The sequence below is a fragment of the Podarcis erhardii genome (assembly GCF_964252035.2).
Source record: "Podarcis erhardii genome assembly, chromosome: 13".
NCBI classification, from domain to species: domain Eukaryota; kingdom Metazoa; phylum Chordata; class Lepidosauria; order Squamata; family Lacertidae; genus Podarcis; species Podarcis erhardii.
Window position 1 is genome coordinate 23,891,929 of NC_138502.1, and position 71,879 is coordinate 23,963,807.

The window sequence follows — 71,879 nt, forward strand, 5'->3', positions numbered from 1 at the left end:
TCATATATTCTCCCCTTAAGAAATAATTGCCATTTTGTTCTGCATCAGATTCATCACTATTATTTATATGCTTTTTCAGGTGGGAAAAATTAAACAATCAGCAATATGAGTATTTACAGTATCTTCAAAATATTAGTATTGATAAGGTATGTTACTATGATTCAAAGCACACTCACATTTATATTTACTCTTTCTATTGATGTTGTAACCCTGCAGTATAGACATTCATAATGATAGCATGATAGCCACCTCAATGTCATATAAATATTCTTTCAAAAAATACATTCTTTAATATGCATATGGGAAACACTGAGATAGTTATGGTAACTCTCATGATTGGAAAGAGTCATGAAATGTAAGTAAAATGAAACATACAAACAATGTGGAGGCTCTGAACTCTCTTGGGGGCAGACAATTTTTTGCTTTGCCATGTGGAATTTGCTTCTTTCTGAGCTTTCCGTTAAATGCATTAGCTTTTTCTACAGTCCAAGAAAACATTTTTTTATACGACTGCAGCTTCTAAGACTAAGACCAAATAACAAAACAAAACAAAACAAGTGAGAAAGAATTAGCTCCTTACAAAAGATCTTCAAATGAAGGTGCTGGGGGTTCTGCTGTGAAGGCTACTGAATTAACAATGATGAAACTATGAGAAACAATCCCACCAATTATGATGTTGCCTGACTGATGATATTTTTGAAGTGGAGGGTGTGGAGTATGGATCCGGCATTTAACATAGTGATCCTCAGATGCAATATGAGAAAGCAGTATTAGCAGGAAGACAACTAATACTATCATATTGATCACCACCTTTCACTCTGCGTCCAGATTCTCCTATATTTCCACCTGCATCATTATCATGATATTCTCTGTGGTTACGGTGACTTGACTTGGATGCTCAGTCAGGCTGATGGTATCCTTGAATTAGTCCAAGATATAAAGTATAAGTAAAGTGATAAGAGTGGTGTATGCATGTTTGTACCTAGTCCCTCATCATACCTGTGATTGCTAGAGGGCATTTTTGTGCCATCCTCAGTTTGTGTTATTAGCTCTCTAAGGGGAAACTGTAATTGTGCAGTGGATTTTAGAAATTAATTATAGCTTTTATACATAAAGGGGAGTGTGATATGAACTCAAATGTGGGAATTCCTTGTGGAACTGCAAAAGAAAACATGTTTATCACATCTGAATAGAAGTTTTATTTTCCACTTATCGGACTAGGCATATGCATTTGAGCTTTTAAATGCCTGATTGGAGAAGATCTTTACATCACATTTTAAGGCAAATTTGCAAAATTTGCACTTTCCAAAACAATGCACAAATTAAAACATAGCCACCATTTTTAATTCACATTTCTCCAGATATATATATGTATATGTATATGTGTGTATACACACACACACACACACACACACACACAGACATATAAGCTCTCCAGCTAAGCTCTCCAGCTAAGCAATGTGTACAAATAAGTGTTCATATAAATGCATACATTACTTAAAGTAACATACACAAACTGTATATTGCAAATTCCAAATCTTTATTACGGTCCTAGACCAGCATAAGGTAAAATCACTTCCATACATAAATAAAACATGCTAGTTAGGCAATAATCTGTAAACAAACCATAAACGTACATAAAAATGACAAAAGTAGTTTCTTTCCCAAATCGGTTTTATCTTAAACAATAGCAAACACAGTAAATAAAGAGTTCACTTGTACTCGTAATATATCAGTGGTTCAGAGTTCATTTCTTCTCTTTCCAAAATAGATTTTATCTTGAACAATTACAAGTGAACTCTTTATTTACTGCACTATTGTTGGTGCTATTCTCTTGTTTCAGTTGCAGTAGTCATTGTATCATCACCCTGTCTATTGTTTTATAGACAGGCAAAATGGTAGCTGCAGAATTAGAGGGTACAGATGCTCATTCTCTCAATTACAGTATACCAGCAGTGTAACCATGCACATACAGGCACAGGCATTCCTAGATGAAAATATTTAGATTTATTTCAAACTGCCTATAATTCAGTTTTAGAACTGTAGATGCTTTGGCTATATCTGCTGGTGAAATTTAGCCAGGGAATAGGAAGGGGAAATACATCACTATTGACTGATGGTTTCAGATTAAGAAGAGGTTACCAAAAAGCATGCCAGCTCTGTCAGATATTGCAATTTAGTTTATTGGCTCAATAAGCAACTATTACAATATAAATTACAGCCAAATGGGTTGTCCAAGAAACTTCCTTGCTAGTGAAGATTTGGGGATCCTATGAATTGTATTATTCATCTTTGTAGTTGTGACAATGAGCACAAAAGGCAAGCAAAGTTCACCTGGCTGTTACAAATTAAGGGTGACTGCTTAGAACAGGGGTGGTGCACCTCAGACCTGAGGGCTAAGGGTGATCCCTTCACACCTCTCTATTAAGGCTTTCCCTTGGCCGCATCATATACCAGTGCTGCTTTACACATTCCTTGGGTGGTTTTACCTGTCTGAAATGTTTCCTTGAAGTTTGACAGTGCTTCTTCATTCCTTGGACGGACAGAGAGGCACTGATACATGCCTCTCAGAAGGTTATCCAGAATGAAATATGACTCTCAGGAGGAAAGAGGGTCATCACTCGTGCCTTCTATATAACTACTGGAACAAGCCATAACCCACAATAAAGGAAACAACAACACACACTAAAAAGAATGAAGGTCTTATGCATATCAGATATGGGTTCATGGGCATGGATGTACATATGACAAGATCTAGTAACAAACTGCTAGAGTGTGTTTGGATTGCTGCAAAGAAAATTTACATACAACAAATGCTGCAAGGAAAAAATCTAGAGCTATTCTAGAACATGCACATATTGCGCTGGGCACTGCAGATTACAGAAGAATTCATGGACACATTCAACAAATATTTTGTCTTATTAGCTGTTCCCTATTGTTCAGCTCTGGCCTCAACAAAATTAGATAACATTTTGGGGAAAAGATACAGCCCAGCAACCCAGCACTGGATGCTAAGATACAGAAAACCTCCACAGCCACCATGTATTTTCCTTTGGTGCTCATATAAGAAGGAATGAAGGATAACCAAACACTGCAGAAGACCAACATGCTAAAAGTGATGAACTTGGCTTCATTGAAACTGTTAGGTAACTTCCTGGCAAAGAAAGCTACTGTGAAACTGACCATGGCCAGGAAGCCCATGTAGCCAATGACTGAGTAGAACATTGCCACAGACCCCTCATTGCATTCTAGTATAATTTCTTCTATCATTGAGTGCATGTCAACATCTGGGAATGGGGGATAAGTTGCCAGCCACACAGTACAGATGCCTGCTTGAATAAAGGAGCAGAAAAAGACAACAGAGTAGGCCAGTCCTTTTCCCACCCATTTTCTCATTATTGATCCTGGTCTGGTGGCCATAAAAGCCAGAACCACAGTGATAGTCTTTGCCAACACTGAAGAAACAGCCACTGAGAAGATGATGCCAAAAGCAGTTTGCCGAAGGAGACATGTCACCTTCTGAGGTTCACCAATGAATAGCAAGGCAGAAAGAAAGCAGAGCAGGAGGGAGAGGAGGAGAGTGTAGGTCAAGTCCCGGTTGTTGGCTTTGACAATGGGAGTGTCATGGTGCTTTATAAAGATTCCTAGTACCAGAGCTGTGATAATTGAAGAGAAGAGAGAAAAAGAGGCTAAAGTGACCCCCAATAGTTCTTCATAAGACAAGAAATTTATTTCCTTGGGGATACATGCATCCTGGTTTTTGTTTGGATAATGTTCACCTGGGCATTTAAAGCAGTCACCCATGTCTGAAAAAGAAATGAGTCTCTGTCAATCTTATATTCTTTTTTTAAAAAAAATAAGTTACAAGAATAATAAAAAAATAAAAAAATACAAAATACAAAATACAGAAAAGTAAAAACAATTAAAAACAAATCAACCTTTCCATATCTTGTCTTTCATTTACTTGTTTCCCTGACCTCCTCACACCTCCCTTTTTTGTATTCTAGTTCAATTAGTTATTTCAGCAAATCCTTTCCATTTTTACTTTTATCTTAATAATTTATCTTAATATATTATAACTTTACATTCTTACCTATTAACAATCCATTTTTTACATACTCCTTTGTAACATTACTGCTAAAACCACATAACTTCATTCCAGAATCCTTCTAACATTCCTTAATTTTACAATGTTTCTGTAGATAGTCTTTAAATTTCTTCTAATCTTCTTCTACCGACTCTTCTCCCAGGTCTCGGATTCTGCCAGTCATTTCTGCCAGTTCCATGTAGTCCATCACCTTCATCTGCCATTCTTCCCAGGTGGGTAGATCTTGTGTCTTCCAATACTTTGCGATGAGTATTCTTGCTGCTGTTGTGGCATACATAAAAAAAGTTCTATCCTTCTTTGACACCAATTGGCCGACCAAGCCCAGGAGAAAGGCCTCTGGTTTCTTCAGAAAGGTATATTTAAATACCTTTTTCATTTCATTATAAATCATCTCCCAGAAAGCCTTAATCCTTGGGCACGTCCACCAAAGGTGAAAGAATGTACCTTCGGTCTCTTTACATTTCCAGCATTTATTGTCAGGCAAATGATATATTTTTGCAAGCTTGACTGGTGTCATGTACCACTTGTATATCATTTTCATGATATTCTCTCTTAAGGCATTACATGCCGTGAACTTCATACCTGTGGTCCATAACTGTTCCCAGTCAGCCAGCATAATGTTGTGTCCCACATCTTGTGCCCATTTAATCATAGCAGATTTTACCATTTCATCCTGAGTGTTCCATTTCAACAGCAAGTAATACATTCTTGACAGAATCTTAGTTTTGGGATCTAAGAGTTCTGTCAATCTTATATTCATTCCATAAACATATCTATATCTGTTCCTCTCAGAGGTATTAAATGTACATCACTCTTCAAGTAATGATTTGTCTGTGATAGTTGCACACATCTGGAACAAAGCACCAGATATTGTTCATGACTAAGGACAGTGATCCACTTAGCCAGCTCCATAGTCATGGTGCCTGCATTTTAGATTTTACTCATAGTTTAATGCTGATATTACGGGGGGTGTTATATATTTGTCTATATACCCAAAGGAAGACTCGGGACACAGAATTATCTGAGATTATATATCTAAAAGCCAAATTAAAGCTAGTAAAACCAAAATATAGTTTGAAAGGAAAAGTTTCCTAAGACAGAAGGAAACATGTCACTTCCTACTCCTGGGTATGTTTACAGGAGATACCTGTCAGCTTGGAGGAAAAGATTGGAAAGAAAACTCTAATAACCTTTGGTAGGTGACCCGAGAAGCACACACTGTCCCCATCAGGTTAGCATTCACCCCAGTGTGCATGCCAGCCTAAAGGGCACATCCAATGACCCCAATCAAGGCAGCATAAAGTGACTCAAGAGTGTTCTTAACCCAATACTTCCTCAGTTATTTATCCCACCTCTCTTGACTTGTATTTTCTGTCTGGACTAACAGACAATTAAACTAAACTAAACAGTATGAAGTAGGCAAAATAGAGAAATATCAAGGTGAATTATGGGCTCACTCCCAAATTCCTATTCAGCTCTGAAATGACCACCTAACCCAAGCCTACATTGCATTGGGAAGGAGCAGGGGGTGGGGCTCTCCAAAGAGAAGTCTACAGCATTCAGGAAGGATCAAAGCTTAAAAGCCTGCTCCCCCTCTCTATGATTGCTCCACACATTAAGGTGGGCCACCCACAATTCCTCTCCAGGAAGAGACCACTTAAATCTCCTTTCCTGGGGGAAATGGAGTGTGGCAAATTTGCCCCCACTCAAGTATAGAAGTGGCATTCTGTTGTAAGTTGTTTCAAGTTACTTTGTGTAAACAAACAAACTAGATCATGTTCAAGAAAAACAGCAGAAGTATGTTTTTTTCCAGACCCAAGGGTGATATCTTTTGGTTCACTTTTAGTAGGAGACCAACATGACACATCCACCAACGGTCCCAATTTGTATGGGATGACACTGATTGACAGAAGCTGCCCTGGCTTCTTATGGAAATCTGTGATTTCCTGCTTCACCACCACATCTACAGGGCCTCTGCCAAGGCCTAGAAGCATCCTGTGGCCACTGATATGCTTCAGGAACCAGGCCACACTTCCAGTGCACTTCCAGTGTGGCATAGGCTTCCAGAAGTATGCCAGTTTGCCGGGCCTCGCGGCAGCACCAACCCTAACAGAATCTTGTGGTGACAGCAGGTCTCACCAGACCTCATGGTGGTGGGCCTTGCCAGACACAAGGTCGAATTATTGGACATATATTTAAATAACATATATTGATTCATACCTTTTCAGTGCTGTCCTGTGCAGCACCCACCCCTACCAAAATAAGCCAACATTTTTTTAAAAAGTAGAATGAGTTTATGACTATTCTTCTAGGTGTTTTTGGGGGGAGGTGGGGGTGGAGGAGATTTAGTTCAATTTGTTATACCTTTAATTATCTTAGGTTATCCACTGTTATTTTAGTTTATGGTGAGTTTATTTTTCATTAATATTTTAACTGATTTCTAGAAGTGTGTATTGACATATTTCATTATATTCTATATGGCCCTGTAGCCATATGGTGAAGTGCAACATAGAAAATCTATCTATCTCTACATAAAGTAGTCTTTACAAACCTATCCCTCTAGACTGCATTCATTTTATTAATAAACCTATACAATATAAGCCTTACCCTCCTCATGTGAAATCTTTCCTTCTGGACATGAGATGCAATCGTAGCAGCAAAATGGCTTCCCTTCCTTCACTTTCTTGCTAGAACCTGGACGGCATCTTTCCACGCATTCAGAAATAGGTTGTGTCTAATTCATAAAGCAAATAGGACAAAGACAAATAATCTTTCCTTTGATGACCTTTAAAGCTTCGAGGTGGGCTTTTCATTTTCAGATTTATCTTTAAGAAGCAGAATGGCTGCTAGTAATGCATGGTTCCATCATATGCTAACATGCTCTTGAAGTCTTGGGACCATGTTATGTGACTCCAGTCCCACAAATGCATGCCCAATTATCACTATCAAACTGGAAAATTAGGATTAGCATTTGGAATTCATCTTGTTCTACCCATCTCTGTTCAGTCTTTCAACCATTACCACTAGTGGTGTCCTTCTTCTACACCAATGGACTGGAATATGCTGGAAATATGCTGGAAAGTAGTAAAAAGTTGTAAAAGGTACTAGGAATGTGGGTGTACAGGAGATTTCATGTATATTAGAAGAAAATATATATATTGGTTATAATGCCATCTAGTGCTTAATGTATCAGTTCAGAGTTAAATGAGTTTTGCTTCATGTTTGGACTGTTGAATATTACCTGATAGAATTGTTAAGATAAATAATGAAAATATGAGTTGAAATTGGTTTAATTCTAGCATATTTGTTTACCGTTTTTGACTCACGATGTAACTTTTAATCGCCCTTGTGGATAGCTCAGTCAGTACAACATGAGATGCTGAATCTCAGGGTCATGGGTTCAAACCCCACATTGGGCAAAAGATTCCTGCATTGCAGGGGGTTAAACTAGATGACCCTGGTGGTCCCTTCCAACTGTACAATTCCATGATTCTATTATTCTATCTACAAACTCACTGTGTTTTTTACCTCAGAACTCTGAGTTTGCTCTCTTTATATTTTAAGTGGTTAAACAAAAGAGGGGGAGATGTTTTGAAATGTGTTTGAGAAGAAGGAACAAGAAACATCTGTGAAGCAAATTTTTCAAGTAAAAGCATAGGAACATAAGAAGAGCCTGCTGGATCAGGCTAATGGCCCATCTAGTCTAGCATCTGTTCTCACAATGACCTGTAGGAAACCTGCAAGGGAACACTTTTCCACCCCATACTATTCAGATGCCTCAGACTGTGGAGGCAGAACACAGTCATCATAACTAATAGCCATTCTTAGCCTGAACCTCCAAGAATTTGTCCAATCCACTTTGAAACCATCCAAGTTGGTGGCCATCCTGTGTGAATAAGTTCCATAGTCTAAGTATGCACTGTGTGAATTACTTTCTTTTATCTGTCTTCAGTTTCATCCACAGGTTCTAGTGTTATATGAGAGGCAGAAAAACTGCTCTCTATCCATTTTCTCCATGCCAAGCATAATGTTATGAAGTATATAAACTTTTACAAATTTATATAAAGTATCTTAATTTGAGCAATACCTCAGGAAATTAATTTTGTGTATCATTACTGACATCCAGTACTTCAAGGAATAAGTAGTAGCTGGTAACTGCTATTAACTGGATCCTACCTGGTTAAACCAGTTGTCCCATGTGATGGCATTCTCATTGATGGTTAAAACTTGTTCTGAAGGGGCCCTAGGATCAACCTTTCCAATCTTTACTTTAGATATATTTGAACCACATAAATAGTTGATGATATCAAATCCAGCTACTAACTTCCCATCTTGGTCAAAGGAAATCTTCTGTCCAACACTATTGTTAAATGAGATATGTCTCAGAAAGTGATGGAGCTAGATTGAAAATATAAAGGTTTAGAAAATGATGTAGGTGGGTCATGAAATTGCATTTGTCTCATAATTCTGGTATTTGTTAATTTGTTTTGCAAAGCTATTGAGCTTTTTTAGAAACCCATTCATGCCCCCTGAAGAGTGAGTGACACAGGTTCCAGACCCTACTCACCACATGTTTAAGTCTCTACCTTTCCCACCCATCATCAACATAACCTATCAACATAAATATCCACTATGCACCACTAACTGTGGCAGCTTGGCATGACAGTATGGAATAGGAGGGGGGGGAATGCCTCTTTAAGCCAATCACAGAAAAGGACAAAAAATCCTTCTTGCCCCCAAATAAGGCAACCAGTTAAACTCACACTGGGAGGGCAGGTTGGCTCCTGTGCTCAGAAAGAAACAGGACAAAGAGGCAGAAAGCATCACCTGAAATACCTCTGCCCCCCCCTCCCCTTGCTGACATTTTCTAGTATCAGAAACTGGAGTGGCTGCATGCCAGCCTTTCTGTCCCCGCAAAAAAGCAATCCTGCCTGGACCACTTTTGCAGCCAGATGCAGGAGCAAACTTTCCTAAGATTATAAAAGAAGTACCGGTAGCTTCAAAATGTGGATATCTGTATTGGTTACAAAGCTTTTAGGGTTCAGTACATACACAATGAATAAGAAAGTAGAGATAGCTGGATGGTTGAATTAAATATGATGGTTCTAGCTTTCAGAAAGACTAAAGAATATATAACCATAAGTACTGAAAGAGTATAGGGAGACAGCTTACTTCTCAAATTAGTTTAACTACACCCCATGAGGATGTTTAGCTAACTACCTTCCAATATGGTTGATTCTGAAGCTTCAGATCCCCTTCATCCAGCATTGCTATGTTTTTCAGTCTTGAAGAAGACATGGCATGTAATGCATGAGCTACAGCATAAACAGCATTGTAGACACTGTAGCTATGGCCAGTCATGCTCATTTCAAAATAGATGGACGGAAGGTCCGCCAGCTTCTCCTCTCCTGTGCAAATATTCTGAGGCACCTCACCCACTGTTGTATTTGGAAATGTACAATCAAAAGCATGTTGCCAGAAGTCCCTGATGAAACCATCTCTAGAAATGCTGAAAGGGTTTCTGCCCTCAGCGAACTGGTGAAATCCTGGCACATCATTGTACTGATATGAGAAGGCTATTGCACCATTGAAAGTTTCTATATCCCAATTCCTTTGATAGGAGAATGAATTGAGCTCTATCTGGGCTGTTGTTATCCACACTTTGCCTTTGGGTTTCTTTGCCATGTGGTCTACACCTGACAGAAATGACAACCATCTAAAAAATGGCAAGGAATAAGATTCCCCACAAGCCACAATTACATTGGCTTTGCTGTTTCTTATTTTATCATTTATTTCTTTCCCACGATCCACCATGCTGTTAACCTCTGGGATAAAAGTTGGAATGGGGATTCTTTCTATGAAGGCAAGACAGACACCTTTCTGGGGAAACGTTGGAAGCACAGTTTGCACAAATCTTTCTCCATTGTCAGTATCCATAACAACGGTCCCAATCCACGTCCACCTGAAGTGCAGAAGCAGATGGAGAATCCCATCATACTGAAGGTCTTCCTTAGGGACCATCTGGTAGAAGAAAAGGCCTGGGGTTTTATAGTTTGTCTCCAGAGCAGGGCTGTATGTTAGCTAAGGATACATGTAAAGATGAGGTTGTAGATAAAAAAATCACTTTTGGTGATTTAAACTCCCATTCATTACCCATTAATGCTAGAGAAATTGGCACTACTGGCACATGTCATTTCTACTCTGACAGCCATTTTACTTGCAAAGTTATTGAACTGTATGAAGGTGTCTCAAATTTAAAGTTGTTTTATGATCTGTCTGCAAGTGATGCATTTTTAGAATAATTATCAGAGTTTTATTCAGTGAAATTAAGAAGGATGAGATATAAATATTTTTAATAAAGAGGCAATGCTATATAAGCTCCATGCAGGTTTTCTGCAAATATACAATAATCACTGCTCAATAAACAGCTGGTTTGGAAGCTTCCTAAATTACCTTTTTCCTAGGGCTATTTACAGAGTGGAGTGCATTATGATAATATGTAGTCCTGAAGAATCTCCTTGAGATTCATGAATCAATTCACAGTAAATATTCTGAGGGGAAAACAAAGTAATTAAGTACTTTGAACTAAAAGTCAATGAGAATGTGGCATTTATAGGTTATGAATGGGCCATACAGACTGTGTTTTCCTGCACACCAGAAGGGAGAATCAGGAAGCCAATTTTGGTTATATTTATTAAATATAACCAAACATTATTAAGTGCAGTCAGGTTGAATCTTTGCAGACTGGTGAAAAGACCAAACTCTGCAAAACTACCTCAGCTGAACTCCATCAGTTTAATCACATGGGATGAAGCAGTTTCCCATCTCTCATTAAATGGGATCCCTGGGAGTTTGTGACTTGACTGGTGTACCCCACTGCTGTTGGTACATGTTACACAGGGGGCATTCAGAAGGCCAGACAGGGCACCATACCAAACAGCCTTCTAAGCTGGTTGGCAGTGAAAGGAGTGCTCATACCTAAGCATAGAAACATTGGGTGCTTGATGATGATCAAATCCACTTACCAGTTTAGGAAATGAAACAGAGAAATTCATAAAGCTAATCTGTATCAGTAGAGGGTAACATGGAGTAGGCAAAAAGAAGCAAACAAAAACCTAACATTGATTTAAAAATATCCCAGAAATTCCAGTTTACACCCTGTATAGTCAAATGCCTAGTCCCATATTGCCAAATATTGGAAAGGTAGATGGCATGAAGATTTAAAAAATAAGAGGTTGCGGGTGGCACTGCCATTAAAATGAGGATGCACTTCCCAATCTGACTGACCCCTTGTACCATGTGAAATCCTGCTTGGTCACTTCTTCCAGAAGAAAGACTCCCATGATTTCCTTAATAAAAGAGAAAGAGAGTAGCAAACTTGCTCTCATCCAAAGAATAGGGCTAGCACCTAAAAATGATGAGGATGATGTTGATTTAAATTTGTGTACCACCCTTCATCTGAAGATCTCAGGGTGGTTCACTGCATAAAACTGTACAAAACATAAAATGCACAATAAAAATGAGAAGAAAAACAAAATAAAACAATAACACCCCTCTCCCACAGATGACACTAACATGTAAGATAAGATTCATTTGTTGCCTTCAAAAGCATCCATTGCACCCAACTATGACTAAGGAGTTGTGAAGGAATTGTAAACTTGTCATACTCTTATTTGCATATCTTACCTGTGGAATCTTGTGCATATCCAAGAAAATGGCCATATTAGAAGAAATTTGGGAATCCAGACCACCAATTACTGCAGTTAGCTTATTACGTAGATCACAGTTGTAGTTTGGGGAAAATCTCTCCAAACTGTACAGGAGCAGCATTGTAGAATGGTAGGTCCACATAGAATTGTAATAGTTGTCATAGATGTGGAAGCCCAAGGTAACATTGGGTAAGATCTGAGAGTTTTCATTAATCTCCTTCACTGCGAAGACCAAGGCCACAATATGCTGGTAATTCTTAGGCAATACTCTAGAATGAGAGTTACATTTTGTATCAGAAGGATATTCTACAATTTATCATCATCAATATACACATATAATCACCATATTAAAAAAAAAACCACAGAACACATAATAAAATCAAAACCAAAGACAACCTAATAATCCCCCCTCCCACAAGACATTTTAAAAAGGCATCAGATGACAATCAGCCCAAGACTTGCTTACCACCAATCATTCTACTTCTAAGATAAATGAAGCCAATATTAAGTAAAAAAAATTAACCCTTACAAAAAATCTTCCATCAGTGGCTGTGGAGGTTCTATCGTGAAATCTGGTGAGAAGGAGATGAAGCCACCATGGGAAACAACAGCACCAATGAGGAGGTCTCCGGATTGATGATACTTGTGGAATGGAGGGTGTGGATACCAGACCCTGCATTTAACAGTGCGAGCCTTGCATGCTATGTGAGGGAGCAGAATGAGCATCCATAACACCAAGAGAACCATTATCCCCAGCACAAGTTCAATTTTTCCATCTACATGCAGATTCTCCTGTTGAAGTCTATAAAACAGTCCCAAGAGCCTGCAAGATTACAATGGCCTAATCTGAATGTTCAAACAGTCCTTAAGTCTGCAATTGCAAATAGAAAGACCTGAGGATGATTCTGATGAATAAATGCCTCATTTTAGTTGCTAGCCCTCCCTCTAAGTGCTAGAGGATATAATGGCATCCTTCATGGTATATATTGTCAATTTAATTAACAGAAACCACAACTAAGTTCCTTTTTTTGTTTTTGTTTTGACAAGTAGCAGTTAATTATAATACTCATCATGATAACAAATGTAACTACAACTACACAGATGACATTTTGGCTTGTTCGTTGCTTTTTATTTTTGACATGCAGCAACTAATTGCACTGCTCATGATAATGAATGGCATCAAGAATTCAAAATTGGAAATTCCCTGAGAAATTGCACAAGAAAACATGTTTGCTACATCTGAAAAGGGTGTTTCCTCATGCACCTAGTTTGATAGGAAATTATAGAATGTAAATGTTTCTGGGGACTTAGAGGAAGGATCAGACACCAGAAAAACAAGGCCTCAGTCTATAGCTGTCAACTTTCAGATTTGAAAATAAGGGATCAGCAGCCTCACCTGTCCTGGGGACAGTCTACAATATATCTAACAATCCAGGGTAGCAGTGGGAAGCATTGGGAAATGGCACTGGAATAAGGGAATTTCCTGCAAAAAAAGGGAAGGTTGACAGCTATGCCTCAGTCTGGAAACAGAGGAATTTATTTATTTGTGTATTAAATGTATATACTACCCATCCTCCTCAAGGAGCCCAAAAATTCAATCTTGTCTCCTTTAAAATGTGCTTTAGTAATTTTGCACTTAGTTTATAAATCAATAAAGCAAACACGACAGCATAGAAATAGCAGATCACATCAGGTGTGCCGACTTGAATGAAATATTGTGGGGGCCCAGGTAAGCCCCGCCCTGCAAAATTGATCACATAACACAGTACAGACACACCATTTGAATGGGAATGCCCATCAACTTTGTGGGGCCCTGGCCCCTTAAATATTTATTGTGGGGCTGAAGCTCCCATGGCCTCTAGGAGTTGGTCATCATCATCATCATCATCATCATCATCATCATTTATTTATTTATTTATTTCTAACCCACCCATCTGGCTGGGTTTTCCCAGCCACTCTGGGCAGCTTCCAACAAAAGATTAAAAATACATGTTGTATGGATCACATGTTGATGGATATTAGACGTAAATAATATAAGTGACTACTGTATCTTATACTTCACAGAAGAACTACAAACATAGGATATAAGCTGAAAAGAAGCTAAAATGGAGGTGCATTTAAAATATTAATATAACTCTACAAAAATCATACCATTCTCACATATTTTATATGTCTGCCAAGGCTGTTGTGAAGTAGTGCAACAGCTGTGCCCTGTTACTATAATAAATAAGTTTAAATTATTTAATATTAAACTACTAATATAAATAAATCTTCTAGTGAATTCTAGGTTGTTGATGTGTGTGTCTGCTTTTATCAAATGCAGATATAAGAATAACAACATTCCAATATGTCTTCTTCATGCTTATATACAAATACCATTCGTTAAAAATGCATAGCTACAGATTTAAAGGCAATTATGCTCTCTGATTGTCACAATGTTGACTGCGCCATTTCAAAAAAAGAAAGGGGGAATCCGTTTTGTTCTCCCTTATTTTTTAGCTACCAGAACTTTGACCTGACTCATAAATATTCCCAAGTGGAAATAGGCTAGTGATACAAATTAATCCCTATTGTTCATGCAGTCAAATTACTGTATTATGGCACTGCTAAATATAAATATTTTGCTACTAATTAGTTCAACAATTTGCTTATTTATTGGTTGGCCAAGGACGCATCATTTTAGCTACTCTCTCAGAATAAAGCACCACGAAAACTAGTTTTCCCTAACGGGATATATATATATATATATATATATATATATATATATATATGAATCTGAAATAACCTATGATAGATACATAGCCAAGACCTGCAAGATGCATTTAGAAGACAATATGTTGAAAGGTAAAACAAAATTCATTTATTTAGCTGCCTTTCCTTTAAATATTTTAAAAAGACAAACTTTGAGTTGGATCCAGACTCAATTCTACAGCAAGATCCACCAGCATGAGTGGAGTTAGGATCCAGCAGATCTCTGATTGAGCTGGGTGGTTCCCGGAACACCCAGACTACACCAGCTTATCTCCCCATCCTTGTCTTATCTGAGCTGGGATCCAGTCATCTGAGTTGAGCCTGGAGAATCTTAAATTGGCATAAGCTCTAAAACAGATGGGGGGGGGGAATAGAGGGAAGGGAGACTTAGGTTGGATTTCAAACCCTTTCAGCTCAGTCATGTGTCCTGGAGACCTGGTGTACATTAAGCCAACAAAATGGGGGGGTATAACTCAAAACACATTTTAAAGACGTCTTTCCCTCCTGTCATATTTAGGCTGCCTCAGCCAGAAGTAGCCTGCCCCTGAACAGAGTTTGGATCTGATGTACTTTTTGCCAGTTCAGTTTACACTGGGCTTGCTTCACACAAGCTTCCTGTGCATAGGATTGTTCCATTAGTCATGCTAAGTAGAGCCACTGAAATCTTGCCTGCTTTGTTCACCTTCAAAGGTTAGCTCTTGCTCCCTGGGAAGGGGTCACTGTGAGTGGATCCACAACATCAGGAGAGCAGCAGGTTCCCTGCACATTTAGGTCTAGTTTCCCTTTGTATGACAGAGCACCAGAGACTTGGTTTTAGAAATATAACAATTAGAACATGTGCAGAGGAGGGCAACTAAGAAGATCAAGGGTCTGGAAACCAAGCCTTATGAGGAATGGTTGAGGGAGTTGGATATGTTTAACCTGGAAAAGAGGAGACAGAGAGGAGATATGATAGCCATCCTCATATATCTCAAAGGTTGCCGCATGGAAGGTGGAGAAGCTCATTTTCTCCTGCTCCACAGAGTAGGACCAGAACCAATGGCTTCAAGTCACAAAAAATGAGATTCCGACTAAATATAAGGAATAACTTTCTAATGGCAAGAGCTGTTTGATACAGGAACAGACTCTCTCGGAAAGTGGTAGACTTTCTTTCATTTGAGATTTTTAAGCAGAGGTTGGGTGACCATCTGTCATGGATGCTTTAGTTGAGATTCCTGCATTGTGAGGGGCTGGACTACATGGCCCTTGGGATACTATCCAGCTCTACAGTTCTATGAGTCTATGAATTTTGTCCAAAGGTTCTGGGAAAGTTTGAGGAATCAAAGATTACAAGCCTCTATATTAGGGGTAGCTATTTTCCCATCACCCTCTGCCAGGATGGTCAGTGGTCAGGATGATGGGAGTTGTGATCGAACAACAGCAGAAAGCATGTTGGCTACCCCTGCTCTACGTATTCAAATATTTAAATTTTGCAGAACGTACAAATGTGCAAAATTTATACTAGGAAATACTTCTTGGAAGCAGCCCAGCTGCCACTCACCCGAAGAACAATGGAGGTGAGTTTCCTACATAACTAAATGTGCAATTGGCTTATGAAGAGAGTTACCGGTAACTGGAAAGAAGTTTTCGTATTGCTCAATATGACTGTACATTGCATTTGATTATAGGGAGTCAAATTATTCAGATTCTGTTAAACAGATACCCTGCTCTGCTTGTCTTCCTCTTCCTCATCAACCGAGTGTCTGTTTTTCAGGTGGAAATGCAAGCCCTAATCAAACAGTGATCACAGAATTTATTCTCCTGGGATTTGGGAACCTTCATGAGCTAAGAATGCCTACATTTGTAATATTTCTTGTGGTCTACATAGTAACATTAATGGGGAATATAATGATCACAGCGGTTGTGTTAACTGACCACAGCCTTCATACCCCCATGTACTTCTTCCTGGGAAACCTCTCTTTCTTGGAAATATGGTACACCACTAGTGTGGTTCCGAAGATGCTGAAAACATTACTGACTGCCCATGAGGCCATTTCCTTCTCAGCTTGTCTCCTCCAGTTTTACATCTTTGGCTCACTGGCAGTTACCGAGTGTTTTCTTCTAGCAGCAATGTCCTATGATCGCTATGTAGCCATATGCCAACCACTGCATTATGGAAACTTAATGAACTTCAGAGTGTGCGTTCAGCTAGCGATAGGGTCATGGGTTGGTGGGTTTATTTCCTTATTTGTCACCATGCCAATGGTTTCTGTGCTGCCTTTCTGTGCCTCTAATAAGATTGATCATTTCTTCTGTGATTTGGCACCTGTGGTTAAACTTGCCTGTGGAGACACACGACTGGTGAGAATCCTTTCTTTCCTTATTGCTTCTCTTGTATCCTTCTCTCCATTCCTTCTTACCATTCTGTCATACTGTAAAATCATCTCCACCATCCTCAAGATCCCATCTGCCAAAAGCAAACAAAAAGCCTTTTCCACCTGCTCCTCACATCTCATTGTGGTTACAGTGTTCTATGGGACACTGATGGTGGTGTATGGTGTACCTACAACAACTTGGTATCCCAACTTAAGCAAAGTCTTTTCTGTGCTCTATATAGTTGGAACACCAATGGTCAATCCTATTATATACAGCCTGAGGAACAAGGATGTCCAGAATGCATTGAGGAAACTGTTGACTAGAAATCCTGCACTGGCATGTGAATGAAAACTTTGACACACCCTTTGAATGTGGGGAACAACAAAGTATCTGCTAATTTGTATTTTAAAATGATGTCTACCATATTTGGCAGATATAAGTATGTAGGATATTTTCAACATACTTATATAAGCACCATTTATTTCTTTACAAAATCTACTTTTTGAAAGGTTCAGTTATCTCATTTTGCTTGTTTTACAGCCAATGGTAATCTATAATGCTCATAAGTGATCCTTATAGGCAGCCCTTCATGCAACTTGAGTGTGATGAGTTGTATGTGATGGAGTGGACCACCTAACCCAGCATTAGTTACTATAGCAAGGATTTGAAACTGAGGTTTCCTGACTTCATTTTGAAGACAGGTACTGGAAGTCAAAAGAAGGATCTTCACCCTACGAAGCACGTGCATTTTACTCTCAGTCTAGAAGTGTCCACTTTTTATTAATCTGTGGGTTGAACAAGAATGCAAGAAGTATTATCAGAATGTTGGCTTTGTGAGGGAGAGAAGAGCATTGTGTGGAGAGGGATCTTTAAATATTTTTTTTAATAAAAAAATTGTCATATACTATTTCTTGTGGTTTCTTTGTTTGTTGGTTTCCCTTGTCTTGGGTAATTTCAAACTCTACTCTCCCTTGCAGTGCTGTACAACAGCAGATTTGTCATCATCTTCCAGGGCACAAGATGCTCCTTGCTTTTGGAAGTTGAAGAAGCAGTAACTAAGCTTCCAAGTTTTACTGTTGTTTGTCATTAGTATATTATAGTGGAATTTAAAGATGTGGGATGATAATAAAGTAGAGACGGCATTTTGTTTTCCTTCAATGGTATTTTCTCCTTTTTATGTTTTACGAGTCTTGTACAACTTTGCGATCATAGATAAGGTCTTGGAATTCAACAGAGCTTACTCCCAAGTAAGTATTGTGCATAGATTGTAGTCATGACACATGGCTGATCAGGGATATAGATCCAGGTCTCCTCCAACAATTTCCAAGATGCTAACTACACCACACTACATTTTGGAGTCCCAGTTGGCTACAGGGTTTGTTATGATGAGCTCCTAACTTCAAAATGCACCACTACACCATTGGTCCATTATTATCTAATCCAAGGGAATTAAAAAGTGACGGTTCTGAATATGTGACAAACACATTTTCTCCAGCATTTCCACTGGGAATACCTAGCACTTAATGAATAACTACTTTCCTGTTTGATTATTAAGAGGACTATAATTAAAGCTGCTACTTCTCAAAAATCCTTGTGGATGTTCAGTGATAACTGTCAAAGAAACTATAAATCTAATCAGAATAGATAGGGTCTGGTATCCAAATGTCTGAGTTTGAGATGCCCAAATTGCAACCTGTCAGGAAACTAAATTACCATTCAAATTAGACAATTTTCATCTTGGAGATGCTGCTCATAGTATTGCCAGGAAAATAGTGGTTTCTGTGAGGAATGAAGATTGTATTGTAGTAAGGATGGTTGTTTTAGTAATCTTTCTGCTGGAACTATTTCCTTACATATGTGAGGCTCACATAGCAAAATGCAGGCTCCAAGGTCCTCATCGTCCACTTCACATCTATCATCAGCCAGGAGATTTCATCATCGGTGGCATTGTTTCCCATGGTGGCTTCTTATCCACTTCAGCAACATTCATGGAGGAACCTTCACCAGTACTGCCTGAAGAACTTGTGTAAGAACACAGTCTCTCATGATCAATCCCAGAGCAGCAGCTTCAGAACAATGGCTGATGCTGCAAATGTCAACTCAGTTTAAATATAACATACTGATCTGGAAACTCACATGAATCAGCTGTGAAAAAAAGAAATAGTTTACTTCTTGGTAGGGATGTATAGCAGTCTAGTTGTTGTTGTTGTTGTTGTTGTTGTTGTTTAGTCGTTTAGTCGTGTCGGATTCTTCATGACCCCATGGACCAGAGCACGCCAGGCACTTCTGTCTTCCACTGCCTCCTGCAGTTCAGTCAAACTCATGCTGGTAGCTTCGAGAACACTATCCAACCATCTCATCCTCTGTCGTCCCCTTCTCCTTGTGCCCTCCATCTTTCCCAACATCAGGGTCTTTTCCAGGGAGTCTTCTCTTCTCATGAGGTGGCCAAAGTATTGGAGTCTCAGCTTCAGGATCTGACCTTCCAGTGAGCACTCAGGGCTGATTTCCTTCAGAATGGATAGGTTTGATCTTCTTGCAGTCCATGGGACTCTCAAGAGTCTCCTCCAGCACCATAATTCAAAAGCATAAATTCTTCGGCGATCAGCCTTCTTTATGGTCCAGCTTTCACTTCCATACATCACTACTGGGAAAACCATAGCTTTTACTATACAGACCTTTGTTGGCAAGGTGATGTCTCTGCTTTTTAAGATGCTGTCTAGGTTTGCCATCGCCTTTCTCCCAAGGAGCAGGCGTCTTTAAATTTCGTGACTGCTGTCACCATCTGCAGTGATCATGGAGCCCAAGAAAGTAAAATCTCTCACTGCCTCCATTTCTTCCCCTTCTATTTCCCAGGAGGTGATGGGACCAGTGGCCATGATCTTCGTTTTTTTGATGTTGAGCTTCAGACCATATTTTGCGCTCTCCTCTTTCACCCTCAATAAAAGGTTTTTTAATTCCTCCTCACTTTCTGCCATCAAGGTTGTGTCATCTGCATATCTGAGGTTGTTGATATTTCTTCTGGCAATCTTAATTCCAGCTAGGGATTCATCCAGCCCAGCGTTTCGCATGATGAATTCTGCATATAAGTTGAATAAGCAGGGAGACAATATACAGTCTTGCCGTACTCCTTTCCCAATGTTGAACCAATCAGTTGTTCCATATCCAGTTCTAACTGTAGCTTCTTGTCCCACATAGAGATTTCTCATGAGACAGTTGAGGTGTTCAGGCACTCCCATTTCTTTAAGAACTTGCCATAGTTTGCTGTGGTCAACACAGTCAAAGGCTTTTGCGTAGTCAATGAAGCAGAAGTACATGTCTTTCTGGAACTCTAGCTTTCTCCATAATCCAGCGCATGTTTGCAATTTGGTCTCTGGGTCCTCTGCCTCTTCGAAATCCAGCTTGCACTTCTGGGAGATCTCGGTCCACATACTACTTGAGCCTTCCTTGTAGAATTTTTAGCATACTAGCAGTCTAGTAGCGCAGTAGTAGACTTAACTGAATTCAATATGATTAACTTCTGAGTACATATTTAAATGTTCCAAGTGTTGAAGATGCTTCTGAAACAATCTGCAACTCTCATTCTAGGGTGGTGCCGAAGGCTTACCAGCACATCCTGGCATTGACATTTGCAGTCAAGGAGATCAATGGATGCTCCCACATTTTACCCAATATCACCTTGGGCTTCCACATCTATGACAGCTATACTAATGCAAGAAAGACGTATCTTGCCACACTGATACTTTTATCCAAGCTGGAGAAATGTGTCCCCAACTATGTATGTGATATTGAAAATAATCTGACAGGGGTTATTGGGGGACTCGACTCTGAAATCTCCTTTTATGTGGCAACCATTTTGGATATCTATAAGATTCCACAGGTATGGCACTTATGGGCAATACCTCTTTGCAATCTAAGTATCCACCCCTTCATTTCTACTATGCACTTTAATGACAACATTGCTTTGCAGTAAATTTGCATGGGAGGGGAGAATGATTCATTCTCTATTTCAACCCCCTCCCCTTTCCAGGAGACTGATATCCCAAGGTCCACTGGTGGGATAATGGACCAGCTATGTTTGGGTATGCAGCATTTTCTACTTAGTGAAGAAGGAATGTGCATTCAGTGGGAGGGGGGAAGCTTTCAAGATTCAAACACAGGTAACTGACACTAAAATCCTTCTCCACCCCCCCCCCAAAAAAAAGTAATGGGTTTGGGGAAGATTAAACACATAATGAAGTTATGTTAAGTAGCAGAAACAATCAAGCTTTGCTGGAAAGGAGTAATAGTAGTGAACAGCTGGTACACAATTGAAATGTGGTTTCATAAAAGAAGTGCGAGGAATCATGTAAAAAGGAGGCAGAAATCTCAGTTTTGCTCTGGTCTGGGGTCTGTGCATCATGAATAAGGGGAAAAAGGCTCTAGAAAAATAAATTCGGAACTTACAGTTCTGACATAGCTAAATAATATCTAATGCACAGGTAGCTAATCCTCTTATTGGGGCCTGATGTGCCCCTCCCATCAATTTTATTCAACCTACAAGACCTACCAAAGTCAGCAATGACACACACACACAAATCTTTAAAAATAAATAAATAAATAATAGACACAGTGCCTGTCCCCACTCATCAGATCAAATGTTTAACAAGCAGGAATGGGAAATTATCCCAGTTTTCAGCTCATTTGAATGTGTCTATTTTGTATAAATGAAAGACAGCATGCAGCCAACAGAATTCATCATATAATGTACATAAATAGTTTGAAATAACTCTATATTTGTCTCGTCCCTTCCTCCATTCCCTCTTTAGCTCATTTATGGCTCTGCTCCAGTGATGAATGATAAAACCCCAGGTCTTTCCTTCTACCAGTTGACAGCCCAGGAAGACCTTCAATATGAGGGAATTATCTCTTTGCTTCTGCATTTCAAGTGGACATGGATTGGGGTCATTGCAGTGGACAATGACAATGGGGAAAGATTTGTGCATACAGTACTTCAATTGTTTTCTCAAAATGGCATCTGTTTTGCCTTCATAGAAAGAATTCCCAATTTTAGTTTCATCTCTGAAATTAAAGATATGCTACAACAGGGGGCAAAAATACATGATAAAATAATGAGCAGCAAGGCTAATGTAGTGGTGAATTATGGAGAATCTTACTCCATGGCATTTTTAAAATGGCTTCCATACCTATCAGAACACGATATGACAAATAATGTAAAAAGTAAAGTTTGGATAACAACAGCTGAGATTGAATTCAATTCATTTGTCTATCAAAGAAACTGGGATTCGGGACTATTCAATGGTGCTATAGCCTTTGAAATTCACTTCAGTGACCCACCAGGATTTCATCAGTATGTTGAGCACAGAAACCCTTCCAACACAGATGGGGATGGTTTTATCAGGGACTTCTGGCAACAGGCTTTTGATTGTGTGTTCCCAGATATCACTGCAGACCAGGTGGAGGGGAACATTTGCACAGGAGAAGAGAAGCTGGAGAACCTTCCAGGATCATTTTTTGAAATGAGTATGACAGGGCACAGTTACACTATCCACAGTGCTGTCTATGCCATCGCCCATGCTTTACATGCTATGTCCACATCCAGAGCCAGACACATAGGAATGGCATATGGAGGGAGAGTGAAGAATCAGAATCAACTGTTTTGGCAGGTAACGGGTTGAACATCCTCAACATGGAAGAGCACTTTTATTCCTTCACAATGTATGGGTTTCCAAAATACTGTCAGCTTGCTCTTTCCTCTCAGGGTTCAGGCATATGGAATATGAGGAGGAACTGAATCTATAATTTTGTGGACAGATGATGGCTGTGTCTTTGTTTCTCTGAGGAAAGAGCAATGATGGCTGTCTCCTTGTTTGAGCAGAAACCCCCCGTACATGATAAAGCATTTCTTTGGAGATGTTTTATGGCCCATTGAGACACCATTTGACTAACAGTCAGGATGCAGTGAAAACAGTCAACAGAGATGAGCAGCATTCTTGCTATTCCAATTGTTACAGCAAACCTGCAAATAGCTGTGTAGCTGTGTAGCTGCTATATATGTATAGGCATCCAGAGGAGTAGAAGCAAATGTGATATTCTTGACAATAAATAATTATCTGTCATGTGCATTCCTTTGGCTGTGAAACACCCTTGACAGCCTGCAATTTTTCCCTCAGAGCAGGGGGTCACACGCCACTGTTCTGCCTGAGGGATGTAACGGAGAGAGAGGCCTGACAGAAAGAATGAGAGAAAAACATTTATGTGGGAGAAAATGGGTTGGCTCTCTACATGCTTGTCCCTGACTCCACTCACTGTAGCTTCTGGCCTCAGAGGAAAAAGGATTGCTCAGCCCTGTATTAGAGTGCAGCCTTTTCTAAATACTTGTCTTTTCTGTTTTCAGTTTAGCTCCACCACATTCTGAGACGTATCTCATTTAATAACACTGCAGGAGATGTGGTATCCTTCAACAAGAATGGGAAGGTAGCATCTAGCTTGGATATTATCAATTGGATTATATTCCCCAATCAATCCCTTAATAGAGTCAGAGTCGGAAGGATAGATCCTGGAGCGCCTTCAGATCAAGCATTCACCATTGAGAAAGAAGTAATAACTTGGCACAGCTGGTTTAACCAGGTAGAATCCAAGTCACAGGCATTTAGCAAAAGGTCTAATAATAAAGGAGCCCTGATGTTCTATCCTGAAATTTAAAACTGATTTCATTTGACAACGATGAACACTTGTGAAATGCAAGTGGACCAAGGAGGATATAGTGTGTACCAACAAAGGATAAAAAATGAAGATAGGATAAAATGTGACTCAAAGGGGGAGGGAAAAGGACATGGGTGAATGGGTGAGGAGTGTCCACATAACTGGAAGTACATCGCACAGGTGCAAACAGTCCCCAGAGGAATGCTAGATAGTCCAAAACATCAAATACTGGTCCCAGTCCAATACAACAAGCAAAGTCCAGAGTCAAACAGTAAATCCAGGTTCCCACCTCGGCAAGAGAACCAGGATAGGAAAGCCTAGAGTCATCTGAGTGCCCACAAACCTCCTCCCAGAACAAGCATCATGGTGTCCACCTGGTCAGTTAGTGAGCTGGGCTGTGTTCCCTTGCCTGCCTCAGTCTTCTAGAGTGTGTTTCCCACTGTTCCTGACGCCTCACAGCCCGCTGTGTCCATAGAGATGGAAGTATCTCTGGTTCTAATGATGTGTCCTTTTCCCCCTGGCTCCCATGGACTGTCAGCTGCCCCTTGAACATCCCCTACTACTGTCCTGTGAGTACCTCCTAAGTCCTCAACCTCTCCTGCCCAATCAGCAATTTGTAGCAGTTGTGGCTAACACTCCTTGCCAGGATCCTCTTCCCCTTCCTCGGTGTCCTGATACAGTATATCATGACAAGAAGGCAACAGTGGATGAAATGAGGCCAGAGGGAGAAACTGAGAGTTGACAACAGGAAGTATAGAGGAGACAACTAAAGTTGATATGGGAGTTGTAGAAGAGAAAAAGGGAAGCGTGGTAGTGAAGGTGGCGATAGTGAAGGACAGGGATGAGGTCAAGAGCTTGGTGCAGAAGTCATAGTATTTACTGCCATTCTCCTTATTTATTTACATATTACTTTTGTATATTGTCTGTACAACTATCTTCCCACTGTTATTGATGCATATTTTTATGAATAGCTCAGTTCCGTTCCTTTTAAAAAACAAAACTGGTTCGATGAACATGTTTACTTAATATGCATATTTTCCCCTCAGAATACATATTTAATTACATATTTTGATCAAAGAAACACAATGTGTTGGATAGTTAACTTCATATTCTGATGGTATGGATCAGGACGTTTTTTATTAGAATATCTAGGGACTGAATTCATCAAATGTCCCCAAATGACTTCCTCCACCTCAGATAGTAGCTATTGAGACTAGGGTTGGCAATTACTTCTACAGTGTCCAGTGCCCTCAAGGGAGCCAATTCATACCCTACTGAAATGCTGTGTCACTTTAGTAACACAAAGCTGGGTCCAGCACCTGAGGGATTCCAAACACCTTATTTTCTGTTTATCATTCTGCTTATTCTGTTTATGAATTAGGCCTCTCCTCTTTCGGCCTGCACTGAAAGTTGCCAACCAGGATCTAGCAAGAAAGTGAAAGAAGGGAAGCCATTTTGCTGTTATGATTGCATCCTATGTCCAGAGGGCAAGATTTCAAACCAGGAAGGTAAGAGACATAGATGATTGCACAGTCAATTGCACTTAGTTTCCTCATACATGATGGCGTCTAAATGTAGCCATGGCTAACAAGCTACTTTCAAAGGGGCTGTTATTGATAAGAGTCTGGTGCTAGGCTGACCAGAGCCAATAATCACACCGGGGGGGGTATTGTATTCAGAATGCAGTAATATGGTACTGGGGAATGGATTCCAAAGCCTATATATCTCATGGGTGCCCAGGAAATATTTTTATGCATGATGCTTAGATCAAGCCATCAGGAGGATATATCATGTTACATGCTGATTGGTTACAAAGCATTTTCATAGAATCAAGGTATTTGCACACTATTCAGCTTTTCTACTTGTTTTTCAGATTCATGGTAATACCATCTATCTTCTTCTACTGCTTCCTTATTCTGAAATCTAAGGGCAGGTTTCTCTCTCCTCTTTCTCACAAAACTGAGAATATGGTCAATTTTTATTCACCACAGTCATGGGATGCTTTTTCATACCTCACCTGGCTTACCACATCCTTGCCATTATAGCCCAAAATCATATTATAGCACCACATAGCTCCAAAGCAATTAAACAAGTCCCCACAACAATTCAAAGTATTTTCCAATTTGAATAGATCCATTTCTTTTTCTGAGTTTGAGGGAAAGGCATGAAATGTTTCTGAGACTGATAGCATAGATGTGAGCTAAGGTTCATACTTTTCTTTTCCCAGATATGAATGACTGTACTAAATGCTCAGATGAAAACTATCCAAGCAAGGAACGAAATATATGCATTCCCAAAAGCATCAGCTTCTTGTCGTATGAAGAACCTTTAGGCATCAGTTTAGCTATAGTTGCTCTTTCTTTTGCTTTCATCACAACTCTGGTACTGGGAACATTTCTGAAGAACCATAAGACTCCCATTGTCAAAGCCAACAACCAGAATATCACCTATACTCTCCTTGCCACCCTCTTGCTATGCTTTCTTTGTGCTTTACTGTTCATTGGCCAACCAAAAAAGATGACATGTCTGCTGCAACAAGCTGCTTTTGGCATCATCTTTTCAGTGGCTGTTTCCTGTGTACTGGCAAAAACTGTCACTGTGATTCTGGCTTTCACGGCCACAAAACCAGGATCCAGGATGAGAATGTGGGTGGGGAGAAGGCTGGCCAACTCCATTGTCATTTCCTGCTCCCTTATTCAAGCAGGCATCTGTACACTGTGGTTGACAATCTCTCCCCCATTCCCAGATGTTGACAAGCACTCAATGCCTGAGGAAATTCTACTAGAATGTAATGTGGGGACTGTGATTATGTTTTACTGTGTCCTTAGTTACATGGGCCTTCTAGCAATAATTAGTTTCACAGTGGCTTTCCTTGCCAGGAAATTGCCAGACATTTTCAATGAAGCAAAGTTTATCACTTTCAGCATGTTGGTATTTTGCAGTGTTTGGTTGTCCTTTGTTCCATCCTACCTGAGTACCAAGGGGAAATATACAGTAGCTGTGGAGATCTTCTCTATCTTAGCTTCCAGTGCTGGTCTATTAGGTTGCATCTTTTCCCCCAAATGTTTTATTATTTTGTTGAGGCCTGAGCTAAATAATAGGGAACAGATAATAAGCATTAACAAAATGAAGAATTAAATATATGTGTTTTGCTGTATGCTATGAGGGGAAAACACCTCACTTTATTACCAGCTTTTATTTACACTGCTGATTCAACTTCTAACCACTACCACCATAAATATGAAGGATGAAGGCCCTGCCCTTTGAATATATTGATAGTTGCACAGATGCATGTGTGAGAGAAAACTCACTGCTTTATTAGGGTTGCCATATTCCCAAAATTGAAAATCCAGACAAAGTTGTTGAGCCCTAGCTTTATTTCTCATTTTAAATATATGAAGCAGTAGTTCTAGTGGAATAATCATGTGTGTTTAGTAACTGGAGCATTTTAAGCTTCCTTTTTCATCAACAAGTTTCCCAGAGTAGCTAGCAAAGATCAGAAGTCAGAAAGTCCTTGCCCTTAGGTTTACAGTATGTACATTATATTTTAAAAACACACTCAAAACTTCACTTGAACCTTGTGTATTCATGGTCATGTGTCTCTTGATTTTATTGGGACAGTCACACTTGATCCTGTTGATAGTGTTTCACAATTTAAGCCCTACAATATTTTGTTGCTGATCCACACTTGTCCTCTTATTATTTCTGATTTTCATTTCTTAGTCTTGATCATCCCATCCCCAGATATCCTTTGTCATGGGGAATAGGTTTAGGAACGAACAGAGGTCAGCTCTGGTGGGTGTGTTTCAGAACACAAATGATATCATAATCTGCTACAGTACAGATGTAACAGCAGAGTCTCTCTGATAATGAGAATATAATGAGCCTTTCAGCTTTTACTGTTCCTTGTGAGGGAGCAGCAAAGTGGATTTCAAAACATAAGGATAACAATCAAGCAATGAATGTGTCATTTCCTTTGATTGTATTTCTCCTTTATACTAGCAGTTTGTGGGGTAACGTTTTTTAAAAAATAACAACTAGTTTGTATTTTTAAATAAAACCTTAAGGTCACATTTTAGCTCACTAAATATCTTTTAAAAAATAATAATTATGCTTTACATGTTGAAATTTGTAAAACTATGATGAGATAAGAGCCACCGGATTCAGTGGACCTTAGTCCCAGACAACTATTATGAACAGTATTTTAGTAATGCCTTATGGCTTATTGGTGATGTGAACCCAGGTCTCCACAGCCTAATTTGAACATTATATGTATACCACTCTCCATTAGGGAGTCCCTTTTGGCTACAGCAGCTGTTAAAATCAGTGCCTAACATCAGAATTCACTACTACACCCTTGTTACCACATTATCTAAAAGAAGAGAATTCAAAATGATATTACTGGAAATGTAGCAGCAGTTCTACAGGGAATCTCCCATTCTGACTTAATAATTATCTTCCTGTTTCATGATCAAAAGTACTGTAATTAATTCTGCTGCTTCCCAAAGCCCCTATGGAGTTGAAGTGAACACTGGCAAAACTCACAGCAAAACCTGTGGAAGATGATATAAGCATACCCAGTACCATTTAAAAGGTATGGTATCCACTAGTCTGACATTGGATGCTCCTAGACTCAAGAGAGACAGTGTAAAAGTAATGAGAGTGTTGCAGAAGAGAATAGGGAAATATTTGTGCATAAGGAAGATTTCCTCTTGTTCTAAGAATGGCGGATTTGGTAGTGTTGCTGCTAGCAATGTTTCCTAACAAGATATGCAATTCCCATGTGGCAAAATGCAGGGTGCAGGATCCACACCATCCAGTTCACATATATCATCAGTCAGGAGATTTTATTATTGGTGGCATAGTTACTCATGGTGGTTTCTACTCCAGTCAAACAACCTTCACTGAAGATCCGCCACCCGCGTTGCCTGAAGAGCTTCTGTAAGAACATATTTATTGTTTGGGTTTTTAGTTATATTTCTCATGTCACTTGAATTATCAGCCTCAAAACACCCGCTGAGGCTGCAAACATATGCACACTTATTTGGCAACAGCTCCCTTTGAATGATATGATCCATTTCTGACAGAAAATGGAGAGGTGTGTGCTTTTAAATTAATGTTTTTAAAGTAATAATGAAGAAAATAATCTCCCATTTCTCCACAGGCGAATAAATAATGCTTCATTGAAAGGAATATCTATTTTGTGTATCTGAAATACCACCTTTAAATAGTTGGTTGGTTTTTTTTAAGTAAAACATTTTTTAAAAAAAACAACCCAGACCATTTATGGTCATTTTAACTTATTCCCATTTCTCAGGGAATAAACCCTACTGAACCGCATATTGTTAAATTCAGAGTGCAGTACCCACATTATCCATCTCATATGCATAATCAGTCATAAGAGTTAATCATTGACGACATTGCTTTACTTGGAGGATTCTTCTCCAGAGCCTCCAGAAGTTGCAGCACTTAACACACAATCACTTTTATTGGAGTAAATCCCACTGAATGCAAACTGATTAACTTCTGAGTTAAAATATAAGGGGCTTACCAGTATGAAGTATTTTGACACAGATTGCAATTCTTGTTCTAGAGTGGTGCCTAAGGCTTACCAGCACATCCTGGCCTTGGTATTTGCAATAAAGGAGATCAATGAAAACCCTCACATCTTACCCAATCACACCTTGGGCTTCCACATCTATGACAGTAATGACAATGCAAAGAAGACGTATCATGCCACAATGCTACTTTTATCAACCCTGGAGAAATTTGTCCCCAATTATATATGTGACATCCAGAATAATCTGACAGCTGTCATTGGTGGGCTTGACTATGAAATCTCCCTTCATGTGGCAACTATTTTGCATATTCATAAAATTCCACAGGTAGGAAACTCTTGTCTGTTTTCATTTGGAGTATGAGAATCCAATGCTATTTTTATACTTTCGTGCTCTTTCCAGATTTTATTTTGTGTGTTGGAAGGAGAATTAGACACATTAGAAATAATCAGATCAACAATTATTCTTTCTCTCCGTCTCTCTTATACCCAGGCTAATAAAAACCCTTATTACAATTCATTCATGAAAGAGGGAAGACATTATAACTGGAAAACAATGCTCTAGCAATATAAGTGAGATTCATGTCTGACTCTTGGAAGAAACCAATTTTCTTGACATACTTCAGTTTGGGTCCCCATCTCTCCTAAGATGGCAAGGCCCTGGCAGACCCCAGGTACAAAAGACAAAGGATGCTCAGCGCATGAAGACCATGCATAATGTCATGGCATATGTGATAACAAATGCTCTCTGAAAGCTGATGACCTAGACCATTCTCTCAAGCCCATTTAAAATATGCACTTCCTGGTGCAACTGGACTTCTCTGCAACCCATCCCCTATGCAGGGAGGTGGGACCGATTCGGATGGTCCGCCCCTGCCACTTAATGGATCCAAATGGTTTCCAGAGAGTGGTAGGGGATGCTTTATCCCATGTTGATGGCCTTTCAGCCGATTCCCTGGTAGCCCGCTGGAATGTGGAGTTAACCAGGGCTATTGACTGTTTGGCTCCGAAGCGCCCTCTCCGATTGCATGGAGCCCGGAGAGCCCCGTGGTTTTCCACGGATCTGAGGGCAATGAAACAATCGTTGAGACGGCTAGAGCGCCGGTGGCGGATAATTCATTCTGAATCTGACCGGACACAGGTTAGAGCTCAACGTCGAGCCTACCAAGTGGCGATAGCGACGGCGAAGAAGACTTTCTTCACCGCCTCTATTGCATCTGCAGAAAACAGCAGCAGGAGACTCTTTCAGGTGGTTCACAATTTAGCGGAACCACCTGTAACATCGGGGCCCAGTACGGGCCACATGTTCTCCTGCAATGATTTTGCAAATTTTTTTGCAGATAAAATCGCTCAGATTCGGGAAGAAGTAGACTCCACCGTGGGAGCAGGGCCGGGGCGGGAGAGTGCTAGAGCCCTGTCTGGTCAAGTTGTGTGGGATCAATTCCAATCTGTTACCTCCAAGGATGTGGACAGGCTGCTTGGACGAGTGAAGCCAACCACCTGTCTCCTGGATCCTTGCCCATCCTGGCTTATAAAAGCTAGCCGGGAAGGACTGGGCGATGGGCTTCGTGGGGTGGTGAATGCTTCCCTCCGTGAGGGAGCCTTCCCAGACCCGCTGAAAGAGGCGGTTATTAAACCGCTTCTTAAAAAACCATCTTTAGATGCGGCCACGATGGCCAATTATCGCCCAGTCTCAAACCTTCCATTCTTGGGCAAGGTGATTGAGCGAGTGGTTGCTGAACAACTCCAGGCACGCCTGGAAGAAGCGGACCATTTGGATCCCTTCCAGTCGGGATTCAGGCCTCATCATGGGACTGAAACTGCCTTGGTCGCACTGGTTGATGATCTCCGGCGGGCTAGGGACAAAGGTGATAGCTGTTTCCTAGTTCTGCTGGATCTCTCAGCGGCGTTTGATACCATCGACCATGACATCCTTCTGGAGCGTCTTGAGGGGCTGGGAGCTGGGGGCACTGTCATACAGTGGTTCCGCTCCTTCCTCCTGGGCCGTGTTCAGAAAGTGGTGGTGGGGGATGAGTGTTCAGACCTCTGGGCTCTCACTTGTGGGGTGCCTCAGGGTTCTGTCCTCTCCCCCATGCTTTTCAACATCTACATGCAGCCGCTGGGAGGGATCATCAGGAGGTTTGGGCTGGGTGTTCATCAGTATGCAGATGATACCCAGCTCTACCTCTCTTTTAAATCAGAACCAGTGAGGGCGGTGAAGGTCCTGTGTGAGTGTCTGGAAGCGGTTGGAGGATGGATGGTGGCTAACAGATTGAGGTTGAATCCTGACAAGACAGAAGTACTGTTTTTGGGGGACAGGAGGCGGGCAGGTGTGGAGGATTCCCTGGTCCTGAATGGGGTAACTGTGCCCCTGAAGGACCAGGTGCGCAGCCTGGGAGTCATTTTGGACTCACAGCTGTCCATGGAGGCACAGGTCAAATCTGTATCCACGGCAGCTGTTTACCAGCTCCATCTGGTACGTAGGCTGAGACCCTATCTGCCTGCAGACTGTCTCGCCAGAGTGGTACATGCTCTGGTTATCTCCCGCTTGGACTACTGCAATGCGCTCTACGTGGGGCTACCTTTGAAGGTGACCCGGAAACTACAACTAATCCAGAATGCAGCAGCTAGACTGGTGACTGGGAGCGGCCGCCGAGACCATATAACACCGGTCTTGAAAGACCTACATTGGCTCCCAGTACGTTTCCAAGCACAATTCAAAGTGTTGGTGCTGACCTTTAAAGCCCTAAATGGCCTCGGTCCAGTATATCTGAAGGAGCGTCTCCTCCCCCATCGTTCTGCCCGGACACTGAGGTCCAGCTCCGAGGGCCTTCGGCGGTTCCCTCACTGCGAGAGGCTAAGTTACAGGGAACCAGGCAGAGGGCCTTCTCGGTAGTGGCGCCCGCCCTGTGGAATGCCCTCCCATCAGATGTCAAAGCGATAAACAACTACCTGACATTCAGAAGACATCTGAAGGCAGGGAAGTTTTTAATATGTGACATTTTAGTGTATTTTCATCTCTGTTGGAAGCCGCCCAGAGTGGCTGGGGAAACCCAGCCAGATGGGCGGGGTACAAATAATTAATAATAATAATAATAATAATAATAATAATAATAATAATAAATTATTATTATTATTATTATTATTATTATTATTATTATTATTATTATAGTCTTTCTCCAAGATCCTGAAATAAATAAATGCAAGAGTGTACATCCTCACCCAATCCCAAATTCCAGAGCCTGTTTTCCATGCAATTGTAAAGTTCAAAAGCCTTTCAGGGTTCTTCTAAAAATCCCTATAGTAACATATGTGAATGACTATAACTAGTTTAATCTGTTGTATAATTTATAATAGCTTTCACATTTTCTCCAATCTCTCTTTAGCTCACATATGGCCCTGTTCCAGTGGTGAATGATAAGACCTCAGGACTTTTCTTCTACCAGGTGGCCCCCCAGGAACACCACCAGTTTGCAGGAATTCTCTCTTTGCTTCTACATTTCAGGTGGACATGGATTGGGGTCATTGTGGTTGATAATGACAATGGAGAAAGATTTGTGCAAACTGTGCTTCCAATGTTTACAAAGAGTGGTGTTTGCTTTGCCTTTCTAGAAAGATTCCCCAAATATAGTTATGACAGTGAAAGTTATGGCATGGTACAACAGGGAGCAAAAATACATGATACCATTATGGGCAGTAAAGCTAATGTAGTGGTGGTCTATGGAGAATCTTATTCCATGGTTTTGTTTAGATGGCTTCCCTTTCTATCAGAACATGAGCAGATGACACTGAACATGAATGGCAAAGTATGGATAACAACAGCCCAGATTGAATTCACTTCATTTGCATTTCAGCGGAATTGGAATTCAGAAATGTTCCATGGCTCTATTTCTTTCGCAATTCACTTGAATGACCCAGAAGGATTTAATCTATATGTTAAGAGCAGAAATCCATTCATTACAGATGGAGATGGTTTTATCAAGCACTTCTGGGAACAGGCCTTTGGCTGTAAATTCCCAGATTACATGGCTGGCAAAGTGGAAGGGAATGCTTGCACTGGGGAGGAGAAGCTGGAGAGCCTTCCTGCAGATTTTTTTTGAAAAGCGCATGACAGGCCATAGTTACTGTATTTACAATGCTGTTTACGCTGTGGCCCATGCTTTACATGAGATGTCTTCAGTCAAGCATGAACAGAGAGCAATGGGGCACCAAATGAGGCAGAAGAATCAGAACCACAAGTTCTGGAAGGTAAGGTGTTGAAGATCCTCAAGTGGCAGAGCAGAACACATTGTTTGTCACTTTCTCCCGACATCTGGTCTTCCTCCATGCTTCTAGCCTGCTCTTTGCAGCTTAGTTTTAGAAAAAGGATGAGAAAACCAATGCTGAATCATGACTTCCCACACAAAGGAGGAGGGGGAGAATTATAGTTACAGTAGTCTGATTGATTTGTGGCATATTGTGATGCCTGCAAATTCTGGTTGTATAAAGGTGGCACTTTCCGGAGAAAAAAAGAATATGATCATGGGATCGTTCATGCAGAAAGCATCCTGTTTTTCATGACAAAGTGTTTGTATGGAAGATCCCACAAAGCCAGCTGAGATGCCAAACTAATAACAACCAGGAGACAATAATGGCTGAAGGCGCCTGCCCCATTCCCTTAGCAGCCCCCATCCTCCAAATCCTTCCTCAGAGAAAGTGTTCCCACATCACTCCCGAGAAGGAGTTGGCTTGTATATCTCTGTTGTAGTGACCCCTTTTTTGTAATCTTTTCTGTATATATATGTGTATATATATATATATATATATATATATATATATATATATATAATGTCTGTTTTGTGTATAACTTTAATAAAAATGTATTTTAAAAAAAAGAGAGAGAACAGGAAAAGATGTTGTGTGAGAAAATCAGTTGATTTTGTCCATTTTGGGCTATGACTCTACTCCCAACTGACATAATTACCATGCTCCATTGGCACTGCGATCTGCACTCACCATTTGATGAGGTTTAAGAGTTTTCATATGTATCAAAACACTTTCCTGGAAACAAGTTTCACCGTCTCTACCTTTTTTTCTTAAACTACTGATTTTCTTTTTCCAATCTAGCTCCATCAATTTCTGAGAAGTGTCTCATTTAACAACACTGCAGAGGATGAGATTTCCTTTAACCAAAATGGGGAGGTGCTATTTGGCTTGGATATTATCAACTATGTTATATAATCCAATCAATCCTTTCAGAGAGTGAGAGTTGGAAGGATGGATGCACAGGGTTCTCCAGATCAAGCATTTACTATTGATGAGGATGTCATAAAGTGGCCCAACTTATTTAACCAGGTACAGCCCAACTGTCAGCTACTTCAAAGGTTTTCTGGGATTGATTGAGGACAGATGATCTCTCCTTATGGTGAAAACTGCTTTCATTGTGGCAATGATGAATACCAACAAAAAAGATTTTTGATTGAAAGAAGATTACTATTTATGAATTCTATCCAGGTTGATGTGCAATAAAGGGGTGAAGAATAAAAAGACCAACTGAGAGCAGACATGATCAGGTTGTTTTTAGAGCAGCAATAGAAGAGGAGAAAAAAAGAGAAGTGGTGAAGGGGCTTGAGCAGGAGATACGGAATATATCATTCTTACAGGAGTGGTTTTCAGGGAAGGGTGACACAGCATACCTGGCCTCCCAACAGCAATGCAACTGCATTACTGGGTGGAATAGGAGGAGGGGAAATACAGCAGAAAGGTCAATGCACTGTAAGTGCACTGGCAAAGGGTATGTGTTGGTTGGGGCAACTTTTCCATCATATCCCACTCTCCCTTCCAATAAGCAACAGTGAAAGCATTGCCAGAATGACTGATATTTGACAGCCCTCCGCACCAGCCACTCTTTCTGGTTTTAATTGTATTGTTGTTATTTCAGTTATTAACTACATTTGTATACTACCCATGGAAGTAATTTCTCTTGCCAGTTTTTGTCACATATGCATATTTTAAGCCATAGGTCCATTTCCTCAAAAATCTGATTTTTTAAAATAAAAAACATTTTAATATGAATTAAGATAAATATTCAGAATGCATATTTAAATCCCTGTTTTAATCTATTTTAACTGTGCTGCAATTTTTGAGAAAGCTAAAAACATATGCATTGGTCCACTAGATGCTGATCAAACATATTGTACTGGGATTCACAAAGACTGAATTTATCAAACATTCCTAAACGTGACCATCCTCCTATGGTAGTGGCTGCTGAAACTGGGAATGGGTGTAGCCCTAAAACTGCTTTATCTATATATAGTATATCATACTAGGTATTTTCTATCTCTCCCCAAACAAGTGGACCCTGAACCTGAAGGATTCACCAGTCACTGTTCTCTTCATTATCATTCTGCTCTTTCATTTATGGATTAGGCTCAGCCTCTTTCTGTATGTACTGAGAGTTGCAAACCTGGTTCTTACAAGAAAGTGAAGGAAGGGGAGCCATTTTGCTGCTATGATTGCATCCCATGTCCAGAGGGGAAGATGACAAACAAGGAGGGTAAGAGATAAACATAGAACGCTGGATCCACTCAGTTATTTGCAGTTAGTATCCATTGAAATACAGTAAATGTAAGAAAAATGTAAGAAGGAAGGGGGAAAGCTCTGGCTATTCAGATATATGAATCTGAGGAGTATATTGCAAGCTTTGGGAATTACTCTTTATATTTGCATAAGTGATTCAGAAGGTAACAAGCAGGTTGATATTATGGCCTGTGTGTATTTAAGTCAATCTGCATCGGACGTAAATGCTACTGAGTTATGACATCACTCCCAGATTTAGTACACATGATCCCAAATAGTTTACCATATCATTTTTATCCCTGCATCGTCCCACACTATGATGCTTCTTTAGATCCATGCAGACCTTAAGCACTCACTCCTGAACACTTTTTATCATATCAACGCTTCCTCTATCATCTTATTTGAACAGCTCTGTCTAAGGGTAGCAGTTACACCGTGCTGTTGATATAGATGGCAACTATGTGAACTCAAAATACATCTTTCTTTTTCCAGATATGAGTGACTGTAATAAATGCTTAGATGAAAACTATCCTAGCAAGAGGCAAGATACATGCATTCCCAAGAATATAAGCTTCTTGTCTTTTGGAGAGCCTTTGGGCATTAGTTTAGCCTTCCTTGCTCTTTCCTTTGGTTTGATCACAGCACTGGTGCTGGGAATAATTCTGAAGAACCGGAACACTCCCATCGTCAAAGCCAACAACCGAAACCTCACCTATACTCTACTCATCTCCCTCCTGCTCTGTTTCCTTTGTGCTTTATTGTTCATTGGCCAACCTAAGATGGTGACATGTCTCCTCCGACAAACTGCTTTTGGCATCTTTTCAGTGGCTGTTTCTTGTGTGCTGGCAAAGACAATTACTGTGGTTCTGGCTTTCATAGCCACCAAACCAGGTTCCAGGTTGAGGAAGTATGTGGGGAAAAGACTGACCAACTCAATTGTTCTTTCCTGCCCCCTTATTCAAGCAGGCATATGTGCTGTGTGGCTGGCAACATTTCCCCCATTCCCAGATGCTGACATGCATTCCCTGACTGAAGAAATTATATTAGAGTGTAACGAGGGCTCTGTGACTATGTTTTACTCTGCTGTTGGCTACATGGGCTTCCTGGCAGCTGTCAGTTTCACAGTGGCTTTTCTTGCCAGGAAGTTACCTGACAGTTTCAATGAAGCCAAGTTTATAAATTTCAGCATGTTGGTCTTTTGTAGTGTTTGGTTATCTTTTGTTCCAAGTTACTTGAGCACTAAAGGCAAATATATGGTAGCAGTGGAGATCTTTTGTATCTTAGCCTCTAGTGCTGGATTGTTAGGTTGCATTTTTTCCCCAATTTGTTATATTGTTGTGTTAAGACCTGACTTGAACAACAGGGAAATGCTAACAAGAAGAAAAGAATGAATTTAAGTTCTTTGCTATACATTTTAATTGAGAGGTTTGCAAGTGTGTGTGTTTTGTATTTGTGTGTTAAGTAGATTTTTAAAATTTCTCTTGTCTTCATCAGCTTTATATTAACCTGATTCACAATACTAATCTGTTGTTGTTGTTGTTGTTGTTGTTATACAAGAACATGTAGACATGAAAAGCTAGTAACAGGGGGAAAGTAATGATAGAGTTGGAGAATAAAATAATAGCATCATATTAAAAACTTGCTTTCCTGAGTAGCAAATGGCATTCCGATACCCCTGCCATAACAAATAATGAGAATGAGAAACTAGCTATGAAGAGGCCCTCCCTGTTGATATACACAAAGAAGGGAAATCAATCTGCATTTAAATTGTGAGCCCAGGCGCAATGAAGCCATGAGGGGTTTGGTGAACACACAGTGGATACATAAAATACGTCCAAGTACTGTGCTGGGATCAAATAAGGCCACAACTTTATTGATTTTTTTTGCAGGTTTGGGCATTGGATATGTATCTACTAATCAACCAGACTGCCCACTGGTTTATGGATAGTTAATTCCACCCCCAAGGTTCCTTCCAACTCTGTATATTGAGTGTAAACCTGTCCCTACACTGTCCCATCAATGTGCTATGTCCAAGGCCTTTTGGCCAAAATATACTCACTACCTTTTAAGGCAGGTAGCTGCTGTGGAAAGAGCTTTCTTCATTGTGATTCTCTGCTAACAAACCACTCTCCCAATGGAGAGTATCTCACCCAACACTCTGTTGGTTCCTGAACCCATTTCCCATGGCAAAAGATATTTGGGGATGGGATGATCAAGACCAAGAAAAGAAATCCAGAAATAATAAGAGGACAAGTATGGATCAGCAACAAAATATTGTAGGGGTTAAATTCTGAAACAGTATAAACAGGATCAAGTGTGACTGTCCCAATAAAATCAAGAGCACACATAACCATGAAGATATACCGTAGATATAGATATATAGATATGGGACTCGGGTGGTACTGTGGGTTAAACCACAGAGCCTAGGACTTGCCGATCAGAATGTTGGCGGGTCGAATCCCCACGACAGGGTGAGCTCCCGTTGCTCAGTCCCTGCTCCTGCCAACCTAGCAGTTCGAAAGAACGGTCAAAGTTCAAGCAGATAAATAGGTACCGCTCCAGCGGGAAGGCAAACGGCGTTTCCGTGCACTGCTCAGGTTCGCCAGAAGCGGCTTAGTCATGCTGACCACATGACCTGGAAGCTGTACGCTGGCTCCCTCGGCCAATAAAGCGAGATGAGTGCCACAACCCCGGAGTCAGCCACAACTGGACCTAATGGTCAGGGGTCCCTTTATCTTTATCTCTCTCCCTCTCTCTCTCTCTCTCTATATATATATGAATACACAAAGTTCAAGTGAAGCTTTGAGAGTGTTTTTAAAATATAATGTACATACTGTAAACCTAAGGACAAGAACTTTATTACTGTTGATCTTTGCTAGCTACTCTAAGAGCCTTGTTGATGAAAAAGGAAACTTAAAATGCTTCAGTTACTGTCAGATGACAATGGTGGTTGCTCGTGAGTAACCAGTCAGGACTCTTTTACTGGTTTTATTTTGGTGCAAGACTATTTACAGTACAGAACCACAAGTTCATGTCTGCCTCAATCGCTAGCAGAATCCGGGAGTGGTTGTTTCCGGGTCCTCCCCCAACATAATAGCTTAGTCACCCCCAGCCTTTTCCTTCCTTATGTGCGTTTTACACCTCTGCGCAGGGTGGGCGACGGAAGAGGCGTGCTTCACACCACCAGGAGTGGTGCTAAGGTGTTGGAGCCAGCCGTCACAAGTGGTTTAGCATAGCATAGAAAGAAGACACAATGAGGCAGCGAGTATTTTCATAATACTGGAGGGCAGCTCCTTCCAGCCTTGCTCCTCCAGCAACTTTTTATTATCTCCTTTTTTCTCCCAGCCGCATGGCCGTTTTCCAAAGTCTCCTGTTACCTCATCCGGTCAAGGCTTGACACTCCCCTCTCCTTGTAAGGTAATCATTGCCCAGAGGAATGTCAGGGGGCACCCTGCAGTATTTACAAGCCTCTGCCTTGGCTTTATGACTCCCACATGCCCTCTTTCTTTATTTTATTAATCAGAGTCATAATTGTCCGTTCCAATATGGTTCTATCGAGTTCGATAAGCGACTCTTGTGAGACTGGAGAACCATGCAGTACATACAGAAATTAAAAAAGGAATACATTGTATATAGCAACACAAAATAATGCAAGTAACTACTATAATAATCACTAAAATCAATAAATGTCGAAGCCAACTTCCATCCGGAAGCCAAGAATATAAGAATTCTGAGTCCAAGCTGCATGGTAGGCTTCCTTTCTAGTTTATTAGCCATGCACTGGTGTCACTCCTATAGCACTGAGATTGGTCACTGTATGTTCCTGTAAGAGAACAAGAGCTATTAAACATGAATTTCAATGTATATTGACAGTTTGGATATATACCCCATGATTCGTTCCCCTCTCTAATTTGAAAACAAACGGCAGGCTCATGGAGGGTCAATTGTACTGGAGGCCAAAAGGTTTGCTTAGGGGATATAATAATAGTAAATTGAAAGGATCCATTGACAGGCACACCATGAAACATTATGCCTGAATGGCTGGCAAAAAGGGGCATGTGCATACATAACCAGCATCTAGAAGCATGCAATAAACTGGTAAACATAATCATATCTTGTACAAAAATATTATCCCTCCATATCTTATGATAATTTTCTCCCCTAAAAGTCTTATTCAACAAAGCTGTTCTTATAGTTCGAGAGTGGCTGAGCCGTGGAAACTGCCAGCCAGAGTAGGATTCTGACGACTCCGGCTTATCAGCTGATAAGGTGAAATATGGTGGTTTCAACTGGACTGGGTCGTCTGCTTCTCTTCCTTGTATAACGGTGCAGCAAAGGATGGCAAGGCAAATGGTTAGGAAGGCGCTTCCGCGGTTGAAGATGCTCGCCATGGCCGCACGCATCGAGCTGTAACCCACAAAGGCTTGTCCTCTACGTCCACTGCCGCATATCCTCGTCCCCACGTAATCAGCGGGACAGGTCCATGCCATGCGGGATCAGGCAAGCGTCGGTACACCACCAAGGGGCGAGGGAGTGCCTCCTCCTTCCTAAAATGCAATTCCGCGGGCGTATGGGTCCTATTATGTGGATATAAAAGATGGTTAAGGACAAAAATAACTTGGTGGACTGCCGAAGGGATGTACGCTGTTGGTATGCTTCGGCCGCCAAGCTGTTTAAGCAATAGTGTTTTGAACGTCAGGTGCGCTCTTTCCACTATCGCTTGCCCTGTGGAGTTAAAGGGTATACCATGAGTTAATTTCACATTCCACAACATACAAAATTTCGAAAATGTTTTAGAAATATATGCTGGACCATTATCAGTTTTGATGCGCGCAGGTTTACCCATGACTGAGAAACAGCGAATGGTGTGCTGGATCACATGACGAGCTGTTTCCCCCCTCATGGGCGTAGCCCATATGAATCCAGAGTGGGTGTCCACCGTGAGGTGAACCTTGGAGAGTGGAGCCAACACAGGTGTCTGTGTGACATCCATCTGCCAACACGCCAATGCAGACGTGCCCCTAGGATTGACAGCATCAAAAGGAACGGCCAGCTGAGATTTAGAACAAGTAGCACATAGGGAAACTATATCCCTTGCTTGGGCCAAGGGAATAGAAAACTGCTTTGCCAATGCTTTCGCAGGGAGATGAAAAGTGTTATGACATAGTACAGGATCAGAAAATAGAGAAAAGGCAGAAATGTTCTTCAACGCTGCATCTGCTCTTGCATTGCCCTCTGCTAAATACCCTGCGTGCGATGTGTAGGAGCGAAGATGTGCAACATAATAAGGGAACTCTCTGTGCTGAAGTAAAGCCTGCAGGGCAAGAAACAAGGAAAATAAGTCAGAATCCAAGGAAAGAGTTATATAAGATATTGGTAAGACAGCAAAAATGCGATACACATACTGAGTATCCACAATAAGATTGAAAGGTTGAGTAGGAAAGGATTGAAAGGCAAGAATCACAGCCGCTAGCTCAGCTCGCTGAGCAGAAGACTGTGGAGGGCTAAATATTTCCATTTTCCTTCCTCCTCCCATGTCACTACCCCCCCAGTTCTTGTTCCATCTGTGAAAAGGGTCAATGCAGAGGGGAGAGGTGTGAGAGACAAGGGGGTAGCCAGAACATAGGTGACCTGTGTCAGAAATGTCAAACGATCATCCTTTGGAGGGTTAAAGATGATGACACCTATAAAATCAGCCAAAGCGATTTGCAAAGCAGCATTAATGATCAATAAATGCTGCTGTTCAGTCTGTGAAAAAGGCAAATAAATTGATGCAACATCAAAACCGCTCAAAGCTATAGCACGTGAACGTCCTTTGATAACAATGTCTGATGTGGATTCAATTACTGAATAAATGTTCTTTGGAGGGGTATGTGGTAAATGTAACCATTCTATAATGCAGATAGTCTTCTTCTTGTCCGTCTGCGCATATAAGATTCCTGTTGGCAACAATGGTGTAGCAAACACTGCCAGATGCAGCTGGTGTTCAGCACCTCTAGGTGGCACATGCGGAAAGGTTTTGATGCTTCATCCATAAAATGCTGACAAAGTGTAGGGGAGTTCCGCATGCTGTGAGGCAGGACAATCCACTGATATCGCTGGGTGGGCTGAGAATTGTTATATACTGGCAATGTAAAAGCAAACCGTTCCTGTCTGCTGGAGCCAGTGGGATGAAGATGGTTCAATGTGGCCGAAAGTCAATTGTTCAGAAATAAGCTGTTCAGAAACGAGATGGTGCCATTGCTGCGGATTTTTCTTTCGGTGGAGGCCATTTTTCTACCCACACTGAGGTATCGGTGATCTTGGTTTGCCACGCTGGAAACGTTGTATCGATGGCTACAGGCTGGTTTTTATTTAGTGCTGCTGCCAGCAAATGGGCCTTGTGGGTGGCTGTACCAACAGACTGACAAATGTGAAGCATAGCTGCTGTGTCTGTGGTAGGATTGTGTATTATCGGGCGCAACGCAACCTTACAATCCTCATTTGCATTTTCAAAGGCCAATTGTTTGATAATTATTTGTTTGGCTTCAGGATTTTCAATTTGTCTACTCACTGCTGTAATCAGCCTGTCCATAAAGGAAGAATATGATTCTCTAGGTTCTTGTCTGATTGAACCCCACCTAGACTGAACACTGGTGGGTTATGGAATTTTTCTCATTGCTTGTTTAGCAGCAAGAGCAGTGTCCCTCAATAAGATTTGCAGCAGTGTGGCTTGCACTGAGGCCTGAGCGAAGGGACCACGCCCCATCATAGCATCCATCACATCTGCGAGGGTAAGATTAGGATTATTCCCTCTTGCTTGTTGCAGTAAAGCAGGAGCATAAGCATGACAGGCGATTTCCCATTCATGGGCAAACAATACACCTGCTGATGGGAGTAACACTGTACGTGCCAAAAGCTTGATGTCATCTGGCACCAACAGCTGGGCTAATGTAGCTTCTAAAAGAGCCTGTGTGAATGGTGCTTGAAGTCCATTTGTCCTAACTGACAATTGGAGCTCTTTCAAGATTTTAAAGTCAAAAGGTTGGTGCTGGGCTTGAGTTCCTGCTGGAGCACCAGCAGGGGGCACAATAACAGGGAATGCCATGGTATCCTGAGATAAGGAGCAGGCAAGGACTGCACGTTGAAAAGGGGTAGCTGGTTCTGCTGCTGAAAGAGCAGGGTCATTTCCAGCCAGACCATTGTATTTTTGCAGGATTGGGTTCTCTGGTGAGGAACTGTAATCTGGAGGTTTGGGGTCTGGGGCTGCTGGCAAAACAAGTGCTGGAACACATGGCAGAACAGCATGCTGAATTAAAGAAGCTGAAGGTTGTGTTGGCAATGCAGCCATGGAGATATTTTTTGGTGATAAAGAGCCCATAGCATATCGAATTTTACACCAAGCATTTAAAATTCGAATTCCTATGCTGGGATGTCCATGAAAATGAGTCCCGATCGTATCCCAATGTTTTATTTCCCATTTTCCATCCAAAGGGAACCAGGGACAATGTTCATCGATGGCCAGAATGAGCTGTATCAAATCACCCTCAGGAACTTCCAATTTGTTGGAGGAGAGGAGAAATTGTAAGTCTCTTAAAAATTTCTGTTGCGGAGATGACAGGGAGTTGCCCATATTTCTAAAATCAATATAAAAGGGATCGACTCACCAGGGATCCTTAGATGAAATCAGCGCTGTGAAACCCTCGCCAGGCGTAATGAGTCGATGATCGAGAAGCCTCTTACAGTTTCCTTTGAAGTCTGAAGTCAGTCTCACACTGCTTCCTTTAGCCTTTGTAGTCCGTCTCAACTGCTTTCTTTAGTCAGCCTCCTTTCTTTTAAGTTTTCTTCTTCTTTTAATTGAGCCTCTTTTCTTCTTCTTTTAATTGAGCCTCAGAGAGGGCACCACTTGTTGGAGCCAGCCATCACAAGTGGTTTAGCATAGCATAGAAAGAAGACACAATGAGACACAAAGTCTCCTGTTACCTCATTCGGTCAAGGCTTGACACTCCCCTCTCCTTGTAAGGTAATCATTGCCCAGAGGAATGTCAGGGGGCACCCTGCAGTATTTACAAGCCTCTGCCTTGGCTTTATGACTCCCACACTAAGGCTCCCAGCAGCATCCTCTGGTCCCTTCCACTCTTCCCCACTGGAGGTGTGGCTTTCCCCACCACAGGAAGAGTGTGCTGGTCCCATGGGTAGATCAAGAGGCGAGGTCCAAGTCCAGTCCGAGGTCGAAGGAGCAATATGGAGGCAGTCTGTAAAAGCTGAGGCCGGGAGCAGGGCAGGGTTCAGGCAGGAACTGGCGACCAACAATGTTGCTTCCACAACTTGGGAGTGGGGCTGGCTGGCATTTATCTGCCCTGAGGCATAGGGTGGCCCCGATCCTCAGGTGACTCACCTCTCCTGGCCTGGAGGTGAGCACTCCTCCTGTGGGAACTTAGTTCCCTCCACCTCTCTGCCCTAAACCTCTACAACCCCGGAGAGGCTGGAGGGTTATCTGACCCAGAGGCAACCTCAGCTTCCTCTGACGGGGCTGAGAGTGGAGCACCTGCAGGCAATGGGTGCTCCATCACCTCAGGAGCCAGAGCAGACTCAGCTGGTGCCTGCACCTGAGGATCCAGCACAGGTGAGGACCCTTCAGGCACATGCCCCAGCCTGGCTCAGATGGCTCTGGAAGCGGGGAATCCTGTGCAGGCTGGGATTCCTCAGGTTCAGCCTCCGAGTCTGAATCCCAGGCCATCACAAAGAGGAACTGCTTCGCAAGATTTTGGGAGGTTCTCTGTAACACAACTGCCCCTCTCCTTCCCTTCCCTGTTCCGATGGGAGTCCCCTGACAATTACCAAACAAACACACGTGATTATTCCACTAGAACTACTGCTTCATTTATTTAAAATGAGAAATAGAGCTAGGGCTGAACAACTTTGTCTGGATTTTCACTTTTGGGAATATGGCAACCCTAATAAAGCAGTGAGTTTTCTCTCACACATGCATCTGTGTAACTATCAATATATTCAAAGGGCAGGGCCTTCATCCCTCATATTTATGGTGGTAGTGGTTAGAAGTTGAATCAGCAGTGTAAATAAAAGCTGGTAATAAAGTGAGGTGTTTTCCCTACATAGCATACAGCAAAACACATATATTTAATTCTTCATTTTGTTAATGCTTATTATCTGTTCCCTATTATTTAGCTCAGGCCTCAACAAAATAATAAAACATTTGGGGGAAAAGATGCAACCTAATAGACCAGCACTGGAAGCTAAGATAGAGAAGATCTCCACAGCTACTGTATATTTCCCCTTGGTACTCAGGTAGGATGGAACAAAGGACAACCAAACACTGCAAAATACCAACATGCTGAAAGTGATAAACTTTGCTTCATTGAAAATGTCTGGCAATTTCCTGGCAAGGAAAGCCACTGTGAAACTAATTATTGCTAGAAGGCCCATGTAACTAAGGACACAGTAAAACATAATCACAGTCCCCACATTACATTCTAGTATAATTTCCTCAGGCATTGAGTGCTTGTCAACATCTGGGAATGGGGGAGAGATTGCCAACCACAGTGTACAGATGCCTGCTTGAATAAGGGAGCAGGAAATGACAATGGAGTTGGCCAGCCTTCTCCCCACCCACATTCTCATCCTGGATCCTGGTTTTGTGGCCGTGAAAGCCAGAATCACAGTGACAGTTTTTGCCAGTACACAGGAAACAGCCACTGAAAAGATGATGCCAAAAGCAGCTTGTTGCAGGAGACATGTCATCTTTTTCGGTCGGCCAATGAACAGTAAAGCACAAAGAAAGCATAGCAAGAGGGTGACAAGGAGAGTATAGGTGATATTCTGGTTGTTGGCTTTGACAATGGGAGTCTTATGGTTCTTCAGAAATGTTCCCAGTACCAGAGTTGTGATGAAAGCAAAAGAAAGAGCAACTATAGCTAAACTGATGCCTAAAGGTTCTTCATACGACAAGAAGCTGATGCCTTTGGGAATGCATATATCTCGTTCCTTGTTTGGATAGTTTTCATCTGAGCATTTAGTACAGTCATTCATATCTGGGAAAAGAAAAGTATGAACCTTAGCTCACATCTATGCTATCAGTCTCAGAAACATCCCATGCCTTTCCCTCAAACTCAGAAAAAGAAATGGATCTATTCAAATTGGAAAATACTTTGAATTGTTGTGGGGACTTGTTTAATTGCTTTGGAGCTATGTGGTGCTATAATATGATTTTGGGCTATAATGGCAAGGATGTGGTAAGCCAGGTGAGGTATGAAAAAGCACCCCATGACTGTGGTGAATAAAAATTGACCATATTCTCAGTTTTGTGAGAAAGAGGAGAGAGAAACCTGCCCTTAGATTTCAGAATAAGGAAGCAGTAGAAGAAGATAGATGGTATTACCATGAATCTGAAAAACAAGTAGAAAAGCTGAATAGTGTGCAAATACCTTGATTCTATGAAAATGCTTTGTAACCAATCAACATGTAACATGATATATCCTCCCGATGGTTTGATCTAAGCATCATGCATAAAAATATTTCTTGGGCACCCATGAGATATATAGGCTTTGGAATCCATTTCCCAGTACCATATTACTGCAGTCTCAATAAAATACCCCCACATCCTGGTGTGATTATTGGCTCTGGTTAGCACAGCATCAGACTCTTATCCATAACAGCCCCTTTGAAAATACCTTATTTTTCGCTCTATAAGATGCACTTTTCCCCTCCTAAGAGGTAAGGGAAATGTGTGTGCATCTTATGGAGCAAATGCAGGCTATGCGGCTATCTCAGAAGCCAGAACAGGGAGAGGGAGCCCTGCGCAGAGCTCCCTCTTGCTGTTCCAGCTTCTGGCTTCATGCGACTATCCCTGGCTTTTGCAGGAGGTGGGGGAAGAGACAGGGTGCGCAGCTCTATCCCTTCCCCCGCCTCCCAGAAAAGCCAGGGATAGTCGCACTCCCTTTATTTTTTTAATGAATTTTATTAGTATTTTCCACACAACAACAACAACACGAAAGATATCAAAAAATAACAATACACAACACACAAAAATCAACATTTGAAAACAAAACAAAACAAAAACAAACAAATCCATATCTTACAAGTTAATATTATAAACACTAAAACAACAAGAAGACATTGATTTCCACCAATCCCACAGCACCTCCTTTATCTCTCATTGTGTCTTCCTGTTTTCCTTTTAAAGAGCACACGGCTTTTGCGGGAGATGGGGGGAAGGGACAGAGCGTGGCAAAAAGCCCACAAGAGCAGTGCTCCCTTTAAACAGTTCACCGCTCTTGGCTGGCTTTTGGAGGAGGTGGGGGAAGGGACAGAGGGCAGGTTAGCCGCACACAGCCTCTTCCGGGCAGGGGAAGCCTTCATTCCGCTGCCCGGGAGAGGCTATGCGTGGCTATCCCAGAAGCCAGAACAGCAAGAGGCTGTCCCAGAAGCCAGATCCCTCTTGCTGTTCTGGCTTCTGGGATTCAGAATATTTTCTCTCTCGATTTCCTCCAAATACTAGGTGCGCCTTATGGTCTGGTACATCTTATAGAGCAAAAAATATGGTAGTTTGTTAGCCATGGCTACATTTAGATCCCCATCATGTGTGAGGAAACTAAGTTCAATTGACTGTGCAATCATTTATGTCTCTTACCTTCCTGGTTTGAAATCTTGCCCTCTGGACATAGGATGCAGTCATAACAGCAAAATGGCTTCCCTTCTTTCACTTTCTTGCTAGATCCTGGTTGGCAACTTTTAGTGCAGGCCGAAAGAGGACAGGCCTAATTCATAAATTAAAGAGCAGAATGATGAACAGAAAATAAGGTGTTTGGAATCCCTCAGGTGCTAGACCCAGCTTTGTGTTACTAAAATGATACAACATTTCAGTAGGGTATGAATTGGCTCCCTTGAGGGCACCGGACACTGTAGAAGCAATTACCAACCCTAGTCTCAACAGCTACTATCTGAGGTGGAGGAAATCATTTGGGGACATTTTGTAGCACCCTGCTTGTGGTTAACGCTTAGCTGGAATGAAATATTCAACGCAGCAATAGAGAAATTAAAATAATAATTTATTTGTCAGACAAATAAATGAGAGGCACAGTGGTATATGGTTACCAAGCTCTGGCCTGGCCTCCTGCCATTCTGGCCAGCACTTATATTTCCTTAATCCAGCCCCCTTGCTCCTCCTGTGGCTGCCTCTGTCCAATCAGCCTGGTTGAAATTCCTATTGGCTGTTTGCTAGAACCAATCACAAAAGATACACCCATTTCCCTTCCCTTTTATGGGAAACAAAAAGCTATATATTCTTCTATCTATAAATGACAAATAAGTAGTAATATATCTTACACTTGTCTCAACAAGGAACCTTAATTACCAGCTCACCTCTTGCCCTCCTTGCCCTATTGCCTTCCAAAACAGATGGTTAATCTTAAATTTTTATCTTAAACAGATGTCAAGGATCTTGAGTTCACATCATCATTGAAAGATCTCCTTCTTTTGGAGGTCTTTAAACAAAGGCCTGACAACCATATGTGTGCTCTAATGATGTTTCCTGCTTGGCAGGGGGGCTGGGCTGATGGCTGACTTAATTTCAGGATAGTTACAACTCTTACAACTATATGAAATAAGAATCCAATATGAAATAAGAATCCAATATGAAAGAATATGAAAGAATTTCTTAAATCCTTTGCATAATTACATTTAAGCCAATATATTTAATACATTATCATAGGTAGCTTTTTAGAAGAATAAACCTTCTCAAAGTAAAAGGAATGAACAGTTTACAGCCTCAAAATAAAATAGGAAGAAAACCTCTTCTTCTGTTTACACTCCCCTTCTCCAGCCATTTGCTCTTGGCCTTTTAACCTTAGGAAAATATGGCTCAAGTTTAATGGGAGGCACATGGTTTTATTTTACTATTTACCAACTCTTAATTTAACCACTCTTACAGCTTAATTGTACTTTGCAACATGCAAGGTCAGTGTCCTCGCTCTCAGCCTGTAATTCCCTTTTTACGACTTTGAGAATTGTTTTCTGCTATAAATCAGGGGGGCCCCTTGTCCAGGAGAATAAACATTGCCAAGGTTCTTAGGCAACTGGTCTTCTGCCTGGCATGAAACATTTGTGAATTTTTAAGCTCTTTTTAAGATACAGGCCCTGATCAAAAATATAAGCTTTGATAAAAATGCAGGCTTATGATTAGATGCCTCAATTTGATGTATTCAGTCTCTCAATATGCTAATACAAAACTGACGTGCAGCGTAAATTAATAATGCAGAGTTTTAAAGAATAAAAGCTTTACTGAGTAAATAAACTTCTTCATAAACAACATGGTTCCAAACAGTTTGACTGAGATTACATACTGACTCTGCTCATAAATAAGCCAGAATGACTGACTGAAAACTTACAGAGAGCACAAAGAGAAACTGGCTGCTAAGTCATATGTCAGGGTGACTTAACAGCTAGCAGTTAGGCCTGAATAACTTTAGTAGGTCCAAATGATTGTGCAGTCTCAGCACTTCCCAGCCTGCTTTGCTGCCAAAGACCTAGAGAGCATAAGTATAAACATGAAAAATTAACTTATTCATATATTTTGTCCACAAGATTTAGCTTTGCAATCAGTTCAACATGTTGCACCCTAGGGAACGCTTTTGTAAATAAATCAGACAAATTATCCTGTGATTGACAATAAACCAACTTAATCACATTACGTTGTATATAGTCTTTAACATTGAAAAAAATGATGGCCACATGTTTTGCATGTGCTGAAGTGTTCCCTGAATTAGCAATTGTGATACAAGCTTGATTATCCTCATAGATTGTGACAGGCTGTTCACTTCATATCCCAAATCATTTAATACCTGGATGTACCATGTGACTTTTTTACACGCTTCAGAAAATGCAGAAAATTCTGCCTCACACATAGATGTGGCAACAAAACCTTGCTTTTTGGATTTCCAACCAATTAGTGAATTTCTAAACATGACCACTAGACCGCTGGTTGATTTTCTCGTGGATGGACAATTTGCAAAGTCACTGTCCACAAACACCTGCAAATAACTTGAATTAGATGCAGATAACTTTATACACTTATTCTGTGTACCCTTCAGGTATCTCAGTATTTGATTCACAGCAGCCCAATCAAGTACACTAGGCTTACTTGCTTTTCTGCTTAGAATACCTACACAAAATGAAATATCAGGCCTTGACCATTGGCTCAGGTACAGAAGAGATCCTATTACCGATAGGTATAAATCTGGTTGATCAAACAAAACATCACTTTCAGTCTTTTGAAAATCTACAGTCATAGGGGTTTGCACAGCATTGCAATCCTACATTTCTAGCAGTTCAAGCAGACCTTTAATCTTTTGCTCTTGTCATATTAAGAAACTTCCATCTGCTTCTCTGCATATTTGGACCCCTAAATAGTGACTTATTGTTCCTATGTCTTTCAGTTTGAAATGCCTGTGACTTGGATTCTACCTGGTTAAACCAGCTGTGCCAAGTTATTACTTCTTTATCAATGGTGAATGCTTGATCTGAAGGCGCTCCAGGATCTATCCTTCCGACTCTGACTCTATGAAGGGATTGATTGGAGAATATAATCCAATTGATAATATCCAAGCTAAATGCTACCTCCCCATTCTTGTTGAAGGATACCACATCTCCTGCAGTGTTATTAAATGAGATACGTCTCAGAATGTGGTGGAGCTAAATTGTAAACAGAAAAGACAAGTGTTTAGAAAAGGCTGCACTCTAATACAGGGCTGAGCAATCCTTTTTCCTCTGAGGCCAGAACCTACAGTGAGTGGAGTCAGGGACAAGCATGTAGAGAGCCAACCCATTTTCTCCCACATAAATGTTTTTCTCTCATTCTTTCTGTCAGGCCTCTCTCTCCCTGTTACATCCCTCAGGCAGAACAGTGGTGTGTGACCCCCTGCTCTGAGGAAAAATTTGCAGGCTGTCAAGGGTGTTTCACAGCCAAAGGAATGCACATGACAGATAATTATTTATTGTCAAGAATATCACATTTGCTTCTGCTCCTCTGGATGCCTATACATATTTAGCAGCTACACAGCTACACAGCTATTTGCAGGTTTGCTGTAACAATTGGAATAGCAAGAATGTTGCTCATCTCTGTTGACTGTTTTCACTGCTTCCTGACTGTTAGTGAAATGGTGTCTCAATGGGCCACAAACATCTCCAAGCAAATGCTTTATCATGTACTGGGGGGTTTCTGTTCAAACAAGGAGACAGCCATCATTGCTCTTTCCTCAGAGAAACAAAGACACAGCCATCATCTGTCCACAAAATTATAGATTCAGTTCCTCCTCATATTCCATATGCCTGAACCCTGAGAGGAAAGAGCAAGTTGACAGTATTTTGGAAACCCATACATTGTGAAGGAATAACAGTGCTCTTCCATGTTGAGGAAGTTCAACCCGTTACCTGCCAAAACAGTTGATTCTGATTCTTCACTCTCCCTCCATATGCCATTCCTATGTGTCTGGGTCTGGATGTGGACATAGCATGTAACGCATGGGCGATAGCATAGACAGCACTGTGGATACTGTAACTGTGCCCTGTCATACTCATTTCAAAAAATGACCCTGGAAGGTTCTCCAGCTTCTCTTCTCCTGTGCAAATGTTCCCCTCCACCTGGTCTGCAGTGATATCTGGGAACACACAATCAAAAGCCTGTTGCCAGAAGTCCCTGATGAAACCATCTCCATCTGTGTTGGAAGGGTTTCTGTGCTCAACATACTGATGAAATCCTGGTGGGTCACTGAAGTGAATTTCAAAGGCTATAGCACCATTGAATAGTCCCGAATCCCAGTTTCTTTGATAGACAAATGAATTGAATTCAATCTCAGCTGTTGTTATCCAAACTTTACTTTTTATATTATTTATCATATCGTGTTCTGATAGGTATGGAAGCCATTTAAAAAGTGCCATAGAATAAAAGTCTCCATTGGCCACCACTACATTAGCCTTGCTGCTCATTATTTTATCATGTATTTTTGCCCCCTGTTGTAGCATATCTTTAATTTCAGAGATGAAACTAAAATTGGGAATTCTTTCTATGAAGGCAAAACAGATGCCATTTTGAGAAAACAATTGAAGTACTGTATGCACAAATCTTTCCCCATTGCCGTTGTCCATTGCAGTGACCCCAATCCATGTCCACTTGAAATGCAGAAGCAAAGAGATAATTCCCTCATATTGAAGGTCTTCCTGGGCTGTCAACTGGTAGAAGGAAAGACCTGGGGTTTTATCATTCATCACTGGAGCAGAGCCATAAATGAGCTAAAGAGGGAATGGAGGAAGGGACGAGACAAATATAGAGTTATTTCAAACTATTTATGTACATTATATGATGAATTCTGTTGGCCGCATGCTGTCTTTCATTTATTCAAAATAGACACATTCATATGAGTTGAAAACTGGGATAATTTCCCATTCCTGCTTGTTAAACATTTGATCTGATGAGTGGGGACAGGCACTGTGTCATTTATTTATTTATTTATTTATTTATTTATTTATTTTTAAAGATTTGTGTGTGTGTGTCATTGGTGACTTTGGTAGGTCTTGTAGGTTGAATAAAATTGATGGGAGGGGCATATCTCCCCCCAATAAGAGGATTAGCTACCTGTACATTAGATATTATTTAGCTTTGTCAGAACTGTAAGTTCCGAATTTGTTTTTCTAGAGCTTCTTCTTTCTTATTCATGATGCACAAAACCCAGCCCAGAGCAAAACTGAGATTTCCGCCTCCTTTTTCCACGATACCTCCCACTTCTTTTATGAAACCATATTTCAATTGTGAACCAGCTGTTCACTACTATTACTCCTTTCAAGCAAATATTGATTGTTTCTGCTACTTAACACAACTTCATTATGTTAATCTTTATGTTTAATCTTCCCCAAACCCATTACTTTTTTGGGGGGTGAGGAGGGAGAAGGATTTTAGTGCCAGTTACCTGTGTATTTGAATCCTGAAACCTCCCCCAAACACACACACACACTGAGTAGAAAATGCTAAGTAGAAAATGCTGCATACCCAAACATAGGTGGTAAGGGAGAAGTCCATTATCCCACCAGTGGACTTTGGGATATCAGTCTCCTGGAAAGGGGAGGGGGTTGAGATTGAGAATTAATTATTCTCCCCTCCCATGCAAATTTACTTCAAAGCAATGTTGTCATTAAAGTGCATAGTAGAAATGAAAGGCTGGATACTAGAAAACTCCCTCTCCTACAAGGAATGCTTGGGATAACAGGATCTTTTCTGGAGTGGGGTACCTACACCCTGAATTGGTGCTGTGGACCTAGCCTCTTCTTTTCCACTTTGCAATCTAATAGAGGTATTGCCCATAAGTGTCTTACCTGTGGAATCTTATAGATATCCAAAATGGTTGCCACATAAAAGGAGATTTCAGAGTCGAGTCCCCCAATAACCCCTGTTAGATTATTTTCAGTATCACATACATAGTTGGGGACACATTTCTCCAGCTTGGATAAAAGTATCAGTGTGGCAAGATACGTCTTCCTTGCATTAATATAGCTGTCATAGATATGGAAGCCCAAGGTGATATTGGGTAAAATGTGGGAGCATCCATTGATCTCCTTGACTGCAAATGTCAGTGCCAGGATGTGCTGGTAAGCCTTCGGCACCACCCTAGAATGAGAGTTGCAGATTGTTTCAGAAGCACCTTCAACACTTGGGACATTTAAATATCTATTCAGAAGTTAATAATATTGAGTTCAGCTGGGTTTACTGCTAAATTACTAGACTGTTAATCTATACATCCTGACAAAGAACTAAACCTAAAAGAGCACAATGGAGCTTACTTTCCATTTTGGAATCAGTATATTTTCACTGTATTCAATATTTCTTAGTATATATCCCATAAATTGGAGTTTGTGTTACTCCCTTTATTCACAGTTGATTCGTGTGAGTTTTCAGATCAGTATGTTATATTTAAATCAAAGATAACTGAGTTGATATTTGCAGCATCAGCCATTGTTCTGAAGCTGCTGCTCTGGGATTGATCATGAGAGGCTGAGTTCTTACACAAGTTCTTCAGGCAGTACTGGTGGAGGTTCCTCCATGAATGTTGCTGAAGTGGATAAGAAGCCACCATGGGAAACAATGCCACCGATGATGAAATCTCCTGGCTGATGATAGATGTGAAGTGGACGATGAGGACCTTGGAGCCTGCATTTTGCTATGTGAGCCTCACATATGTAAGGAAATAGTTCCAGCAGAAAGATTACTGAAATAACCATCCTTAATACAATACAATCTTCATTCTACACAGAGACCACTATTTTTCTGGCAATCCTATGAGCAGCATCTCCAAGATGAAAATTGTCTACTTTGAATGGTAATTTAGTTTCCTCAGAGGCTTCAATTTGGGCATATCCAAACTCAGACTTCTGGATCCCAGACTCTATCTATTCTGATTTGATTTACAGTATCCTTTGACAGTTATCACTGAACATCCACAAGGATTTTTGAGAAGCAGCAGCTTTAATTATAGTCCTCTTAATAATCAAACAGGAAAGTAGTTATTCATTAAGTGCTAGGTATTCCCAGTGGAAATGCTGGAGAAAATGTGTTTGTCACATATTCAGAACTGTCACTTTTTAATTCCCTTTGGTTAGATAATAAGGGACCAGTGGTGTAGTGGTGAATTTTAAAGTTAGGAGGTCATCATAACAAACCCTGTAGCCAACTGGGACTCCAAAATGTAGTGTGGTGTAGTTAGCATCTTGGAAATTGTTGGAGGAGACCTGGATCTATATCCCTGATCAGCCATGTGTCATGACTACAATATATGCACAATACTTAGTTGGGAGTAAGCTTTGTTGAATTCCACTATTCTAATATCAAACAACAGTAAAATTTGGAAGCTTAGTTACTGCTTCATCAACTTCCGAAAGCAAGGAGCATCTTGTGCCCTGGGAGATGATGACAAAACTGCTGTTGTACAGCACAGCAATGGAGAGTAGAGTTTGGAATTACCCAAGACAACGGAAACCAACAAACCAATCATCCACCAGAAATAGTATATGATCCCTCTCTACACAATGCTCTTCTCTCCATCACACAGTCAATGTTCTGATAATGCTTCTTGCGTTCTTATTCTACTCACAGATTAAGAAAAAGTAGAGTACAAAGCATGTTCTTTGTAGGGGAAAAATTCTTGTTTTGCCCTCCAGTACCTCTAGTCAAAATGAAGTCAGGGAGCCTCAGTTTCAAATCCTAGCCATAGTAACTAATGCTGTATTAGGTGGTCCAATCCATCACATACAACTCAACACACTCAGCTTCCCAGTCTCTAAAGTACTCAATGGCTGCTCCAGTGCTTAATCAACAAGTCGTCAACACCTGTACTGTACTTGAGCCTATTCTAGCTCGCCCGCTCATGCCAGAATCCAAAACAGACCCAGAGCCACACGTGCCAGAGCCCAAAATAGAGCCTGAGGCACCCAAAACAGAGTTCGAAACAGAGCCAGAGCCGATCTTGCACACACATTTTTTTTTTACCCTCCCCCAACCCAGACATTTGCTTAAAATTGTAAAAAAAAATCACCCAGATGGGCATGTAGGCGCCCAAAGGGACATGTCTGGTATTTCCTGGACATATGACAACTAACCCTATGACCATTGCGGAAACAAGGTCTAGGAGGGGGAAATATCCTTTCCATACAACCAGATTCAAGCTACTGAAGGCCTCATATGCCCCTCTGTCCAGAGGTTCTTCACCATGAGTTTATTTGTGGCATTATTTCAATACCCTTTATTATCATATAATAAATGTTTCTCTTGAACCTCAGTGCAATGAACTTCTTTTTTTAAAAAAATAATATTTTTATTAGTTTTCCAATACACCCACAATAATTGCCAAATTATAACAATAACAATTAATTCACCAATTATACAATTATCAAAGCCCCAATCAATCTCCAGTTAAAGTGGATCCCCACATGATAGTTTGGGTGCGTTTCCGATCTTATATCAATGTGTTTCATAATCTAAATTAATGTCAGTTACATTTCAGTTACAATAATAATCCTTTAGTCAACAGCTACATAATTAATGGTTTCCATTTGTGATGTTACAATATATACATTTATAAAGCTTCAAGTGAAGAACTCAAACTATTATCTTTATTCTGCCCTGCATGTGTTATACTGTTATATCCACGGAGATTCCTTCTGTCCATATAGTGTGTTGTCTCTTTCACTTCCCAGTTGTCTCTTTCACTTCCCAGCTGTTGTTTTCTCCCATCAGGGCTTGGGGCAGAACTGAATCTTGAAGTTTCTCAGAGGTCTTATCTCTCCATCCCTTGCTTCGATGTCTCAGAACAGAGAACAGTCTGCTCAGGGCCGTCTTTAGCATATGCACCGCCAGGGTACAAAAATCTGCTCAGCGGCCCCAAATTTAGTTTAGCCACCCCCAAATTAACTTTTATTGAGCTTTTTTGGGGAGGGGGAGCCAAAGTTGTTGACCTTTTTGGGGGGAGGTGAACTCAAAGTTGGGGGGGGAATAGCTCGCGTGTAACAACGACGCAGCAGAAATAACTGCTTTTGTTTCTTGACTCTTTGGAAGTATTTGGTGCTGCAGAGTAATAGAGCAACGGAGGGGGGATGGGGATTTTCACTCCATTGTTTTTCACTGTCACTGATCGAGAGGGACCATATACAGTAGGTATACATTTGGCGCACCCCAGAATTTGGTGCCCAGGTGCCCCACATGCAACCCTGAGTAAAGACGGCCCTGAGTCTGCTAAAACACATTCTGTCTCAATAGTAAAACATGTCACCATTTCCCCCCTCAGCCTAGGAAAATGTGGGCAATTTTTGAACATGCTGAAGATTTAATACTCCTTTCCAACTCCCAGAATCTCTGCAGCATTCTTTTCACAGCCTCCAAATTCTTTTCCTTCCACAAGAGATTTATGGCCCAATTAAACTTTATCTTAGATTTCATTCCATCAGTAGCACACATAAATCTCAGTCTCTTTTTCCTTGTCTGTTGTTTTTAAGCAGAGGTGAGGAGGATTACTCTGTGTTTCCAATAGTCATACTTGAGCTACCCCTCCCCTCCTTTCTTCATTTCAAATCACACACAGTTTCTATTCTTGCTTGTTAATATCAACCTTACTCCAATGTCCCTTCCTCACTTATAAATATATTTTTAAAAATTTTCCAGGTTGCCGAATTGTGAATATTTAAAAGAAACTTAGAATAAACAAACTGTGGCTTCCCTCTCCCCATCTGACTCTCATGCCGAAGAAAATCTTATCTCAATTAAATCCATGTAGCTGGTATATTTGCCAGTATGTTTTTGCAACCTTTTTGCATCACGTGCCTGTACTTTAAAGCCAATTAAATACAGTGGTACCTCGGGTTACATATGCTTCAGGTTACATACGCTTCAAGTTACAGACTCAGCTAACCCAGAAATAGTACCTTGGGTTAAGAACTTTGCTTCAGGATGAGAACAGAAATCGTGCTCCGGTGGCACAGCGGCAGCAGGAGGCCCTATTAGCTAAAGTGGTGCTTCACGTTAAGAACACTTAAGTTAAGTCAAGTTAAGAATGGACCTCTGGAACAAATTAAGTATTTAGCTCGAGGAACCACTGTATCTCATTAAATGGAGAACCTCTGCTTCTTAATGGCGTCACAGGAGGGATTTCGCCAGGTGAAGTGTTTTTGCACTCAGCGCCTCCCTGCCTCCCATATTCCATTCAAAAGCCAGGTACCAAGATGAACTGTGAGTGAAGCCCATTTCCCCTGTCCCTGTGGGAGTTTGCAAGGATGATTTACCCTCTGTCATCCTTGTTTTTCATTCACTGACGATCACCAGCTGTTGTGGGGGATGCCTCCATTAATGCAATTGGGACCATAAGCCTAATGCAATGAACTTCTGATTGCATCCTTCACTTCTTTATTTCGTAGTGTGTAGATGAATGGATTCAGCAATGGAGTAACAATTGTGTTCAAGATGTTGACAATTTTGGTCATTTCTAGGGATGTCCGTTTAGAAGGTTTGACATAGAGAAAGATGGTGGAGCCATACCAAATGAGCACTACAGCAAGATGGGACGAGCATGTAGAGAAGGCTTTTTGTTGACCTTGTACAGAAGGGATGTGTAGGATAGTGGTGATAATGCATATGTAGGAAAAAAAGGTGATCAGACAGGAGCCCAATATGACAATGATGGATATTACAAAAACTGCCATCTCAATGTCATAGGTATTGCTACAGGAAAGAACTATCCAGGAATCAATGTTGCAGTAAAAGTGATTGATCACACTGGGCCCACAGAAAGACAATCTTGTGATTAGAAAGGCCAGTATAAAAATAATGAGGAAACCACATAGCCAGGAGCCAGCTGCCAGCTTCCTGGAGAGCTGGTTGTCCATGATGGTGCTATAGTGCAGGGGATCACATATGGCCAAATATCGGTCATAAGCCATGACAGACAGCAGGAAGTATTCTGTGCATCCAAAGGAAAACACAAAGTACATCTGAAGGATGCAGCCAGTGAAAGAGATGCTTCTGCTCCTCCCCAGAAAGATGGCAAGAGTCTTAGGGATATAAGCTGTAGTGTACCATATTTCTAGGAAGGAGAGATTACATAGGAAGAAATACATGGGAGTATGGAGACGACGATTTGCTATTACCAGAATGATGATGGCCACATTTCCCAGCAGTGACATCACATACATGATAAGAAAGAGCATGAAGATGGACATCTGTAAATACTGAGATCCTGGGAAGCCAAGAAGGATGAATTCCATCACTTTTGTTCCATTTTGCAATCCTTCATTTTTATTTCCCATCAATCTTCTTTTAACTGCTCGAACAAATAGCCAAATTAACAGATTCATTATCTACCAGGAAACGATACAATATTGGATATATATATATCCAACATGAACCTGCCCCTGCACCTTTCCCATCAACCTGTTATCTGTCAGCACTTTCCCCCCAAATACTCTGACTGGGGCTTTTTTAAAGCTGGAACTTGCCCGAACCAAGTACCTCAACAAACGAAACACAGGGTAGCGATATAATAGCAAAATGCAAAGTCACATAGAAATATATCACCAAAGGCAACTACTTCACAATGAGGAATATAAACAAGCAAACAAATAAATTCCAAAAGTAGTATTTTTCTTTACAATCACTCTTGTATTTGATAGAAGCAACATCAGCTCTATTTGCAAATAGAACGCTGGGGGGCCACTTTCTGTTCTTCCCTTGGGAGATATGTATGTAGGGACAGATCTGCCCATTTCTCTAAACTAATGATTGTATACTGCATAGTCTTCATGGTACAGCTCCATGATTAAGCCCCTCTGTGGGAAGAAATGCTGATTGTACCAGAAGAGCATCTGGGAGCTGAGTTCCGGATATACATATGAATATATTATTATATCATGGGGTAAATCAGTTAATGTACTATATACATAATAGTATTAAGATCATCATCGCCATTTGAAGAGAATGAGGGAGGCATTCATAGTGAATTCCAGCACCTCTTTTTCTAGAACAATATCACTGACTCTCACTATCTTGTTGGGTGAAAAGATCCTTCTTCATTGTGGCTATCTGCTAACAAAATACTTTCCAATGGAGGCTCACCCAGTACCCTCACTGATTTATTTATTACTTGCTTTTGACTTCTGTTTAAACCTCACTTTATCTACCTTTTTCTGTTGGTATCATCAAACAGCCCAATAGTGTGTGTGTTCCCTAAGTGGGTTATCACTATAGATAAGGTTTTGTTCCATGTTACTACTGTATATTGTGAGCCTAAACCATTGGTGGGACAACAAGGATAGCCTTCCCATTGGACCTTAGTCACTGGAAGACTGATACAGGGGGAAGGTACTCTTGAGGTGTTCGGGTCTCATGTTGCTTAGGACACTAGTGGCTGCTTGCTCCAACAGTTGCATCTTCTGGACTATCTTCAAGGGCAGTCCCATATGGAGTGAGTCACAATACTCTACTTGGGAGGTTACTACCGCAGGGATTGATCCTAGATTATTCCAATCTAGGAATGGTGGTAGCCAGCAAACCAGCTGCACCTGCCCATAGTCATGCCAAACCACTGAAGCCACCTGAGCTGCATGGAGTACCTCAGGTTAAATGCCTTCTCCTTCCAATTGATACGTTAAATAAAGTTAGATTAGAATTCGATTTTTAAAAAGCTTCTGTCAACTATGATTTCAACATTATGCATATGCCTCTAAAAAGAAGGAAAGAATATCATTTTTAATTCTCTTTATGAGGTACATCATCACATATATGATGTTGTCCACAAAGTAAAACTATAAAGCTTAGTATAGAACAATAAATAAAGCCTATAAGCTTTAAAACACAAAGTATCATGAAAGTGAGATCACTGCTCCTCCAAACACACAAACAAATCACTACAAAACACCACACTCAGCACAGAACCAAAATGTGCACAATAAAACCACCAACCATGCCACAGGAACTTAAAAACAAAATCTTAAAAAGTCTTGAAATATAAAGAAAGCATGTGAATGATATTCTAGAATAAGAAATTTCCCGTTGTTTAAATTACTGTAAAGTAGTATTGGAGGGAGGGAAAAATGTGCTCCTGCCATAATATGATGAAGTTGAACGCTTATGCAGTATATACAAACTGACTTTCATAACGTACTCTTTACTTATCCATCACAAAATATGTTCAATTTCACTAATTTATTTTTAATACAGTAGTCTCTCTCTCTCTCTCTCACACACACACTACTTGAGATTACAGTGGAGGGGTTTATGCCATTCACATTCAAATCACTTCTAGCTCACACCACTTCTAATCAAGTACTTTGTCTTTCTAAATGGAGAAGGTGCCCCATTTTCTGTCTTGTACAGATCCACATCCTTTGTTCCCTTTCATGGCCCATTGCCTTATCAGGAAGCTGGAATTGCTTCAGGAGAATACAAAAAGTTGAATTCTCTCAAAGTTTATATTCCGAAACACACTGGAAAATAGAGCCACTTACCAACTATTTACTGCTCTCTTTGTATCAATTAACTTATAATATATACTATTCTTCCACTGTTACTATTTTCAACAACTAATTGACTGTCTTATTCTTTCTACTCACCCAGTTAAAAATTCAGGTAAGGATGCTGTCCTGCACAGCTGTTTGTAACTCAAATTAATTTAGTTGAATAAGAAATATTTATCTTATTAAGAGCCATGTCTCCTTTAAGATTTCACCTCAGCTTTGAAAATATAGCCCTATCAAGCCTTAAACACCTATGAAGGAAAAAGAAATCCCTTAGATAACTTAAGCTTTGCTGTGTTCCCACAGGCCCTTCAACATAGAGAGTCTAGGAATACACCAAGGGATTTGAAGGACAGACCGAGCATCTGGGACCAATTCTAAGCAATCTGTCACTTAAGGTATAATTCACACCCATTGGGGTGGACTTTTTCTTTAATACATCTTGAACATCCAATTTGTGTGAATTGCATATAATATAATTCTCTGGTGTACTATTAAAAATCCTTGCAGGGGGGAAACACTATTGGTGCAGGAATAAATTGCAACCACTAGGGGAGAAGTTTTCAACCTTTTTGAATCCAAGGCTCCCTTGACCAACTACATTCTTTCTGTGGCACCTGCCTTTAAGGGGGTGACCAGGCTGGAACACAACAACTCCCCTTCCTGCCAAAAACGAATGAATAAAATACCAGGTTAACTTAATTTACAGTACAGCAGACCATCTAATGCCCATGACCCAGCTATTCAATAAGTAGTAGGTGAAAAAACCAACCCACCCAGAGGTGGATCTGCCAAAGATTCCTACATGGCCCTGAAGCGATGAATAAGTCACACTGAGAGATGGGGGGAGGGTGGTGCTGCTAGGAAAAGAAGCGGGACTGAGGATCCCCCCCCCCAGCCCTTAAAAGGACGACCCGCCACCACCTCACCCACAAGTATATGATTGATGCAGAAGCAGCAGACATGCTTTCTCCCTAAGTCTGAGCAGGCTGAGGATACAACAACTCCCCTTCCTGCCAAAAACGAATGAATAAAATAGCAGATTAACTTAATTAACAGGCCAGCAGACCATCTAATGCCCATGACCCTGTTGGGAAAATGCCCGGGAAGGCTGCCACCTTCCCAAGACACCGAGGCGTCTCTCCAGTGGTCACCCTCTGGCTGTAAATCTTCCTCAGTCCAGAGAGACCGGTAATAAGCGACCCCTCCCTCCTGAGAGGAGCACACTCGTCTTCTGGCATCTCATTGCAGAAGAAAAAGACAATCAGTAGCTATAAACTACTTTATTTCACAGTCCATATATACAGAGAACCCATCAGCGTGTCTGCTCTCTCTGAGCAGCAGTACGGAAGAGAACACTTCACTCAGAAGTGAAAGTAACTTTTTTTCACAGTACTGAGACTGTGCTGAGACTTCCTGTCTCACACTCCCAGACACTCACATGCTATAAACAACCATTGTGCTGCTCGCTGAGCAGCTGGTGAGATAAAAATCCTAACAGACCCAGCTATTCAATATGTAGTAGGTGAAAAAACCAACCCACCCAGAGGTGGATCTGCCAAAGATTCCTACATGGCCCTGAAGCAACGAATAAGCCACATTGAGAGATGGGGGGTGCTGCTGCTAGGAAAAGAAGCGGGACGGAGGCATCCCCCCCCAACCCTTAAAAGGACAACCCACCACCACCTCACCCACAAGTGTATGATTGATGCAGAAGCAGCAGATATGCTGTCTCCCTAAGTCTGAGCAGGCTGAGGATACACCCCACTGGCCAGTACTGAGGCAGAATGGGCAGCTGACTGGGTCTTCCTGTCACCTTGATTACCATTCATTCAGTAGGGATACCTGAAGATGGGAATCCGAAATATGGAGTTCTGCACATTCATATACTTCCACACAAGCAGCAATTTTGATTTATTACAAGGAAAAGAAAAACAGAACTAAATGCACAACCTGTCTAGCCAGTTACAAATTAATTGTATGTAGGTAGAGCCCAGTCATTGTTACATTCAAATATTCTATTCTAAAGAAATCTTAATTCTCTTAGAGATATGCAGAAGGAGTGGGCGTATCTAGCATTATAAATCTACAAAAACTGAGAGTGCTGAGGAAAGAGTTGGAGCAAATGTGTGTTGCTAATCTGCCATTGTAAGAAACTATAATTTAAATATCTTTTGGGGGCCTCACTTATTCCTGTATAATAAATGAAGGTGCAAAATTGTTCCATACACCTTACTCTGTCATGCTTTCCTGAGATAAGATTGAGCTGAAAAGGGAAAGACACTACTGTTGGGGGGGGGGGAGTTCTTGTCTCTGTAGTTCTGAGAACGGGCTTTTCTTATGTTCTTATTTATGGCTCCCAAATCAGAAATTTACCCCAAAATTAGCTTCATTGTTTGAAGTTGAGTTCCTCCTTAAGGGAGTTGATAACCTTCATATTTGCCAGGGCAATCTGGTTAAGTGTTAAGTAGGTAGAGGATGCCAGTTGTTCTCTTATGTCCTGGACAAGATAGAAAAGGTACTAGTGTTATAGGGCAATTTCAATATTAAACCATGCCAGTCTGCACTGAGGATCTGCTCCATAGAAACCACATAAAAAGTTAAAATAAGCACCAATCTTTTTCACAAATTGAATGCATTAAAATTTCATAATTAGGGGTTTAAAACCATTGTGGCATTCACCATGTTGTATCTGTATCTTAATGTATTTCACCACAGAATGTTTACACAGAATTTATTACAGAGGGAAAAAGCTCAAAGGGCCATTTTTTTCTTCCCAAGTGGCTACAGATGGTTGGATGTTTACTTAATTACTTAAGTTTAAGTAATTAACTTATTTTTTTACTGATCCAACCCAAGAATTGGGCAAAATATCCTTAATAATAATAATAATAATAATAATAATAATAATAATTTTTTTTATACCCCACCCATTTGGCTGGGTTTCCACAATATCAAATATTGATTATATCCTCCCTTGTTTTTCAGTAACTTAGGCTTTGAGCTGACTCATAATTAAATATTCCCAAGTGTATATATACTGGTGATTCAAAGTAGTCCCTATTGTTGCTGCAATCAAGTCAATACATCACTGCACAATATAATTTGCTTTTAATTGGTGATGCATGCACCTCATTTATTGGTTTGCCAGGATGTCACATAAAATACTCCTCCACATAAAATACTGAGCGAACCACTTTTCCCGCTTCTTACATCAAAACAGGTTTTCGGTTATATTCTAAAGACTATATTCTAAGTATCAGGAAGAGAGAGAAATAAAATACTCTGTGATAATTGTCAAGACGGAGATTCAAGATGCATTTTGGAGGCAATATTTTGAAAGGTAAAACAAAATTTATTCTTCCTTCCTTCCTTGAAAGCACATTTAAACAGTAACTCTGAATTGCATCCAGACCTAAGCTTAAAGTAGACCTACTGAAATCTAACTTATGTCCCCATTCCTTCAATGGATTTACTCAAAGTATTGATCTGATATGTAGAGAGATCTGAAGAGTTCTGGAAGCTTCTCTGTGTGAAAGAAACAAGTAAAAGGTTCAAGAGGTTTGGGTTATTCCTTTAGAGAAGCTGAGTACAGCTGGCTTAAACTGATTCTGTTATCTCATGCTGACTATAAAAATAGGCCAGAAGAAGCTTGGGTTTCACTTTCTCTTTCTATCGCTTTTCATTCTGGTGTGGTGTTCTGTACATAGTATGCTTAGTATTAAAGTTTACACTTGTAAGTTATTGTAAGTTTAAGTTAAGTCTGCTGCAACTGGATTTCTTATGGGCAGTGCCAATTCTGAATGTATTGGATTTGTGAACATTATGCTCATTTACCTTCAGTAGCAGTAAAGCTCTGCTGGATGAAATATTAATTAATTAATTAATTAATTAATCTGGTCTATTTTTGGTGGAATCCTGCAGCGTGTTTAAGTTTTTACTCTGCTAACTATACATTGGAATATATTCTAGATCAATATTGAGTAGAATTAATGACAATTTAGCCATCCAGATTTTGCTGCACTGCAACTCTGATCATCCCTGATCTCTGGCCATGCTGGCTGGGTTAATGTGAGTTGGAGTCCAGAAATCTATGCAGAACTACAGGTTCTCCATATTTCCATCACAGGGTCCAGTTCCTCTTTGAATGAGGGAGCATGGTACAGTGGTACCTCTGGTTATGTACTTAATTCGTTCCGGAGGTGCATTCTTAACCTGAAACTGTTCTTAACCTGAAGCACCACTTTAGCTAATGGGCCCTCCTGCTGCTGCCGCACCGCCGGAGCACGATTTCTGTTCTGATCCTGAAGCGAAGTTCTTAACCCAAGGTACTATTTCTGGGTTAGCGGAGTCTGTAACCTGAAGTGTATGTAACCTGAAGCGTATGTAACCCGAGGTACCACTGTATTATAATGTTTCGCAAATTATTTTGACAATTTATTCCTATCTTTCTTGTAAAAATTGTGGGAAAAGAGATGAGGGGTAGCCAATTAGTGGTCTCCAGATGTTGGACAACAACTTCCATTGGCCCTTGCCAGTATGGCCAGTCTAACATAGGGTTGACACCACATTGGCTTCCTCTTCTCTACATGGCCAGACAAAATTTTGTGAAATTTACCATTGAATCCTATCTGTGCCTTTGCAGCTGATTGTCATAGAAATTATGATAGATTTTTGTGACTATGTTGTGCTCAGCATAAAATAAAAGGGCACATGGTGAGCCAACATATGTTTCTCAGGAGCAATCACTGACACAGCTGCATTTAAGAATGTAGAGCAGTAGAACAAAATGAAGCTGAACAGGCAGAACAGTTGAGACTGTATGTAGAAAATAGCATAAATCTACTTATTTCTTTCAGATTGTTTTGAGGAAGATGGAATCACATGAGACCTTAGATTGTAGCCAGTGCTGGTCATACTTCAACTACACTCCTTTAAATTAATAGACATGACAAATTTAGATCTACAGTGGTACCTTGGGTTGCATACGCTTCAGGTTACGTACACGTCAGGTTACAGACTCTGCTAACCCAGAAATAGTGCTTCAGGTTAAGAACTTTGCTTCAGGATGAGAACAGAAATCGTGCTCCGGCGGCCCGGCAGCAGCAAGAGGCTCCATTAGCTAAAGTGGTGCTTCAGGTTAAGAACAGTTTCAGGTTAAGAACGGACCTCCAGAACGAATTAAGTACTTAACCTGAGGTACCACTGTATATCAGTGAGTCCACTCTGTAGAATTTAATTTGCTAAAACTCTGTGTGAACCAAATGACAGACCTTGAAAAAATTCCTGCTGAAGCTCATCTAGTCTGATTCCCCTGATTCTCCTTTCTGACACACCTAGAAGGCTGCTTATATTATGCCAAAAAGCATCATTAGTGATTGGGAATTCAGTACATAGTTCAGAGGTGACAGCCCTAGATACTTGCCTCACACCATCGATGTTCCTTCAGCTCTGGTCACCATGAAAATGAATGAGTGTCATACACTCATAAGAGATAATTAAAGCATTGCATTTGGAGGTAGCCCAGTATGGGGTGGAAGTTGTGAGTTTCCTATGTGTGTATTTATGTGCATGGCTGATGTAGTCTGGCACCTAGCAAGGAGTTTTCCCATGGCTGCATGTGATCGTACAATCTAAGGGATTTGCTAAGACACTAAATGATTTATAGCAAATCAAATTATTCAAATTATGCTGAACTAATTTATTGTTCTGTTGGTCTTTCTTTCCTCCATACCCCGTGTGTTTCTCTTTCCAGATGGAAATGGAAGCCCTAATCATACACTGATCACAGAATTCATTCTGCTGGGACTAGGAAACCTTCATGAGCTAAGGATCCCTATGTTTGTGGTATTCCTTGCAGTCTATATAGTAATATTAACAGGGAATATAATTATCATGGCAGTTGTGTTGACTGACCACAGCCTTCATACAGCTATGTACTTCTTCCTAGGAAACCTCTCTTTCTTAGAAATATGGTACACCACCAGTGTGGTTCCAAAGATGCTGAAAACATTACTGACTGCCCATGAGGCCATTTCCTTCTCAGCTTGTCTCCTCCAGTTTTACACCTTTGGCTCTTTGGCAGTTACTGAGTGTTTTCTTCTAGCAGCAATGTCCTATGATCGCTATGTAGCCATATGCCAACCACTGCATTATGGAAACTTAATGAGCTTCAGAGTGTGCATTCAGCTAGCAATAGGGTCGTGGATTGGTGGGTTTCTGACCCCAGTGCTCACCATAATAATGGTTTCCATGTTGCCTTTCTGTGCTTCTAATGAGATCAATCATTTTTTCTGTGATTTGGCCCCTGTCATCAAACTTGCCTGTGGAGACACACAAAAAGTGAGGTTCCCCTCTTTTCTTATCTCCATCCTTGTAACCTTCTCTCCTTTCCTTCTCACTATTATATCATACTATAAAATCGCCTCCACCATCCTCAAGATCCCATCTGCCAAAAGCAAACAGAAAGCCTTTTCCACCTGCTCCTCACATCTCATTGTGGTTACAGTGTTCTATGGGACACTGATGGTGGTGTATGGTGTACCTACAACAACTTGGTATCCCAACTTAAGCAAAGTCTTTTCTCTGCTCTATACAGTGGGGACACCAATGGTTAATCCTATTATATACAGTCTGAGGAACAAGGATGTCCAGAATGCATTGAGGAAGCTTTTGACTAGAAAGCCTATATTGCCACTTGAGTGAAGAGAATGTTGGCATACCATGTGAATGTGGAGAAGCACAGATCACTGTAAATTTGTATTTAAAAATTATTGTTTCCATATCTGATATTGGTGGTTTTTTATTTAAAAATGTACAGATTCTTCTGAAACATACTTATGTGCATATGTACCACCTACACACACACACACACACACACACACACACATCCAATCTTTGAATAAGGTATAAATATTGAAGCGTCATATACTTTCAGTGTGATGTGAATGTGTTATCAGCTGTATTCAGAGTTTAGTCATTCCCATTGATAGCCAATATGTGGAGAGTGGACACAGCCCACATCCCAACCCTGAAATTGTGCATCTTTTTGTCCATTCCATGGATTTTTGTGCTTTCTCGTGCATTCATTATGGATCTCTGGATGAGGATATTCCTAAGTGAATATTGTTCCACATCTCAGGAAATATTGGGTCTCAGACAGCATGGAACCATGTCTGCTCTTAAGCAGTTGGAAACTGAAAGTACAAAAAACTTACCATTGGTGGGGAGAGGCATGGAAAGAAATGGAGGAGATGGAAGGAGACTGCCCCTGCTTACAGATCCATGGAAAAGTCAAAGAAAACTGTTCATGATCCCTCCAGTGGGGTAATTCTTTATTTGAATATTTTGTGCATCTGGCAATTTCAGATTCTTGCAAGCAACATATGGGACAGCTGCAGAACAGTGTGAAGAGCTTTCAAACCTGGGGGAATTAACAAGCTGAGCATATATCAGATCAATATAAAGTATTGATGGGCCAAAGAGCAGTCAGGGTACTCTGGGTGGTGGCTTTATTTCAAATATTAATATTGAACAGTTTGAAGTGACAGGGTGCATAAAAACTCACTCCTTTTGAAAATAAAACATTGTCAAGGTTCATGAGTTTAATTAAAGCTTTACTTGCAGAACTTGCTTCAAAACAACAAAAACATCAAAGATGCATCCAAATATTTCCATAGAATATATTGTGCAAGTCCAGCACAGGCTCAGCATCTTAGAAATAAAATATGAAATACTTCAAACAGATCTAAAATCAGAGGTCTGTCTCTCCTTACAGCCTCCATTTTTCCTGGAGCTGTATTCACACACTGGAGGGGTTATTTATACACCCTTACTTCCACAGAACCTGAGATCAAAGATTCAGCCACCACCCTTCCAATTTACAACTCAATACCTCTCATATGATCTAAGGTTAAAACCACCACAACAGAGCTACCAGAGAACAATAACAATACCGAATTATCAACCCATTTAAGCAGCTTAGAGAGCTCTTCTTGCTGGCTATACTCCAATGGAATTTTCCAATGTTAAACCTTTCGGCAATACATAGAGCCATTCTTATTCCAGTGTCAATTAATTAATTATACTTTACAGACCTTGTATGTGCACCCCTGCCCCATCTCTATTTTAACCCTTTGTGTGTTCGGACAAATGCATGGAAACAGCTTTTATCTTCTCATGATGGCTGCAAACCTATGATAATTACAGTTATGGAAGGGAAGAAGCTTATTCAAGCCAATGGAAGGAGCGTGTCACTGACCTCTCTGTGGCTTTCAATACATTATCCTGCCTACAGATGTTTTGAGTTAAATGCAAAGGCTCCTGTGTCTCAAATTAATCTTTATTCTTTGTATTTATTTATTTAAGCTTTATTAAAGATTTTCCTAGGTTATAAAAGTACTGTATTGTCTCTATTTTCAGGTCATAGTGTCTTTTCTACAAATCAGTTACATTTGATGTGAGACATTTATGTTGTGTACAGTATAAGGTTGGGGGAGAAGAGAGGAGGGGAGCTTTATTAAATTTTAAAACACATATAAAGAAATAGAATCTTATTGCTGTCAAAACAATAGTGTATACGTCAAAGAAACAAAAGGTGGTAATTACTTAAAACAAAAACCAGTAAATCAAGAGCTCTGCAATGTATACCATATCTCAAACGCATCCATTGGGAATATAAGCTTGTTATTCATTTCTCTTGGTATGTCAAAATAAATTACAAAGTTTATACATAAAAATTCAAACTCGCTATTTCGTGTGAGAAAGAAAGGAAGAGTCAGAAGGGTGGAGCTGTAATGCTAGCTTTCCAGCAGTGTTGTTACTGCCACTTACCAGGAGCAAAAGGGGTGCAAAGAGGTTAGCATGGTGCAGGTACACAGGTGGGGCCAACCCTGTGCTCACATCACTTCAACCATACCCTGCAGACCTTGTCACCTCACTCTCCACCCTGCTGGTCAGCAGCAGCACCACTGTTGAAAAGCTAGTGTTGCGCCAACACCTTGTAAATTGACCTAGAAATATTTATCATGATGAGTGCATTATAATTTGAAATAATGAAAATACGAGCGCAGAATTTCAATAGGACTATGATACTTTATCAGGGAGCTTCCAGACTTGGGTCACAAGATTGCAGGTAATGGGATTTTCAAAGCAGATTTGCAAGTTCCCTTCTCAGAAAGTGTGTCTCAAGAATGTTTAAGGAAGGCTAAAGTATTTAGGTAGACTAGAAGAAATTGGAAGATTTTACCACATCTGTAGTATAATGTGTCCTGTGGTGCTGGCATACAGTGTCTCAAGCCCTATATTGCTGCCTTTTGCTGCAGTTTACTTATAGCAAATCCAACCTCAACATTTTTTGGGGGAAATATTATCAATATTGCTGCATAGCATTTGACCAGTTTATGAAAGCCAAAGCTTTACTTAACAACATTCTTAGTGTTTCTTTAACCTCCTTATTCCTCAGACTGTATACAATGGGATTAAACATAGGAGTCAGAACAGTATACAACAAGGAAAGTATTTTGTTTAATTCTACTGACTGTGTCCCTATAGAGACTGCATATGTGATGCCCAGAGTCCCATAGAAGGAGCTTACTACAATTAGATGAGAACTACAAGTGGAAAAGGCTTTCTTCTTTCCAGATGACGATGGGATTTTGAAAATGGTCAGTATGATAGAGACGTATGATGTGATGGTTAGAAGAAAAGGAACTAATGACACAGCAAAGCATGCTACAAAGATGGCCACTTCTGCTAGGTGGATATCAGAACAGGACAACTTCAACAAGGGTGTCAAGTCACAAAAGAAATGATCAACCTGATTGGGGCCACAAAGTGTTAAAGACGTGGATACAATGATGTTCAGCCCAGCAGCTAACAGGAAGCCCCATAACCATGTTCCAGCAGTTAATTTAAGGCAACAATTCCAATTCATTGATTTGGCATAGTGCAGTGGATTACAGATGGCAAGATAACGATCATATGACATGAGCAACAGGAGAAAGCATTCAACAGTTCCCAGGGCACAGAAAATGTATAGCTGTATGATGCAGCCTGTCAATGAAATGGTCTTGTCCTTTCTCAGTAAATCCACCAACATTTTGGGGGTAATGTCTGAGGTATACCAGAGTTCCAAGAATGATAAATTGCCAATAAAGAAATACATGGGAGTGTGAAGTTTCTTATCAACTAATACAGATATTAAAATAAGAAAATTCCCGACCATTGTTATTCCATAAATTCCTAAAAACAGTGGAAAAACAAAAAACTGAAGTTCCTGGAGGTCCCCAAATCCATGGAGAATTAATAGATTCATTGTTGTTCTATTTTGCTGCATAAAAATTTCCATCAGGTAATCCTAATTATGGGAGGAAGAAGTATTTTAAACAATAATGCAGAAATGTTTAATCACAAAATTATGTGTCAACGTAGACTGTTCACCGTTGTGAAAAATGCAAATATGACATTCTTGTGGCACCTCACTCAATACCAAGAAATTTATTATGGAATAAGTTCTTTAAATCTGTTGGCATTTAAGATGCCAGAAGACTGCCAGTTTTGCTGCAAGGGACTAATACAGCTACGCTTTTGGAAACAGCCATTTAAAAAACCTCCAAAAGATAGTTTGCTGAATTGTTAATCATGGGGTGTGAATTCATTTTTGTGTTTGCTGTTAAGTATTCATTTTCCCTTGTTTCCTTGTATGAAATGATGTATGAAATTTTATTATGGGTTGTGACTGAAACAATTACATTTGAAATGAAGTGGATAAGGGATATGTAACAAACCTTACCTTTTCTGTCTAGTTTTCTCAATCGGCTTCTGCACATTTGGGCTTTTCTTCTGATGTGTCTCATTCAAATGATTATATCTGGGTATCTTCTGGATTTTTTTTGGAGGGGGAGTGAAGGATTCTTAAGTCACACTTTTGTCATATTTGTCCATCTCACTCAAATATGACTCAAGCCATGACTTTCCATCCCAGAAATGGCTTTTAAGAATCTTCCTTCATACCCTACCTACACTCCTGATATTTTTTCCTATTATCTGGGTGGTTTTATCTAAACACCTTTAATTCTTTTAGATTCTGCCATTCAGTTTG

The 71,879-nt window shown here is 40.6% G+C and overlaps 6 protein-coding genes across 7 annotated transcripts; 3 read left to right on the forward strand and 3 right to left on the reverse strand.

Moving 5' to 3' along the window:
* Positions 1-834: 834 nt before the first annotated feature.
* Positions 835-12,564, reverse strand: LOC309328457 (vomeronasal type-2 receptor 26-like; the record flags this gene model as incomplete). The annotated part of the gene is made up of 8 exons (XM_081838456.1): positions 835-918; positions 3,184-3,287; positions 3,747-3,806; positions 6,716-6,842; positions 8,285-8,506; positions 9,329-10,189; positions 11,795-12,086; positions 12,347-12,564. 8 exons carry the CDS (start codon positions 12,562-12,564, stop codon positions 835-837), a joined length of 1,968 nt encoding a protein of 655 aa, XP_081694582.1.
* A 3,834-nt stretch (positions 12,565-16,398) lies between these two features.
* LOC309328458 (olfactory receptor 6F1-like) lies at positions 16,399-17,271 on the forward strand (the record flags this gene model as incomplete). Its single annotated transcript, XM_081838457.1, has 1 exon — positions 16,399-17,271. The coding sequence occupies one exon, from the start codon at positions 16,399-16,401 to the stop codon at positions 17,269-17,271; it is 873 nt and encodes a 290-aa protein (XP_081694583.1).
* Positions 17,272-21,737: 4,466 nt separating this feature from the next.
* LOC309327460 (vomeronasal type-2 receptor 26-like) lies at positions 21,738-35,729 on the forward strand. Of its 2 annotated transcripts, XM_081836754.1 has the most exons (4): positions 21,738-22,586; positions 23,323-23,550; positions 25,007-25,133; positions 25,853-27,031. In XM_081836754.1, the coding sequence occupies exons 1-4, from the start codon at positions 21,753-21,755 to the stop codon at positions 26,761-26,763; spliced, it is 2,100 nt and encodes a 699-aa protein (XP_081692880.1). In that variant the 5' UTR covers positions 21,738-21,752; the 3' UTR covers positions 26,764-27,031. The 2 variants fall into 2 exon arrangements, 1 of the variants encoding a protein (XP_081692880.1); XR_014150548.1 differs by lacking the exons at positions 21,738-22,586; positions 23,323-23,550; positions 25,853-27,031 and adding exons at positions 24,105-24,194; positions 35,591-35,729.
* An 8,905-nt stretch (positions 35,730-44,634) lies between these two features.
* LOC309327446 (vomeronasal type-2 receptor 26-like) lies at positions 44,635-52,018 on the reverse strand. The gene is made up of 4 exons (XM_081836726.1): positions 51,167-52,018; positions 50,201-50,428; positions 47,370-47,496; positions 44,635-45,771 (listed from the first exon to the last, which is right to left on the reverse strand). Exons 1-4 carry the CDS (start codon positions 51,998-52,000, stop codon positions 44,861-44,863), a joined length of 2,100 nt encoding a protein of 699 aa, XP_081692852.1. The 5' UTR covers positions 52,001-52,018; the 3' UTR covers positions 44,635-44,860.
* A 5,358-nt stretch (positions 52,019-57,376) lies between these two features.
* Positions 57,377-58,573, reverse strand: LOC309327520 (olfactory receptor 6F1-like; the record flags this gene model as incomplete). The annotated part of the gene is made up of 1 exon (XM_081836821.1): positions 57,377-58,573. The coding sequence occupies one exon, from the start codon at positions 58,571-58,573 to the stop codon at positions 57,638-57,640; it is 936 nt and encodes a 311-aa protein (XP_081692947.1). The 3' UTR covers positions 57,377-57,637.
* Positions 58,574-60,788: 2,215 nt separating this feature from the next.
* LOC309327551 (olfactory receptor 10R2-like) lies at positions 60,789-67,489 on the forward strand. Its single transcript, XM_081836852.1, has 2 exons — positions 60,789-61,176; positions 66,534-67,489. Exon 2 carries the CDS (start codon positions 66,617-66,619, stop codon positions 67,481-67,483), a length of 867 nt encoding a protein of 288 aa, XP_081692978.1. The 5' UTR covers positions 60,789-61,176; positions 66,534-66,616; the 3' UTR covers positions 67,484-67,489.
* Positions 67,490-71,879: the final 4,390 nt, after the last annotated feature.

What these genes read in the sequence shown, in the direction of transcription:
- LOC309327460 (XM_081836754.1), top strand. Translation starts at nt 21,753, where the DNA reads ATGAATGATAAAACCCCAGGTCTTTCCTTCTACCAGTTGACAGCCCAG. An exon ending in GGCACAGCTGGTTTAACCAG is followed by an intron (nt 23,551 to 25,006) that starts GTAGAATCCAAG and finishes TTTATGAATTAG; the next exon opens with GCCTCTCCTCTTTCGGCCTG. An exon ending in CAAGATTTCAAACCAGGAAG is followed by an intron (nt 25,134 to 25,852) that starts GTAAGAGACATA and finishes TTCTTTTCCCAG; the next exon opens with ATATGAATGACTGTACTAAA.
- LOC309327551 (XM_081836852.1), top strand. Translation starts at nt 66,617, where the DNA reads ATGTTTGTGGTATTCCTTGCAGTCTATATAGTAATATTAACAGGGAAT.
- LOC309327446 (XM_081836726.1), bottom strand. Translation starts at nt 52,000, where the DNA reads ATGAATGATAAAACCCCAGGTCTTTCCTTCTACCAGTTGACAGCCCAG. An exon ending in AGAATCAACTGTTTTGGCAG is followed by an intron (nt 50,429 to 51,166) that starts GTAACGGGTTGA and finishes TTTACAATTTAG; the next exon opens with CTCCACCACATTCTGAGACG. An exon ending in CAAGATTTCAAACCAGGAAG is followed by an intron (nt 45,772 to 47,369) that starts GTAAGAGACATA and finishes TTCTTTTCCCAG; the next exon opens with ATATGAATGACTGTACTAAA.